The sequence below is a fragment of the Cydia fagiglandana genome, chromosome 6 (assembly GCF_963556715.1).
Source record: "Cydia fagiglandana chromosome 6, ilCydFagi1.1, whole genome shotgun sequence".
NCBI lineage: Eukaryota > Metazoa > Arthropoda > Insecta > Lepidoptera > Tortricidae > Cydia > Cydia fagiglandana.
The window spans coordinates 21651326-21723414 of record NC_085937.1 but is presented as its reverse complement, the minus strand read 5'-3'; the positions used below and the strand labels follow the sequence as shown (position 1 = coordinate 21723414).

At 40.2% G+C, this 72089-nt stretch overlaps 4 protein-coding genes and 1 long non-coding RNA gene across 5 annotated transcripts; 4 read left to right on the top strand and 1 right to left on the bottom strand.

Annotated features, from left to right (window-relative positions):
- The first annotated feature begins 2355 nt into the window (after positions 1 to 2355).
- On the top strand, positions 2356 to 3273 carry LOC134665538 (uncharacterized). Its single transcript, XM_063522513.1, has one exon. It carries the CDS (start codon positions 2356 to 2358, stop codon positions 3271 to 3273), a length of 918 nt encoding a protein of 305 aa, XP_063378583.1.
- A 5062-nt stretch (positions 3274 to 8335) lies between these two features.
- LOC134665483 (uncharacterized) lies at positions 8336 to 12931 on the bottom strand. Its single transcript, XM_063522458.1, has 3 exons — positions 12803 to 12931; positions 12509 to 12650; positions 8336 to 8616 (listed from the first exon to the last, which is right to left on the bottom strand). The coding sequence occupies exons 1-3, from the start codon at positions 12929 to 12931 to the stop codon at positions 8336 to 8338; spliced, it is 552 nt and encodes a 183-aa protein (XP_063378528.1).
- Positions 12932 to 29671: 16740 nt separating this feature from the next.
- Positions 29672 to 32625, top strand: LOC134665639 (uncharacterized). The gene is made up of 3 exons (XR_010098406.1): positions 29672 to 30090; positions 30493 to 31732; positions 32286 to 32625. It is a non-coding gene; the product is annotated as an uncharacterized LOC134665639 (long non-coding RNA).
- A 15933-nt stretch (positions 32626 to 48558) lies between these two features.
- On the top strand, positions 48559 to 50209 carry LOC134665638 (uncharacterized). Its single transcript, XM_063522596.1, has 5 exons — positions 48559 to 49004; positions 49161 to 49302; positions 49394 to 49465; positions 49681 to 49743; positions 50094 to 50209. Exons 1-5 carry the CDS (start codon positions 48876 to 48878, stop codon positions 50168 to 50170), a joined length of 483 nt encoding a protein of 160 aa, XP_063378666.1. The 5' UTR covers positions 48559 to 48875; the 3' UTR covers positions 50171 to 50209.
- Positions 50210 to 68471: 18262 nt separating this feature from the next.
- On the top strand, positions 68472 to 71380 carry LOC134665637 (zinc finger protein 845-like). Its single transcript, XM_063522595.1, has one exon. The coding sequence runs from the start codon at positions 68486 to 68488 to the stop codon at positions 70292 to 70294; it is 1809 nt and encodes a 602-aa protein (XP_063378665.1). The 5' UTR covers positions 68472 to 68485; the 3' UTR covers positions 70295 to 71380.
- The last annotated feature ends 709 nt before the right edge of the window (positions 71381 to 72089 follow it).

Below are 72089 nucleotides of genomic sequence, written 5' to 3'. Positions count from 1 at the left end.
CTGCTGTCCCCAGGTGTGCACTCCCGCTCCTCCTTCACACACACCGCCTCTGCCTCCGCAACATGTGCCGTCTCCAGTGCCGTGTTGTGATCTGTAGCTGTAGTACACACCTTGTGCCGGTCGGCCCGGGCGGTGCCACTCCTCGGGGCCCAGCACGAGCTCGCCGCGCACCGCGTGGCGCGCGTACAGCCCGGCCCGCGCCGCCGCCGCGCTCACTCCGCGCCAGCTGCTGTCCCCAGGTGTGCACTCCCGCTCCTCCTTCACACACACCGCCTCTGCCTCCGCAACATGTGCCGTCTCCAGTGCCGTGTTGTGATCTGTAACTGTAGTACACACCTTGTGCCGGTCGGCCCGGGCGGTGCCACTCCTCGGGGCCCAGCACGAGCTCGCCGCGCACCGCGTGGCGCGCGTACAGCCCGGCCCGCGCCGCCGCCGCGCTCACTCCGCGCCAGCTGCTGTCCCCAGGTGTGCACTCCCGCTCCTCCTTCACACACACCGCCTCTGCCTCCGCAACATGTGCCGTCTCCAGTGCCGTGTTGTGATCTGTAGCTGTAGTACACACCTTGTGCCGGTCGGCCCGGGCGGTGCCACTCCTCGGGGCCCAGCACGAGCTCGCCGCGCACCGCGTGGCGCGCGTACAGCCCGGCCCGCGCCGCCGCCGCGCTCACTCCGCGCCAGCTGCTGTCCCCAGGTGTGCACTCCCGCTCCTCCTTCACACACACCGCCTCTGCCTCCGCAACATGTGCCGTCTCCAGTGCCGTGTTGTGATCTGTAACTGTAGTACACACCTTGTGCCGGTCGGCCCGGGCGGTGCCACTCCTCGGGGCCCAGCACGAGCTCGCCGCGCACCGCGTGGCGCGCGTACAGCCCGGCCCGCGCCGCCGCCGCGCTCACTCCGCGCCAGCTGCTGTCCCCAGGTGTGCACTCCCGCTCCTCCTTCACACACACCGCCTCTGCCTCCGCAACATGTGCCGTCTCCAGTGCCGTGTTGTGATCTGTAACTGTAGTACACACCTTGTGCCGGTCGGCCCGGGCGGTGCCACTCCTCGGGGCCCAGCACGAGCTCGCCGCGCACCGCGTGGCGCGCGTACAGCCCGGCCCGCGCCGCCGCCGCGCTCACTCCGCGCCAGCTGCTGTCCCCAGGTGTGCACTCCCGCTCCTCCTTCACACACACCGCCTCTGCCTCCGCAACATGTGCCGTCTCCAGTGCCGTGTTGTGATCTGTAACTGTAGTACACACCTTGTGCCGGTCGGCCCGGGCGGTGCCACTCCTCGGGGCCCAGCACGAGCTCGCCGCGCACCGCGTGGCGCGCGTACAGCCCGGCCCGCGCCGCCGCCGCGCTCACTCCGCGCCAGCTGCTGTCCCCAGGTGTGCACTCCCGCTCCTCCTTCACACACACCGCCTCTGCCTCCGCAACATGTGCCGTCTCCAGTGCCGTGTTGTGATCTGTAACTGTAGTACACACCTTGTGCCGGTCGGCCCGGGCGGTGCCACTCCTCGGGGCCCAGCACGAGCTCGCCGCGCACCGCGTGGCGCGCGTACAGCCCGGCCCGCGCCGCCGCTGCGCTCACTCCGCGCCAGCTGCTGTCCCCAGGTGTGCACTCCCGCTCCTCCTTCACACACACCGCCTCTGCCTCCGCAACATGTGCCGTCTCCAGTGCCGTGTTGTGATCTGTAGCTGTAGTACACACCTTGTGCCGGCCGGCCCGGGCGGTGCCACTCCTCGGGGCCCAGCACGAGCTCGCCGCGCACCGCGTGGCGCGCGTACAGCCCGGCCCGCGCCGCCGCCGCGCTCACTCCGCGCCAGCTGCTGTCCCCAGGTGTGCACTCCCGCTCCTCCTTCACACACACCGCCTCTGCCTCCGCAACATGTGCCGTCTCCAGTGCCGTGTTGTGATCTGTAGCTGTAGTACACACCTTGTGCCGGTCGGCCCGGGCGGTGCCACTCCTCGGGGCCCAGCACGAGCTCGCCGCGCACCGCGTGGCGCGCGTACAGCCCGGCCCGCGCCGCCGCCGCGCTCACTCCGCGCCAGCTGCTGTCCCCAGGTGTGCACTCCCGCTCCTCCTTCACACACACCGCCTCTGCCTCCGCAACATGTGCCGTCTCCAGTGCCGTGTTGTGATCTGTAGCTGTAGTACACACCGTTTTTGTATGGGAGTAAACTTTTTTCTGTTGCGTTAATGTACATAATGTAATCTGATCGAGTTGTTAATCTTAATGTGTTGATTAAATCAGTCTCGATCGCGCACTCGTTACGATCGCACATGCAAATAGTTTTATTTTAACGTCCGTAAATTCCACAGGTTCTCAAAGTTTCCTATTTTATCGTAAGCCAATTCAACTAAAAATTAAAATGAAGTGTGCCTACTGTGATAACCAAGTTGGGGATGGTGCTCAGTGCTCATTATGTAAGAATGAAGTTGGTTTCTGCTGTGCTGGTATAACGGAACAGGGCTATAGAAAACTCGGTTCAGACCGCAGAACAACATGGAAGTGCCACATATGTAAAAGAGATGCCTCACCGGCGCGTGCAAAACCAGCTGATATTGAGACTGTTTTACAAGAATTGCGGGAGATGAAGAAACAATTGTTATGCCTCCCCGGTATGGTGCAAGACGTTAACGACATTAAAACTGAGCTGTCGGAGGTCAAGGAATCATGTAACTTCAGCAGTGCTAAACTAGAGGAGCATTCTTCGCGCCTCGTAGAAGTTGAGCGGAAAGTCTCCGAGCTGGAAGCACTACAGGAAAAAGTTGTACTCCAGAGCAATGAGATCTCCTTTATAAATAATGAAATGTCTCGCAACGATCAACAACAGCGTTTAAATAATGTTGAGATCAAAGGTGTCCCGGTAAAAAAGAATGAAAACCTCTTTACAATTCTAAAGGATATCGGCACTGTGATTGGTTACCAAGTTGAGAAAAATAGTATCAATTACATATCGAGAGTTCCAATGCATAAATCAAAGGAAAAATTGATTATAGTTAGCTTCACGAACCGGTACATAAAAGAAGATTTTATAGCGTCGGCAAGATCAAAGAAAAAAATCTCTGCAGAAGAAATCGGTTTTAAGGATAATAAACAAAGTGTATTTATAAACGATCACTTAACTCCAGAAAATAAGAAACTCTTGACAACCACTAAAACTACTTTAAAACAAAAAGGTTACCAGTATGTATGGGTGAAATATTGCAAAATACACGCTCGCAAAGACGATACATCAAACGTTTATATTATTCACTCTGAGCGTGATTTAAACAAATTAGTATAAATTGTAACTATATAGTGAAATATATGTCTATATTTGGCGTGTATATTGTGTTCGTGCTTGTGTCAATATTCATTAATATTCACATTAAGCGTGACCACAAAAGTTTGAACGCCGCTGACCGGTTCACCTGGTCAGTTCAACGCTTTTGTTTAGCGCCCGGGCTTATCGCTACTGTTGCTACCTGCAGTCACTATGCGCTCGATGAGTACTTAGTAACGTACGCTTGTCTCTTTTCTTCGCCTTTGCAGATTCATATGCTTAACTTTTTATTCATTCGCACTCGGGATGCAGATTTTATAGCTCCTTGCAAATTATTTTTACGAAACTGGCTGTTATGCGATATTAAGATATTGGTTATCATTTGCCTAATTGCATTGTCATATTTATTGGATAATGTCACATTTAACTTATCATCTAACTATTCTGTTTACAATAACAATAATAAAAATGTTTTCGGCGTTAAATCCTACTAATATAAATAATTTTCCTACAATTTACTATCAGAATGTGCGGGGACTTCGATCTAAAACGCTAACATTCTATCGCAATTTAAGTTTAGCTGCTTATGATATAGTGGTATTGACCGAAACATGGCTTGTGGACGGGATACGGGACGCGGAACTATTCGACGATCGCTATGTGGTCTGGCGCCGGGACCGGGATCTATCCTTGACGGGACAAACCCGGGGTGGCGGTGTGATTATCGCCACTCGCAAGGAGTTGGCGGTAATCCCACAACCAGCTTATAACTCTTCAGCCGAGGACCTGTGGAGTGTGGGTTACACTGTCACTTAAGGACATTAATAAAAGGTCGGTCACAGTTCATTTATGTGTTTTATATCTATGTAAACAAAACCAGGGCAACACATTCTCGCAACAACTAACGTATTACTTAGATAAGTTAAATTATGCCGTTTTAAATAATCTCAATGATAAATTTTTATTAATTGGGGATTTTAATGAGTGGTATATTATGGAGGGCAAGCGATACTTCAATGGTTCCGTCTAGTTATGCAAGCAGTGATGAGTGTACTTTCATAGATGACATTAATATGCACAATTTATGCCAATATAATGGAATTTTAAATCAATATGGTAAGTTGTTGGATCTGGTGTTATCCAATGACACTGTTAGCGTATGTGAGTGTACCGAACCCCTGGTACCTATAGACCCATATCATAAAGCTTTAGTTATATATATTAAATACGTAGTTATCGACACCTTGCCGCCTGCTCCGCGTAAAAAATATTATTACAATAAGGGCGATTACGGTTCCATAAATAATGAATTGGCATCCATTAATTGGGAGTGTGAGTTTTCCAAACGCGATTTTGTTCAATGCATTGATTTCTTTTATGAAACCTATGAACGGCTAAGAAGTAAGTTCATACCTAGTAAAAAAATACACTCAGACTCATTCCCCGACTGGTATTCATTTCCACTTAAAAAGGCTATAAAAGAAAAGTATAAATTTTTTAAAAAATACAAGATATATAAAAACAAAGCGGACCTACTTTCCTATAACGTTTTAAGAGACAGAGTCCGTAAACTTGAACAGGAGTGTTTTGTTGCGTATATGCGTCGGGTGGAGGAGAACATTGTGAAAAACCCAAAGCAGTTTTGGTCATTTATTAGATCGCGCTCTGGTTCGCATGGTATCCCCAGTAGCTTAAAATATGATAATAAAGTTGTTAACACTGGTGCCGAGATATGCAGTGCATTTTCTGACTACTTTCTAACTACGTTTTCGCCACCAAGTGATAGAAATATTAGTAACCTAAATCCGAAGACTAGTAACCCTAGAGTCAACTCCACAGTTACCTTGTCTCACGTTGAAGTTAACCAAGAAGTACTTAGCAATATTTTATTAAAATTAGACCCTTCCAAGTCAGCTGGTCCAGACGACCTACCAGCGCAGTTCTTAATCAATTGTGCTAAAACTGTTGTTGTCCCCATTGAGTTACTTTTTAAACGTTCTTTTTCAGAATGCACTGTTCCTTCGTTATGGAAGTCGGCTTACATTACTCCAGTCCATAAAAAGGGAACTAAAACCGACATAGTAAACTACAGGCCTATTTCTAAACTATGCATATTATCTAAGGTATTAGAAAAAGTTGTTTATAATCAGGTATATGAAACTCTAAAGAACTCCTTTAACCTTAACCAACATGGGTTCCTTCAGCGTAGATCTACTGTATCCAATCTAATTATTCTAAATGATTATGTCACTGAAGCGATGGATAGTGGCTTCCAAGTAGATGTAATTTATACCGATTACAGTAAGTGTTTTGACAGAATTGATCATTCCATTTTTTTTTTTGGATATCACGGGCCTATAATCCCGGTTTTTTGATAGGCTTGCGTGGGGACACAGATCCAACACGTAGAGGCCCCTTGGAGAGCTTTAATGTCATGTAGAACGCCTGCTGGAACCCGTTCACAGGTGCAACAATAGACACCCATGAACCGGTCTCAGCAGGCATTGGGACTATTGTAGCAAAAGTGAATAGTATACCGGTCTATGGATTGAAGTTTGGGTGGACTATGAGACTGGGCTATTGTAAAGAGTTCGGACACCTGCCATAACAATGCTAACACACGTTATCGAGGCAGGTGGTGACTTGCCGCTGACTAGATGGGCCCCTGAAACTGCCGTCGTGAAAACGACCAGGGGCAACATCGGTGTGAGCGGCTCAGGGGTGTCGAGAGGTGTGCGCCGCTTTCTACCCAGTGGCTGTTACCAGCCACTGTGCCAACTCGCGTCTTATGCATCTTTCACTTCCACCCCTGGAGCATATAGCTCTAGCGACTCCTCTCTGGACGGCCAATTAAGGCAAGCCAGAGCTGAGAGTCCTGCGGGTCCCCTTGGGGTCCACTCCGACCGACGAAGACACGCCGGAGACGGAGACCCTGACCGACTCTCGGGAGCACTCGGGTCCGTGGGGTCGTTACTCCCCAACAGCTCGCCACAAGCTGCCCTGCGGGCATGATCATTCCATATTATTATCGAAGCTGTGTGACATAGGGATTCATGGTGACTTACTAAGATGGTTCTCATCTTATATAGATAACAGATCACAGGCTGTTGTTGTTAACAATTATATGTCTGGATGGGTAACGGTACCGAGCGGAGTCCCTCAGGGGTCGCTACTCGGACCGTTGCTGTTCAATATATTTGTTAACGACATCAGCGACTGCTTTATGCACTCCAAACTCCTATGCTTCGCAGATGATATGAAAATTTTCAGAAAAATAAAATCAACTCATGATTCTTTACTTATCCAGTCAGATCTGGTGCGGCTTGATGAATATTGTAAAGCTAATAAACTTGACTTAAATCCATCTAAATGCTTCTCATTAACTTTTACACGTCAGCGTAACCAGATTCATACTACTTATACGCTTAGAGACCAAGTATTGAATAGGGTTGGATTCATGAGAGACTTGGGTGTAACACATGACTCAAAACTTCTTTTCGATATCCATATTGAGTACATTGTAAGTAGTGCCCTAAAATCATTGGGGTTCCTAATGCGGAACTCTGCCCATTTTACTCAAGCTAAGACGCTGAAAGTTCTCTATTGCTCCTTAGTCAGAAGTAAACTGGAATACGCTTCTCAAATTTGGAATCCCTGCTATAAAACCTACATTGATAGAATTGAACGCGTTCAAAAAAAGTTTCTAAAATTTCTTAGTTTTAAACTTAAATGCCCTTATAACTCAACTTACTATGTACTATAATATCTGTAAAAAACACCATTTGATACCGTTACATAAGCGTCGTGAAATAGCTGACATCACCTTCATTCTCAATATCACTTGTGGTAATCTGGATTGCCCCGAACTGCTACACAAGCTTTCATTTAATACGCCTACTCGGTCCAAACGTTATTTCCCCCCTCTTTCAGTTAAATGTGTTTCATCCAAATATAGGCAAAATAGTTTTATGATTCGAGCCAGTCGTTGCTTAAATAATGTGACAAGAGAGCTAGATATTGACATATTCAACTGTTCCATTCCTTCTGTGAGACGTAAATTGGTGACAAGCTGCTTTAAGTGAAAAGACTGACAGGTGGTATGTATGCCCGAACTCGAAGTAGTTATAGTTTAGGTATATAGATATTATATTATCTAAGATCTAGTTTTTAAGTCATACTTACCATAACTTAATTAATTAGTCATAATAACTGCAGTTGCTGTTTGCTACTCATATGTAAAGATATATATTGTTAGGTACAGTCAATAATCCAATGACTACATTGAATTATTGATTGTGTAAGTTGATCCAAATTAAGTAATTAGTTTTACTATTTAATACATAATGTTGCCAATATATTATTGCATGTGCCCATGTAACATTGTGCGTGCTATTTAACTTAAAGTTAAATATTAACATGTTGCTATATGTGAGATCCTATAATTGGCTCTGTGTCACTATTGATGTTGTTATTAGCAAAGTTATAGCTGTTGGTTCTCCATGTAAATAAAATAATAAATACTTACGGATCTAATAATGCCCTAAATGCCTATGTAAACAAAAAAGGAAAAAATCAACATAGTTTTTGAAAATCGATTTTTTTTGCTCAGTCAATCTCAGTCAGCTGCCCGTCTAGTCACCCCTTGTAAGCCTGGTATTAAAAGTAAGTACTCACACAACATCTTATCAGGTGTCCCGTCTTCATCCAGCATCTCCGGCTTGACCTGGGGCTCTTCACCTAAAGAAAACATACAAGAATCAATATTAAACTTTCGTGAGACATATTTTAAATTGTTTATACGACAACACTTTCACTCACTTAAATAACATGTCGCCAATAGTGACTAAAAATTCAAGTGAGTGAAACCGTTGTCGTATAAATAATTTAAAACATACAAGTTTATGAGCGACAAGCTAGTTTACCACAAGGTATTTAAACGTAGTAACCACTACTGTAAACCAAATTCCCATTAGCAACCAAGTAGTGAGGGTGCGGAACAAACTGCCAGAAGATGTGGTCTCGGCCCACAATGTCAACACCTTAATAGACAAGCAGTAAGCACATACATGTGTCTTCTGATACTTCACAATGATATTCTTCTTCTTCTTCTTTCCATCCTGTTACCCCCTGCTGGGGTGTAGGGCTCGAATCTTTTTCTTCCACTGACTCCGGTCCTGGGCAGCTTGGGTAGCCTCCTCCCACCCCATCCCCAATACACCCAGCTCTTGCTCCACAGAACGGCGCCAAGTCGATTTAGGGCGACCATGTTAGATTGCAGAGGAGTAGACTCACCCGATACAGGGTCACCGGTGCCATCTATATCTTGCATTTCAGGATTCTCTGGTTCAACTGCAGATTCTTCCTCTAGAGCAAACAAACACAAACCAAATCACATGACCATCCTGCTGTAGTTATGCTCACACAGCAATTTCAAAGTAGTCCTGAGTCCATACAACACACTATCTGCCAGGATATTGGACAGTCACCCATAGCTAGGGTTGCCATACGTCCGGCTTTGTCCGGACATGTCCGGATTTTTGATCCTTTGTCCGGATTGCGGCCGGACTTAGCAAGTGTCTGGATTTTTAGGAATGACCTTAGGTTATAGGTTATAGGTTATCGCGGGCTTGTTTTCCGCAACTCGACGTCTATTATTGCGCCTATTTTGCGTGATGGGATGGCTGCACTATTCCTGCCAACCCAACTCCACCAAGAAGCCTAGCAGACCCTTAATGTTGCCGACGACTTCTGGGAGAGACCCCGGTGAGCCGAGGTGTTGTGCCCGGTATTTTGCCACCCCTGGGCATTCGAGAATGACGTGGGCGGCTGTCTCCTCTGCCTCCATGCATGCTCTGCAGAGGGGGCTATCTGTAACACGTAGGGTTAATAGGTGTTTGTTAAATGAGGCGTGTCCAGTTATTGCCCCAGCTAAAAGCCGGAGCTGTGGTCTCTTCAGCTGTCGAAGCCTCCGCGACAGATTGGGGTTGAGTGTCGGGAGGGCTTCCTTCGCCTGCCTGCATGTGCCTAGGTTAGACCAATATTGCTGGTGTTTTACCTTGGTGTTGTGTCGCAGCGTGTTCCGGAGCCAGGCATATGGCAGAGGTAGGATTGGCTCAGGTCCTGCCACCTTCAGTTCCGAGCCTCCTCTCGCCAGGATGTCGGCTGCATCGTTACCTCGTGAGTTGCTGTGTCCTTTGATCCACTGCAGAGTTACGCCATTGGTGGTACATACCTCTGACAGAGCTTTGTGACATTCGTAAATTAGCCCTGAAGTGAAAGTAAAACTTTGTAGAGCTTGTAGTACTGACCGACTATCAGAGAGTATGCGGATGGGGTAGTCCATTGCTTCCCTTGAGACGATTGCGTGTGCTGCCATTATAATGCCCATACATTCCGCCTGGAAGACTGTGTTATGGGCACCAAGTGGTGTCGAGATGTGTATGTTTAGGTCCTCTGAGAAAACCCCAGCGCCAGTGCCTGACCTTGTTTTTGATCCGTCCGTGAAGATTCTCAGCTCCCTTGGGTTGAGTCCTTCATGGGGTTCTTCGTGTAATTGTATTTTGTATTTTTTGTCGAAGACGAACTGCTTGGGTATCCTGTCAGTCACCGCTTCTATAAGCGGTTCCTTACCTATGGCCTCGTAGAGGATTTCGGTGTGTGGCACCCTAGGCGGTCTCCAGAGATTAGATTTTTTGAGACGTACCGCCGCAGCCAGCGCTTCTTGTTGTATGAAGAGGTGCAGCGGCGGCAGACCCAGTAAGGCTTCCAGGGCCGCGGTTGGTGTTGTCCTCATGCAGCCCGTTGTCGCCATACAGGCCAACCTCTGGAGTCGTTGTAGTCTAGCCTCAACAGTGGATAGTTTGGTGCGTGGCCACCATACTATCGCGCCGTAGCTTATTATTGGTCTTATCACTGCCTGGTAAAGCCATAGAGTTAGCCTAGGAGTTAATCCCCAGGTTCTACCCACCATTCTACGACATTGCCAGAACGCGACTGTAGCTTTATCAATTTTGCCATTTAGGTGATTACTCCAATTCAGTTTGTTGTCAAGTATTACCCCTAGATACTTTACCTCTGCCGATAGTTGGAGTTCTGTATTGAACAGTTTGGGAAGGTGGTAGTTTCCCAAGTTGCGTTTGTTGGTGAACATTACCAGCTCCGTCTTGCGAGGATTGACTGTGAGTTCGTTGTTAACGCACCAGCGCTCCACGATGGCTAGTGCAGAGCGGGTAACATCGCATACCGTACCTGAGTGGTTGCCGCTTGTTAGTATCACTATGTCGTCAGCATAGCCGATTGTGTAATAGTGATTGTTGTTTAATGTTGTTATGAGGTCGTTCACCACTAGGTTCCATAGAAGTGGCGATAGAACTCCCCCTTGGGGGCATCCCTTTGCCACTACTGCCTGCTGTGTCTCGCCTGTCCTAAGTCTTATGATCCTCTGGCTCAACATGTTGTTTATCCATTTGGTCATGACTGTATTCGCACCATGTCTTACCAGTGCTGCTGCAATGCTGCTGAACCTAGTCCTGTCGAAGGCTCCTTCTATGTCTATAAAGGTTCCTAAGCACATGGACCTGTTTTTAATCGCTACCTCAATTTTGCTTACCACTGCATGAAGTGCCGATTCTGTAGACTTGCCAGGGCTGTAGGCATGTTGGTTGGGATGCAGGGGCACGTTACTCAGCACTCTCTCCCTCAGGTGCCTATCGCACAACCTCTCCAAGGTTTTAAGCATGAATGAGGTCAGGCTGATGGGCCTGAAGGATTTGGGATCTGAGTAATCGCTTTTACCTGGTTTCGGTATGAAGATGACTTTGACCTCTCTCCACCGCTTCGGCACGTACCTGTGAGCCAGACAGGCGCGCAGAATGGTGGTCAGCTTCAAAGTGAGATGCCTCCCGCCCCACTTAAGTAGCGCAGGGAAGATCCCGTCCATTCCTGGAGATTTGAAGGAGTCAAAACTGTTTATGGCCCATTGCGTGCGCTGCGGGCTGATTACCTCATGTGTCTGCTGCCACTCGTCCTCCGACGGAGTGGTCTCCTCCTCCTCCCAACTTACTGGGTGCGATATCACGCAGTCCGGGAAGTGTGTTTGCACCAGGACCCGTTCCGCCTCCTCCGGTGAGTTGGTGAGAGAGTTGTCAGGCTTACGTAGGGATCCCAAGGTTATGGTTGAGTTGTTGGAGAGAACCTTCCTTACCCTATTAGCCTGCATGGTGGTCTCAATGTCTGTACAGAATTTGCGCCATGAGTTTGTGCTTCTGTACCTGAGTCGTTTTTTGTACTTGGCCTTGGTGGACTTGTAGTTATCCCAGTCCTCGTCAGTGCCAGTGTTCATAGCTCTGTTTAGTTGTCTCCTCATCTTGCCCCTGAGTCTCTCCAGCTCAGGTCCCCACCAGTTGTTCTTCCTTCCACTTCTTGTTGATGGGGTAGCTAAGGGACATGCCTGATGGTAGCAATCCAGGATGGTGTTTGTAAGGGTGCTTACCTGTTCTTCTATCTCAGCTATGCCTACTATCTTCAGGGGACCCTCCTGCTGTTCCAGTACTGTGTTTAGACGCAGGGTGTACAGGTCGCGATTAGTCCTGCGTGGGTCCCTTCTAGGCACTGCTGTGAATGTTTTTACCTGAATGTCGAATCGAATCCATCTGTGGTCTGAACATGACACCTCCTCCGATACATGCCAGCCTGAGATGTGTTTCGATGCTTCTTCAGATGCTAGGGTCAGGTCAATGATTGTTCTGCTGCGTCTGTTTATGAATGTTGGTTTCGAACCTGTGTTAAGGAGGTTGAGGTTCGTGGTAAATAGGTACTCGACAAGCTTCTTACCTCTCTCGTTACCTGTATCCATGCCCCATAGGGGGTGGTGTGCGTTCGAGTCGGTTGCCACGATGAGTTCGAGCCAAGGAATGACCTTATAAAAAAAATCTATTTACATGATATACTGCGTAACGAATGCGGGTCGGGCGGAGGGAAAGGGAAAGTTAGATCCACGATACAGTACACCGCAGAAAGCAGCGTGCCACCGCCAGGGCGATAAAGCTACGCCAAATCTCTACAAGAAATGTCCCAATTTTAGGGTGATGTCCGGATTTTTATCAGGACATTTAATTCTAGCATATGACAACCCTACCCATAGCAGTAGTGTGTTTGCCGATTGAAGTGTCATGATGACATTTTCATAGCCTTCTGTACAGTACTCAAACCAAGTGATGGAAATTCACTGGTTGTTTGATGCACAATGCTTCTCTACCTTTAACACCACTCGCTCCCAGCGTGCGCGCCCGCAGCTCCGCCTGGCTGTGCTGCACTTGCAGCTTGAAGTCGCTCGCGTCTCGCAGGCGGCCCACGCACATAGAGCAGATGCCGCACGAGCCCGAGCCGCCCACCACCAGCTGCAAGTTCAATAATCAATCACACACTAGCTAGCATTCAATTAAAGACTATGCTGCCCTAACACTGTTTGTAACAATAACATCCATCTTTTACTGAACAACATTTGAAGTTTGTGTACGTTTTGCTACACTAACAAGAATGTCGTACTTACATTTATGTCGAAGCACTGTTTGATCATGTCGGCATATGTCTCTGTTTGGCCGAGATGCGTGTACGGCGTCGTGAGGTCCTTGTCCGGGGGGCGCAGCAGGCAGCAGCGACACGCTCGCATCGCGTCCATCGCGACAACCGCTACGTAGTTCGTATGTACTTGCCAATCCGCACAAGCACACAGTAATAAGAGACAAATCAGACGCACCCACTCCCCGCAGCGGAAATTAAAATGTTACGATCAATAAGTTACAATTCCAATTATCACTCTAACTAAATTGATTTAGTAAGTAAAACAAAATGAAATAAATCGTGCTTTGCTTTCGTTTCGTGGTTGTTTTGATTAATAAACAAACTAACCTCAAATCCTAAAATACCTAAATACCCATGAATCTAGGGTATACCTGGATCTGGCATGTGTGGTGGGGGTAACTGACAGAACGGGATAGTCTTATGTACCTTTCAGTAGGAGTAGCAGAGAAAGCGGTATTATTGCCTGTCCTTGTCACAGTCTCACTTTTTGTTTGTTCCCCACCTTTTTATTAGTATGGAGAATGGTGGGCAACCAATGAATTCGACCAATCACAGTGTCGCATTTGCGTATGTTTTGTCCCCCACAGAGGCACGCGTATACCACTTCTATGCGATCCTACCTTCTATGTAAATACCATTAAACAACTGTACCGCTATTCGGAACCTAATAATAATATTGAGAGTGGCAACACTGTTGTCGGTCGTATTGTCCTTTTCTAGCATATACGTCCCTCTCTCTCCCACACTCCCACCACACAGCAGTTTGCTTTTTGGCGGTTGTCGCAAAAACAAATTTCCAACTCATTGGCTTGCTGTTTTTCCATCTGGAAGGTCGTGAAGCTAAACTGCTGGTGAGTTTTTGAATTTGTACCCCAGTTTAGCTGACTATATTGAAAAACAGTTTCTAACGGCTTTTGCCGTTCGAAATAAATATTTAAATTTAGTGTCCGTTAAACTATCTAGCAAATAAAAACGATCCGGAATAGTAATGTGTAAGTTTTCAAAGGCTGCCTGCGCGCACCGTGGCTATGATAATGAAAATACTAAAACACATAATGTTAGAAAACACATCGAGCTGGTAAAGCGTGCACTTGTCACCATTAGAATTTAATTAATATTATACCTACATTAAGTCTCTTCTGAGTCTTATTACTTATTACTTTAAATCTTTGTGTGTCTATAATAACGGTTGAAATTAGGTATAACACTTAAATGGTGATGTGTGGAGGCATACCCTTCAGTTTTCAAGTGATTTGTGTTTTCGAATACGAAAGGATCGGATAGTTAATACGTGTTACGTAGAACCTACGTATTAAGGTAGAAGCTTATAGACGTGTAGGGTTTATCTGTCCAAGTATCTATCAGCAACTTGTCGGTTTATCCCGTTCCGGATTAAATATAATATTGCAAAATAATTTTTGGTAATAAACTTGCTGATAAATAACGTGTACCCGCTTAGGAGTCGACGAAGCCCCGCTTCGCGGGGCTTCTATTTCCGCTCTGAGGGACACAAGGTAACGAACGAACCTACATCGCAAGCATTGCATTTATTTTTGTGGAAAGTGAGTACTTCGGCAGTACGTAAACTTAAGTCTGACTAGATAAAGAGAGAGATTAGCATGGCTCTGCGCAAGAATGACATGGAAATCCTTAAGTATTTCACTCCTTATCTACCAATTTATATCTCTCCAACTAGATCTTTGATTTAAAAAAAAAATGGTTAAAATGTAGGTAGATAGGTATCTCTTTAAATAAATAACAGGTACTAACAGCTTAAAAGAACTCTTGCATGTAGTTGCTATATGTGCTTGTATTATTTTGGATTTGAATAACTTGATTATTCATTCTATATGTAACTATAGGTACATACAAGACGGTCAATCTTTAAGCCTACCTACCTACCTACATAAATAGTACCTACACTTGTAAACGTTTTAAATAAAATCGGAAGCCTATGACTTGAAAGGGCATTAACGATATGGGAATGTTTAGATTGATTCATTGACGAAGACGCATGGTTTGCTTCATAATATCAAATTATATTCGCTAACTGTAGAGTTAAAGTTTAGTTATGGCAAATCTCGTCACCGTGACTGACACTTTCTAAAAGTGCCTATTAAAGTAAATCCTTTCCCCTTGTCGAGCGAAGAACTCGCAACTAAGGGAATATTACGCATAAACTTCATTTGAATGATATTCTTAAGCTATGTCTGTTATGGTTCCACCTGCGTAAGGTGTGCCCAAGAGAATCTTTTACTCAGTCACAAACTAACGTCAAGTTATTTGTGATGAAACCAATATGTTGTGTACCTATTTAAGCCTGCGCAAGGCTGCCATGTTTTCACCTTGGTAAGGTGTGCCAAAGAATCTTTGATTCATTCACAAACTGATATAAAGTTATTGATGATGATATTACAACCTATATAAGCCTGCGCAAGGCATGTCAGAAATTAAATGATATGGTCATAACACAGGCGAGCGAGTAGGCCACAATCATAAAAATATAACAAAGATGAATATGTAAATACCTCCTTTTGGACAAAGGACAAGTGAAAAGGGTTCTAACAAAATAATGTTGTGGGTAAAAATCAGTCGAAATAGGCTTCATTATTCGAGGTTTCATTTTTTTTTACCAATCTATTTTAAGGGTCCCGGACACCCTATTGGCTAAACCCAAAATTGGACTAATTAACATTTCTAAAATTATAATATAATAGGTATAAAATAACCTAAGATTCCAGGCCTATATCGACTCATTTTTATTTTAAACCCTAATATAAATTTGTGGTCTGGAGACGCTAAGCCTCATAACGTGGGTGGCATGGATAATACTAAGAGATTTAGTCACCTAAATTCGACCATAAGCCCAGGCAGAATATTGATATTTAGAATAAGGTGTGGTCAATCCTCCAAGGTCCAGATAATCTGTGGACTCTAATTAAATCAGGCTCACTTAAGCTCACGACACAACATAGCTTACGGTTCAATTCTGAAATAAGCTATGTTTAATATCACTCATGGTGTGAAAATAAAATTACAAGAGCACAAACAGCCTGCTCAAGGTGTACAAAGGGTTCCGTTTAGCGGCCTGTGAATATCTAAAAACCTTTGAAGTCTATGCCTGCTATGACAGACTAGAAATTAATATAAATTATATTTGCCTCGAGAGCACTAGTCTTTCAGTTAACATTTTTACGAGTACCTACCTATGTAGGTACACGACATAACCAAGGTTACCTATTTAATTATTATATCCCTGACTGGCATGGTATAGGAAAATTGTCATGTGCTGCACAAGCATGTTGGAAATAAAAATATACAAAACTGACCTAACGGGGCGTTTATGAATGCTTTATTTTTTTACACCCTTATGTCTGCCTTGTGAACCTTGAGGATTCGAATCACCTTGATCGTAAGTGCTCCTATGCACAGATTAAGTTTATTTTAAACTACCCATGCACTAATCTCAGGGCACGTGCTTCTATGCACGGACCAAACATTGTTATCACTTAATTCACTTATCATTTTCGTCATAGTTTGATACTATACGTTTAACAAATGTACCCACCGTGGAATGTAATGTACCCAGTCATAAGGTTTTTAATAAACAGTGACTTAATGGTTTGCACGAACGATTCTAGTATAACTTCTGGGCGGTCACGTCTAGGGCATGACCCTCTAGTTCTCAATTTATACAAAATTATAGCATTGCGATACTGTTTGCTTTGCACAATGTGAAACAGCAGCAAGCCTTGCGAAAAGGCGAAGCTATTTTGAAAGGCGAGTATTTTTCAAAAATACATTGTAATATATATAAATATGTTTTTGTCGTGGAACAAGTACACCCAAACAAATGCAGTCATTTATTATAATATATTGGCAAAACTCTGCAAAAGAGTTATATAGTCTGTCTGTACAGTGTAACTTGAAGGCATCAATGCACATGAATCTCTTGAAACATGGTGGATCAATTAATTTACACCCCGTCTGTGTCTTGCTCCTATTACCAAATCCACAAGTTAAGGACCTCAACCTATATATAGGTACCCTTCTTGCACGAGACCTGTAAAAAATGTACATAATAATTTCATGCAGTCAAGTGTCGGAAAACTAGGTCCACACACTTAGCGATATCGTGAATATATATCCAAGAACTCTGTATATTGCCTCCCAGGAGGCGGGATGTTATTAGACTAACCTATAGTAGGTAGTAGGCCAGAGATATAGTATACAAAAGTACACTGGCCCAAATTAAGTAATATTATATTTCAGAATATAAAATAATTTACAATCTTGCTATTATTGAAATATAAACAAGTAACAATTATCCTTAGTTCATAAGGAGGATGAGTATACCTAAATATCTAATAGATTCGACAAAGTGTTGATTCTAGCATTGGATAAAATAGCTCCCTCTTAAAGGCCCTCTGCGCTGTTGGCTTTGGGGCCACAGGCGCCCGGAAAATGGTAAGGAAACCCCCTGGTTTCCCACAGCAAATAATGTAAAATCACGAAATAAGCACATAAATTTGTATTTCGGTTAAAAGCAGCTATGCGATGAGCTAGGGTTTCGAATTAAGTATCTGATTCCTTATAATTTACACACTGAATAGAGAAAACTGAATATTCAGAATTAAGCAATGTCTATGAATAGTTTACAGAAATTAAGCCACTTTAGCGGTCAGAACCAATAAAGTTTTAAGGCTTATGTCTACCAGTAGGCACCAGATAAAGTAAACCACTAAGAAACTACTCTTACTACATATATACAAATTTTTGAGTAAAATTAAGGTTATGATAGCTAAACATGAATTTAATTAGAATGACTCTGCAAATATTATTGATAAAGTTCTGTAGCAATTCTACACAAGAACACTACAAAGCGTCATAACTAGTGCCACAGCGCAGTGAACACATGAGTGTTGTGGCTTAAGCTCTCATAGTAACCTTCACACTTTTAAGCAAGGTTTATTTATGTACACTGACTTGCGTTCTCGTTAGTAAAGCGTTTAAAAGGGTTAAATGCATTTTATAGCTATAACTATAACCTATAACCAAGTATATGGCTTACAGTCATTAAATAAATTTAGTGATTCCCTATGACATTTCAATAAGTACCTTCTAATTTTATTAACTCTGTTTGTGGTGATAGTGATATAACGAATAATTAAAATATTCGTCTACATAATCCCGAGGGATTCTGGAAATAAGAAATGTCCTGTCCTTGTTATATTCCTGCAACTGTTTACTTTACTATTATAGATAATTATTATCAAATTTGATAATAATTGCGACGTATAAATAAAAACTACTCTAGTACTTTATTATTTTTATCTTTTCATACTTGAATTACATTACTCCTTATAACAGATGTGTATGCTCCTTGAAGAGTAGACTGACTTATCACATCTTCTTTTACCTAGTTTTCACATACATTTAAGTAAATAAGTATAGCACCCTTGTGGTGACTCACTTATTCTTTTTGAACATTTATAAGTACATTAAGTACGTATATAAAATGTTAAGTTAGTATCATAATATAATGGAATATCAAATTGTATGCTTTACTAAATACCTTTCTCCTCACAGGTGTTAAAATAAAGGGTGTACCGCATAATTAATTAAACACTCATAATATAATAATATTACATATACATAATAAGTACATGTATAATCACATTGGCTTGGCGTCTTCCCATCACCAGGCGATAACAAACACGTCTCAATATTATTATTAGGTTCCGAATAGCGGTACAGTTGTTTAATGACAGCGTTTTACACAAAAATAAAACGCTAATTAAATAACTTACCCTATTCGGAACCTAAAGTTTTAATCCTGCCTGGTGTAAATATGTATAATTTTGAGACAATGAGTTGGAAATTTGTTTTTGCGACAACCGTCAAAAAGCAAACTGCTGTGTGGTGGGAGTGTGGGAGAGAGAGGGACGTATATGCTAGAAAAGGACAATACGACCGACAACAGTGTTGCCACTCTCAATATTATTATTAGGTTCCGAACATGAAGTTATATTGTTTAAACTGGAGCGATTTGTCACTTTTTTTGCCACACTAATTTGAACCTTATCACCGAGACAGAAAGTTGTTCGTACCAGACTAGAGAAAACGGTCCACATGAGATAGAAAACCCGAGCCCTGTGTCTCACTCGCACATGTTGCCTATGTTAAAAAGATACCATTGTGGTAGAAATTATATCAATATACTACTGAAATTAATTATCTTCTTATAATATTTTAGTGCTATATTCCGATTACAGTTCTGATATCTTTTAAGTAATTTGTTAATTATTATGATGTTAATATTATTAACTGATTAAGCCAAGCATGTGTACAACAAAAAAAAACAGTAAATTGAATATGGTAGAAATTGTAGTAACTTTGAATATTAATTGGTATCCCCAACTTGATGACGTATTTTTCGTGTATTTACAAAATACGTAAATGGCGCCGCTTAGCATTTATTCATAAAATATTTTAAAAAATGGTTAAAACATGTTGTGTGTGGGGTTGTAGAAGTGAAAGCTACGCTGATTGTGGAATATCTTTTACAGGTTGGTCACAATTATTCAATTTTACGATAAAAATACAAGAATACATTGTCAAACTCATTAGGGTGACCATGATGTCGGTACGATTTAGATCGGTCTTACAGAATTATTATTACGTACTTAATGTAAAAATAAGTTTAGGTACCTAAATAGTATACTAATAAATAAATAAAGATAACTATACTTATTTCGGCATGTTTAATTATTCGGTTCACGTTATGAGAGCTAATAATTGCCAAAAATTAAATCCAAAATCCTTAGACATTACAAACTCATATTTATACATTTAGGGTTAGGATTCTGGTGGCATTTTTAGCACAAGTAGTGCAGTGGAGTCGCCATTGTATTTTTTTTATTTGAATAAATGAATAACTGAATGATAAAGCCATATATTATGTAGATTTCAAAATATTTCATGTAAATAAATTTTACTATTTAACTAAAATGATTATGTATTCAAGACCTTGAACAACTTGCAACTGGAATTAAAGTTTCAAAATCTTGCATGTTATCTTCATCTGATGTGAAATGGTTGTCAAGATTATGAAAAGCATACACTATGGCAATTTGTTCCATATTCCCTGGCGTTATACGATTTCTCAACTTGTGAAAAATCCAGTTGTGTGTCGAGAAAGATCTCTCTACGTCCACCGATGTTAACGTAGCATTCCTCAGAATTTGAGCATGATTGCCAAAATCAACCATGTCTCTCACTACGTCAAAGTCCGGACTTCTATTTAATACAAGTTCTAACTTATTTCGTACAGTTTCAGTTCCAGGCAATGCCAATGTACTCCTTACGATGTCAGTTATTAGGAACGATTCATGGATTTGAATATGTGTACACTCTAATTTTGATTAATTGATTCTGGTATAATGCTATAGCAGTTTTTTATAAAATCCAACTTGTTTTTTAAATTTCTATGGCCAAATAAAGCTTGAACCTCTCTGATTGCCATAGCATCCCTACTATTTAACCGCATTACAATGCGTTTTATATCTTCAAAGTAGGTAGCATAATAAAAACTAGCTTCTAACCAGGTGCCCCATCTAGTAACCACTGGTTCTGGTGGTAACGGTATGTTCGGAGCATATTGCCTAAAAGTTCGGATGCGATGAGGGGATTTCAAAAATATTTTTTTGACATTTGATATCAAAGTATTTACTAAACTGTTTTCCGATCGAATTTGCTCCGCGACTCTATGTAGACCGTGAGCTAAACAAGTTACATGTTTAACGTTCAAATATGTCTTCTTTAAAATTTTACCAGCGGCAATCATATATGCGGCACTGTCTGTGCAAAAGATCAAGAATTTATTTATATTAACTGTGTAGTTATCTTCCCATAAAAACCTTAAACTTTCGTCAACTATAGAAGCAATTGTATTGGCATTAACTAGGGTCACAACTTTACAAGCTAACAAATAAGGTTTTTGTAAATTGTCTTCCAAAGATTTCACAATTACATTTACGACAGGATTCCCAAGAGCGCCAAGTGTTTCATCTATAGTTAACCATAAATTGCAATTGAAAAATGTGAATCTTATTTTGTTAACTATAGTCGCGTATATTCTTGACAAATATACTTTTCTCAAAAGACTTTGTTCGGGTAACTTTTTGTTATTTGTGCATTTGCAGCAAATATATTTATCGAAAAACTTCCGAAACTCCGGGTGATTTACCCTATTCCACGGAATATTGCACGCAATCAGAAATATGCACAAGTCATAAACAAAGCCATCTTGGTCGCCGCAGTTCAGTCTATGGTGATTGCTGTTAATATGTTTTAGTATATTGTACTTTTTCATCTGCGTGAGACGTACGTTACATGCCGAACAAAAGATAGAATTGCTCTCTTCGCTATAAGTAAGTTCTTGGTATAGTTCAATCCATCGCAGAATTGTTTCAGTTTGCGGAGAACTCATTCTATTTCGTTATGTAAATTATGTTGAAGATAAAACGAAATTGCGTTACTTCTCACAAATTAATGAAAATATTTCTGATTTGTCGAACTTGACAGAAACATAACGTCAATGATACAAGAGTTGGTTGCCGGGACTTTTTGGTCGACCAAAAAGAAGAAATAGGTTTGTAATATAAATTATACATACAAGTTAGGCTACAAGTTGTATGTAACTAATAAATTTTATTATGCATTATTGATTTATCTTATCATTTATCAATCATTTATTCATTCATTCATTCAATCAAAAAAAATATAATAACGACTCCATTGCTCTATGTTCACCCAATGCCACCAAAATTCCTAACTCTATACATAATATTTAATTACTGAAACGTTAATTCTAACTATTTATATATATGTAATCGATTCTATATAGGTTGAACACATATTTCCGACCGTATACAACGGCGGCAAATTTGAAAATTTTGTTGCAATTACAGATCTACGATGACGCTTACGCTTAAAGAATAGCTAAAGTATGCAAAAGGGAAGTCATCACGTATATTAACACACCATGAGTATGATATTGATAGTGATAGGTATTTTGTTAAATTATGAAGAGCATAAATAGTGTAAGATGCCGGTTTACGCTACGTCTTACGTAGGCGAACAACGCGCGAACGCGGCGCGGCGCGGCGCGGCGAAAGCGGCCGCCGCCGCGCCGCGCCGCGCCGCGCCGCCTGACATTCGCGTGCAAATCGCGCCGCACCGCGTTCGCAACGAGATCGCTTACGTAGGACACTTCTATGGGCATCAAAGGATTGATTTCGCCGCGCCGCGCCGCGCCGCGTTCGCGCGTTGTTCGCCTACGTAAGACGTAGCGTTACACGGTTAAATGTAAGTTTTTATTTCGTTGTGTGCTAATACACTCGGCGTCACAGAAATCGCACACCCGCGGATTTTTGTTTCAAGCCGTTATAAACCTTATGTTGTTGAAGGTAAAGTATGAGTGTGTGGGATCATTTTAAAGAGAATTTAACCCTTCATTTAAAACAATGCAATAGTTACTAAAGAGTAAAAAGGCACTTTTTTTAATAAGAAATAAAAATCGTATATTCATGCAAAAAAATCAACAAATTAAAACACAATAAAATCAACAAATATCGGAATACAAATGCCTAAAACTAAACTTAAAACCAAGTGTTGCCTCCTCTGGCCTTAATGACTGCCTCCATGCGAGCCTTCATGGACCTCACGAGAGTCACGACGTACTCTTGAGGAATAGCATCCCACTCTTCAATGACGGAATCTCGAAGCTGTTCCAGGGTCGCAGGTGCAGGATTACGTGACCGCACCTTCCGTTTTAGCTGATCCCAAAGGTGCTCTATGGGATTCAGGTCCGGACTCCTTGCTGGCCACTGCATGACGGTGATCCCAACCTGATCAAGGTAGTCCCGAACAATCAACGCTGTGTGGGAGCGGGCGTTATCCTGCATGAATGTGAATCCAGGACCGACAAATTCGGCGTATAGAACCACATGGTCCTCCAGGATCTCTGTGATGTACCGATGAGCAGTCATGGATCCCTGGCCTCGACCACCACCAGTGCGGGAAACACAAACGAGCTCGGTTTTGCCGGCGAGGGAAATGCCACCCCAGAACATGCAGGATCCTCCTCCGTATCCGACGGTTTTTCAAGACAGGCCTGTGAATAACGTTCCCCTTGCCTCCTGTACACTTTTCTGCGCCTATCGTTGCAGAACAGGCACACCCTGGTCTCATCGGAGAAGAGGACAGCCTTCCATTGGTCGACCGTCCAATCCTTGTGTTCGCGAGCAAACTCACGTCTGACTCGCCGATGCTCTGCCGTCAATTTGGGACCCGTAGCCGCTCTATGGGGCATGATCTTCTTCTCCCGCAACCTTCTTCTTACTGTAGAGACACTCACCACCGTTCTCCGAACTGCTTGCAGCTGCTGCTGCAGCTGGACAGCGTTGGAGAAACGGTTCCGCAAAGACGTCGACACAATAAAGCGGTCGTCTCTTTCGGAAGTGCAGCGTTGTCCTCCGGATCCAGGCTTCCTGGTGAAACGTGCTATTTTAAAGGGGTTAAATAAATTGCAAAGCTCCGGCTTGTTCAAAGAAAGCTATAGCACGTTAGCACAAAAAAAATGAAATTAAATACTTAGTAAAAATGTGGTGTCTAAAATTGCTTGCTAGAGGAACCTAATTTGGGAGATGAAAAAGCGAACACAAATTATATTATAGAAACTTTATTAATCCTAAGATCTTGCCAGTGGTAAGTTAGTGATTTAATCCTAACCTGCGAATCTGTGTGAACCTTTAACTTGATTTGACGACACCTAATTTTAGAACTTAGCTCAGTGGAAAGCTGGGCCGCTTAGCAGGTCCAGAATAAAGCTTCACACAGAATTCTACTTATTTAAGAACTAATTTATTTTAATACTAAATACTATGTACCAGGATTTTCAAATGTCTTTATCTTACTTTAGTGGTTGCTCAAAATTCTAAATTTACTCTAAACTTTGCAGCTGGCGCTGATGCCCTACTAAATTAAATCATGGAAAGGACCGACCTCAGAATTTAAACGTTCCTCAGATGCAGCGGGGTGACAGGCTGCTTTCCCCGGTGAAGCTAAATGCTGAGCTGTGACGTAGAGCTCAGGGGCCGCGCACGTGGTACCAAAGTGACGTGGCAGAGGCAGATGGCGTGCTTAAATTCCTCGCTCCAGGAGGTCTCCAAAACCAAATTGACTTCTAGGATTTTGAAGCTTTTGAGATAAATTACTCAACGAATGAAATAAATGAATGGATAAATAAATGGATAAATCCCGGCTCCTGAAAACCGAGAAAAGGTTATATTAGCCTACGTCCTTTATGGCCGCTAGAAAAGAGATGAAACCATTGGAAATTTGGCTCACCGCAGTGGTAGCTGCTAAGCCTTCTGGCGGAGAGCTCCCTTCCCTCGAGCAGGAGTCTCTCTGCAAAGAACCACAATCTGGTTAAGAACAAACCCACAACGTCTCGCGCCATTGTGGAGTTGATCACCACGAAATTTAATTTCTACTCACTCAGTGGAGCTTCCGAAGGACTCAAGCCGTTTCCATCTTTCAGACCACCATGCCGAAAGTGTGGTCTTCCCACAAATTGGGCTCTTGCGAGCGAGTGTCCCCAGAGGGGTTCCCAAATCAAATGTGCCTATCATTCTCGAATGATCTCCAATATGGAGTCCCTGAGAGCCCTATTAACAAAAGGTAGGGTGGCAGTCCCTTGAAGACACAAATCCTTCGAAAATTCTGTCTGAATTATTTAGACAATTTCACTCCTGAGCCTAAGAAATATATTTTTATCATTAAATCTAATATTGTTTCATTCCAGAGCCACTTCGTAAGTCTGTAATATCTAAGTTTTGTTTTAAATCAAAATTGTTTTTTATCTTATAAATCCTACCTACTTCATACAAAGTTTTCCTGGAGTGACAACATAAATATCTCAAGTTTTAATTATTTTTAGTCATATGACAACCCCGACAACAGATAAGCATCGAGAGGTGCATCTGAATGCAACAGATTATGCATAGAAATGCAATCAATGAGGTTTGTTTTGGACACCGTTAAAAACGTTGAAATAAGAAGAGGTATTTTTCTTTTAATTATCAATCGACCCAAAATATTTATATTAAATTTAGAAAAATGTGCTACGTTACAATACCCCCCTCCCCGATTTTAAGGTTCAACGTAGGTGAACCGCTCGCTGTCCTCAGCGACTCGGATCCTACAAATAAGTTTATTGGACCAGACCAACAACACGCCAAAGGCAAGAAAACTAACCTAATAAACAAGCTAATCAAATTGAACAAAAATCTAACGCGGCTTCGAGATTTTGTCCAACAGGAGTCTAAGGACTCTACTCTATATATCTTGAAAAAAAATCTATCGTTTCCACAAACATGGAACAACCGAATCTAAAAACAAACGACCAAAAAAGAAAATCTCGAACCCACGTTAACATACGGAAGGTGAAAAAAAACTATGCGGCCATCTGCGCAACACATAGAAAAAAACCTCCGTTATACCTTACAAACCAGTGAACAAACCGTTGGCCTTCTCAGCACAACGCGGAAAAAGCTTGTTGTACTGAGAAAGCCAATTCCAACCGCCAGGACCGATGTTCAGCATTCATCAATATAATCTCTCCTTGTCCGGGCAAAATGATGAAGTCTGGGTAATAAACCATCACCCGACTCCAACAACCATAAATCCAAACCGGAAAACAATCCAACAAAATCTAAGTTTCAAACCATCAACGTTGCTAAATTGAGTTTTAATCTCTACCTAAAAAATTTGTCCCCGACTGACTTGTCGGTGGAAACGAAACGTCCCAAATCATGTTGCACAACACCCCCAAAAAAAACACGGTATACCTAAACAAAACGAGGTACGGCAACATGCGAAATAGTACTATAAAAAAAATCATTAGGACTTACGCCTAACGACACGTGATTTAAAAAAAATATACGCTAAGTTAAAAATACAAAGTACTATTTCGATGTTTGTCGGGTATGGTAAGTACCGGACAAAGCGTAACAATGCGTTACCATTTGGTCATATTAAAGATAGCTCCGATGTTGGGGTTGAGAGGTACCTAGCAGGTGAGTGGTTTGTCGTCCTTGGCGGCACGACGACTGGTACAAGACGAGGGATCGTGCGTCCAAGGATAACTTTTCCAAACTCTAAAACCATACTAAGTCCTATAGTCCAAATCGCTCTGAGACTGAGCACAGCTTCGATCGCGCCTAACATACATCACGCACTAACAAATTCAACCATTCATCGCCCATGCAAAAATAATAACGTAACAGTTTTACTGTTCGCCACGTTCCGAACAAAATTCGTGAATTAAATATTTACCGAATATTTAACACTACTAACGATCTCAACCGTTTTTGTTATGTTATGAGAGGTAGGTGATAGTGGTTGTCAACCCTGGCGGCAAGACGACAAGCCTTAAGAGACTCGGGGTCTTGCGTCCAGAGATAACTTCCACCTCAAAACCTAACTTCCATTTCCTACTTAAAATCTTTAATATGCCACGACCCAATTGGGTGACCGTCTAGCCTTTCAAGCTCATAAACCAAAGGAGATAAAACCTTTTTAACTCTGCACGGTTCATACTTAGGTGCGAGTTTTGACATAACAAACTTAGAGGCGTCACTTTGCGTATAAGTACGCTTGTGAACAATGTCCCCTACTGAAAACTTCGCCTCTCGGCGTCTCAAATTGTAATATTTGGCATTTGTTTCATGTGCTTGCAGCATACGTAACCTAACCTGCTCAAAAATGTCTCTCATACAACCAAATTCGCCTGCATACTCCTCTCTAGGCATACCCACATCGTACTGTTTATCAGTATCTTTATAAAACGAGCCGTTAATGACGGGTTCCCTAGCGTGCACTAAAAAGAAAGGAGAATACCCGGTGGTCTCACTTACTGCACTGTTTATCGCAAACCTGATTTGGTGCAGCTTTTCGTCCCATGTACGGTGATTGTCCTTTACGTAAGACGCTACGGCGGTCATCACTACCTTATTATAACGCTCGACTAAATTTACCTGCGGAGTATAGCGCGGGCCATAAAAAATGTTAGGTACGTTGTAGCGTTTCAATAACTGCTTAAACTCTGATCCCGTGAATTGCGTTCCATTGTCTGCAATCACGGTTTCAGGCACGCCATGTTCCAAAATGACATGGTTTTCAAAATGCTTCGCCACCAAAGCGCTAGTAGCGCGGCGAAGTGGAAATAACAGTGTGTGTTTAGAAAAGCAACATGTAACAACAAATAAAAATGTATAACCTGCGCGAGAGCGCGGCAGTGGACCGACGAGATCTATACTAACTACCAACCATGGTCGTCGACATACCTTTGGCTGTCCCATGAGGCCTGCAGTCGGTTTCTGCGAATGCTTGTACGCTGCACAAACATCGCACGCTTTTACGAACTCGACTACATCCTTATACATACCGGGCCAAAAGTAAGTCAACGCCAACCGGCGATGAGTTTTAAAAACACCTAAATGCGCAGCAGTTGCCTCGCAATGATTTTGCTGCAAAACTCTCTTACGATCACACTTCTTCACCACTTCCTTCCAATCGAACTCTCGCAACAAATTATACTTTGACTTTGAAAGTCTAAAAAGTTTCCCGTCTTTTAAACAAAAATTTGGAAAATTTGCGGGAAAAGATCTACAACCATTGAAGATCTTATCATACCATTCATCTGGCTCAACGTCATCATTTGTCACGTTTATTGCATCTACTTGCATGAGTCTTGACAGTGCGTCAGGCACAACGTTAAGCGATCCCTTTCTGTGCTCAATCTCAAAGTTGAATTGAGACAGTCTGCAACCCCAACGAGCTAACCTCCCTGACGGGTTTTCAAGATTCATGAACCATTTGAGTGACGCGTGATCCGTGATCACTTTAAACTTACGTGAGCCTAAATATGCCTGAAATTTCTCAACTGAAAATATGACCGCAAGAGCCTCCCTTTCAGTGGCGCTGTAATTTCGCTCACTTTTGTTTAGGGCGCGGCTAACGTATGCGATCGGATGCTCAACCCCCTGGATGGTCTGGGAAAGCATTCCACCGATTCCGTATGAAGACGCATCACAATGTACTGAAAATTCTTTTTCAAAATCCGGTACCGCCAAAATGGGTGCCGTCACTAGAGCGTTCTTCAAAATTTTAAATGCTTCCTCTGCTTCCGCAGACCACTCGAAAGGTGGCGCCTTCTTGCCCTGTGACGTAAGTTTATTCAAAGGAGCGGCTATCGATGCGAAATTTCGGATAAACCGTCGATACCAGGAACACGTTCCTAAGAATGCCCTTACGTCACGCGCATTCGTGGGTGTGGGGAAGTTTAGAACGGCAGAAACCTTGTCAGGATCAGTACGCAACCCGAACTCGTCCACGACGTAACCGAGGTATTTTATGGACTGCCTGAAAAACTTAGATTTCTCGAAATTAATTGTCAAATTCGCCTTTTCCAACTTCGCCAACACACGATTTAGCAAAAGCAAGTGCGTCTGAAAATCTGATGAGCAAATAACGATGTCATCGATGTAACAAAAAGCTAAACCGGTTTCGATGTCACCTGTCAAATTGTGATCAATAAGGCTGTCCATCAGCCTCTGCTGACGCGCAGATGCGCCGCAGAGACCAAAAGGCATGACCTTGAACTTAAACATTCCACGACCGGGCACGCAAAAACTTGTCTTTTCCTGTGATGTTTCAGCTAACGGGATCTGCCAGAATGAGGAACTTAAATCGATCGATGTTAGGTATTTCGCTTCCTTCAAACTATCCAAAATCTGGGGTATATACGGAATGGAATACGAATCTCCCTTTGTGACCGCATTTAATTTCCTGCAATCTAAACAAAATCGCCAATCACCGTTAGGTTTTCTAACTAAAAGAGCCGGGTTATTCCACGGACTCTCACAGGGTGTAACTACGTCCAATTTTAACATGCGGTCTAACTCGGAGGCTAAAGCAGCGCGTTTTTCCGGCGATAACGGGTACTGTTTCGTTTTGATGGGCGTGGCAACACCAGTATCGATAACATGCTCCGTCAAGCTGGTTCTGCCAAGCCCCTTCTCCTCGAACGAAATGTTTTTAAATTTCCCTACGACGGTGTCCGCGAGTTCCCTCTCGGCCGCAGTTAAATGCTCGTAAGACCGAATCGTGTGTACTTGTTCTGCACTTAAACCGTTACAACTAAAATAATTTTCCGGTGGAGTCATGTGTTCCGCATTTTTTAAACATTCAGGCAATAAATCAAAAGCTTTCCAAAAATCATACCCTAAAATAACGTAATTTACGATCGAGGGTATTACTACAAACTTTATTACTTTCGTAGTATTTTCAAACGTAACCGGGACGAAAATGTACCCAATCGACTCGCAATTTACTCCATTTGCGACCCTACACGAACTAGAGTACGCTTCCTGAAATGTAAAACCAAATTTGACAAAATCTAAATGTGCATTGTTCCCTAAAACTGACAATGCTGAACCACTATCGGCCAATCCATAAATCTCAAAATCATTCGCTTTAAATTTCAAATATGGTCTAATATCATCTTTATTTGGAGCAAACAGAATCGTAGCAATCGAACTAGCATTTTTATTTTGTTCAATCGATTTAAACTTTAATCGATTCGATTGACACTTGCTACGATTCAACCTTAGGCGTTTTTTGACTGTTGTTGCATTGGTTTTGTAACGTTACCCTTCTGACAGATTTCACATTCCGATCTGATTGTGTTTGTTTTGCCACAGCCAAAACAGCTATACGAATTTAATTTAGGCTTTTCTTTACACAATTTAAAATTATGATCCGGTTTACCACATTTGTAACAAACTCCACGATGTGGTTTCGAAAACGTCGCGTCCGAAAACCTTGGTTGCTGTTTTCGCTGTGAAAAGGAACTATCCGACTTGGTCGCGAAGCTTGAGCTTTGTTTAGCAGCGATGGCATTCACCTGAGGTTGCTTGGCACTGGAGCCTTTATAAACATGATCACGACAAAGTGTATGCTCGCTGACCTTGGGCGGTTCTACAAATAATTTCGCCCTTTGCTGTGAAAACTCAACCTTGCGACAATAAGCCTTCAGTTCGGCGACCGACTTAATATCTACCAATGCCAACTGCTGAGTAAAATGTGGGCGAATGTTGTGCAACAAGATGTCCAGTTTCGCCTCCTCCGGTAAGTCTGATTTTAATCTAGCAAACATTCCTGACATTACCGCAAAATATAAGTGGATGGGTTCGTTTTCCCCCTGCGTTCTAGCTTGAATTTCCTGTCTCAGCCTAAAATCATAGTCACCGGGGACAAACTCATCCAACAAAAGTGACTTTAAATCCTGCCAACTTGAAACCGAACCCTTGACACCTCTGAACCACAACAGTGCCGAGTCTACAAATAAATGTGGTGCCGCCCTAAATAGTTTGGCATCTGAAACCCCATTTGCTTCTTTTAGTTCCTCCACACGCTCCAAAAATGAGCGCGGGTCTGTCAAACCATTAAATTTAACCTGCCATTTTGAAATATTCAAATCACTAGAGCACTGAACCTGCATTTCCCTAATACCGCTTGTTAACATTTCAGAACTATTGCCGAAGATCAAAGGATTTGGATTTGAAACCTCCGCGCTGCCGCTGGGTGTTGCTGAACTTGAACCTGGACCCTCAATCTTCGCCAATAAACTCTCAAGCTTGGATTGCAAACTAATCTTCAATTCTAGCAATGTCTGGTTGCGTTCCGGCTGAACCCTGGCCAGACGATGATAAATATGGTACCCGAGGGCTTTAGCGCGACTTAAAGAATACCTCTCCTTTGTCTCACAATATTTGTCAACAATGGAAGCCAAATCGATCACTTTCTCCGAGACAATGCCTAGCTCTGACTCTGCTGACAGTTCAGTCTCCACTATGTCCTCGCTAGGAGCTTCTAAAATAAGAGACCTAAGTTGCTTTCTCAAAGCGTCAACCGTGGTTGCAGGAGTTTCCGACCGAATTTGAACCTCATAAATCAACTCATCCTTCAAAAGACTGTGAAATTGAATGCTGCGCTCCATTTTTAACTAGTGTATAAACTACTGTATTGAAAATTCTGGTATTAACAATATGTATTGTATGTATGACTGTATCACTATGTTGTTTTCTAACAAGATTAAATAATATTAAATAGTGTACTATTTTCTTTAAACCAATCTTAATCTACAAATAATGTAACTGTAATCCTTAATGAGTAAAGTATTTTTCCTACCGAAAATAATTTCTAACTGACAGGTGTACACTTTCAAACGTCAACTTTCTTTTTAAATTTGCAAAGTGAAAGCTACTATGAAATTGGTTCCAAACAATACCACAAACTTCCAAGAAAGTAATATTTCCAACAAAATCCAATACCGTTTACTTTAAATATGTAACAATGAGTTGACACTAAAGAAATTTAAGGGAAATGTAAGCAAATACTATAAATTAATTGTTATTTCTCAAATTCGAATATCTTTGTAATAAGTCCGTACTACAAAAGAATGCACAAAAACCTTTTTAAATTTCAATTTTTACGCTTAAAAACAACCAAATTTAAAACAAATGTCGAAATTAAATCTTAATATCTAAAATGAGTGAAATTTCCTAGCATGTGCTTGGTGCAAAGTACAAAACCACGTTATTTTTTACGGTTGGCAATAACCTCAAAAATCAAAAAATTGCTTGTCACTTTCTCTTCCAAAAAACATCAAATAAATTGCAGCAAACCAGCAAGATTGCAATCAAATCTTCAAATTACTATATCTAAAGACTATTTAATGAATAAAGAGCAACCAAGACTAAACAAAAAGGTGAGTAACACAGTAAATATTTCACAACTTTCCTGGTACATGAAATTTCACAAGATTCCTTTAGCAAGTTTATACCCAGGGCGCCAGTGAAACGTGCTATTTTAAAGGGGTTAAATAAATTGCAAAGCTCCGGCTTGTTCAAAGAAAGCTATAGCACGTTAGCACAAAAAAAATGAAATTAAATACTTAGTAAAAATGTGGTGTCTAAAATTGCTTGCTAGAGGAACCTAATTTGGGAGATGAAAAAGCGAACACAAATTATATTATAGAAACTTTATTAATCCTAAGATCTTGCCAGTGGTAAGTTAGTGATTTAATCCTAACCTGCGAATCTGTGTGAACCTTTAACTTGATTTGACGACACCTAATTTTAGAACTTAGCTCAGTGGAAAGCTGGGCCGCTTAGCAGGTCCAGAATAAAGCTTCACACAGAATTCTACTTATTTAAGAACTAATTTATTTTAATACTAAATACTATGTACCAGGATTTTCAAATGTCTTTATCTTACTTTAGTGGTTGCTCAAAATTCTAAATTTACTCTAAACTTTGCAGCTGGCGCTGATGCCCTACTAAATTAAATCATGGAAAGGACCGACCTCAGAATTTAAACGTTCCTCAGATGCAGCGGGGTGACAGGCTGCTTTCCCCGGTGAAGCTAAATGCTGAGCTGTGACGTAGAGCTCAGGGGCCGCGCACGTGGTACCAAAGTGACGTGGCAGAGGCAGATGGCGTGCTTAAATTCCTCGCTCCAGGAGGTCTCCAAAACCAAATTGACTTCTAGGATTTTGAAGCTTTTGAGATAAATTACTCAACGAATGAAATAAATGAATGGATAAATAAATGGATAAATCCCGGCTCCTGAAAACCGAGAAAAGGTTATATTAGCCTACGTCCTTTATGGCCGCTAGAAAAGAGATGAAACCATTGGAAATTTGGCTCACCGCAGTGGTAGCTGCTAAGCCTTCTGGCGGAGAGCTCCCTTCCCTCGAGCAGGAGTCTCTCTGCAAAGAACCACAATCTGGTTAAGAACAAACCCACAACGTCTCGCGCCATTGTGGAGTTGATCACCACGAAATTTAATTTCTACTCACTCAGTGGAGCTTCCGAAGGACTCAAGCCGTTTCCATCTTTCAGACCACCATGCCGAAAGTGTGGTCTTCCCACAAATTGGGCTCTTGCGAGCGAGTGTCCCCAGAGGGGTTCCCAAATCAAATGTGCCTATCATTCTCGAATGATCTCCAATATGGAGTCCCTGAGAGCCCTATTAACAAAAGGTAGGGTGGCAGTCCCTTGAAGACACAAATCCTTCGAAAATTCTGTCTGAATTATTTAGACAATTTCACTCCTGAGCCTAAGAAATATATTTTTATCATTAAATCTAATATTGTTTCATTCCAGAGCCACTTCGTAAGTCTGTAATATCTAAGTTTTGTTTTAAATCAAAATTGTTTTTTATCTTATAAATCCTACCTACTTCATACAAAGTTTTCCTGGAGTGACAACATAAATATCTCAAGTTTTAATTATTTTTAGTCATATGACAACCCCGACAACAGATAAGCATCGAGAGGTGCATCTGAATGCAACAGATTATGCATAGAAATGCAATCAATGAGGTTTGTTTTGGACACCGTTAAAAACGTTGAAATAAGAAGAGGTATTTTTCTTTTAATTATCAATCGACCCAAAATATTTATATTAAATTTAGAAAAATGTGCTACGTTACACTGGTGAAGCTTCTAGTCCTCTGGAATCGATGAACTGCTCGGAGAACTCGGAAACGGCTTATGTTGAGTTACCGAGCAACCGCAGACTGCGTCATTCCTGATTCCACCAGGGCTACTGCTTGAGCTGCTTCTGCTTCCGTGGTATCCATTTTCTTGGGGTGTTTTCTTTCTCCAGCTGTTCCGGTGTGACCTCTGTGAACTCTGGATACCGAATGACCCATATTCCACTTTTACCCCCCCCCCCCCCCCCTTTTAAACCTATCCAAGGTAACGCAACTAGCGACCCTTACAACGCGTATTGTAGGTGTTCTTTCAGGACGCCGTAATTTCGTGATTATTATTATTTTTCCCAAAAATGCTTTATTCATGTTTTAATGCTTATTAATTGTGCTTTTAAATGATATATATATTGTGAGGGTATAATACATATGATAAGAGCTATATTCGCTTAAAACAAAAATCGGTGGGTGTGCGATTTCCGTGCCGCCGAGTGTATTTTATCATTTTAGTCAATAATCAAGATAATTTCGTGTAAAAACATAAATTGTTACGCAACGCAAATTGTTAGGGCTTGACAAAATGACTAGTATCGACACAGAATAAATAATAGTACTACCGTACAGAAAGGAAGCTTCCTACAAAACCGAAGTTTGACAGCGGTTCAGGGTCGAATCATACTATCCCTTTCTAATATATGGCACTATCCCTTTCGGCTATTTAGGGTTGTCAAAATTTTAGTGATTATCTTATCTGTGGTCGTGCACGCAAAAGGAAGTCAAGTGGTGCCAACCCTAAAAATTGCTCGGAGCAATGCTGAGCCGAGCGGAGCTGAGTTAGGCCGAAGTCAGGAGTTTCGCACCCCTGGTATCGATAACCAGTCGGCATAGTAATAATAACTACAAAGTTATTTGCGAAACAAGTGTTAAAAGTAGGAATTAAATTCGCAATGAGTGGTGATTAATTAAAACACGACCGATGGCAGTGTTTTTGATCGATACGATTTGCGAATTACCTAGTTACCTAGTGCAACTACAACGTTTTACCCGACCCTGGATATCTGTCTCGCTCTCTCTTATAGCTGTGTCTTTGATGGACGTACGGCGGACCACCTTCCTCACAATCGACCATGATCGCATTGATCACGATCCAATACGCTCATCCCATCTGTAATAGATTTTATAACGACTAAAAGCTTTTATAACGACTAAATTTAGTAAGGTTGTGTGAAGCGTTTTACAGAAGGGAAAATGACTATCCATCTCTTTTCTGGGGCAATTATACTAGCATAGGGAAAATACAGTATTATTCTCTCTGATTATGTGCGAATGAGAAAAGAACCTGGCCAAACTATATAATCCATCTTAAGTCTCCTCCACACTCGTGCGCGAATCGCGGCGCGAAGCCGCGAACGTAAGTGTGGCGTCGATTTTCGCAGACAGCGAAATCGACTCCACACTCGCGTTCGCGGCTTCGCCCGCGATTCACGCGCATAGTCTGGAGGGGGCTTTATGCTAATATCCCACATTCATGTGACTTATGGTCACCCTAATTAGAAAGCGATGCAGGGCTCAGGTTTAACCTCTCATGTGGACACACTTTTTGGCCAGTGTACACAATCCGGATTATTAATTCTAAATCCGTGGTTCCGAATAGGGTAAGTTATTTAATCAGCGTTTTATTTTTGTGTAAAACGCTGTCATTAAAAAAAGATACAATACATCTGAAGCCCCCTCCAGACTATGCGCGTGAATCGCGGGCGAAGCCGCGAACGCGAGTGTGGAGTCGATTTCGCTGTCTACGAAAATCGGCGCCACACTTGCGTTCGCGGCTTCGCGGCGCGATTCGCGCACGAGTGTGGAGGAGGCTTGACAAGGCGGTATTAAAGCTAGTCCAGACCAGGAAGTTAGATATTAATCGGGAGCGAACTGTCACTTTTTTTGTCATACTAAATTGAACCTTATCACCGAGTCAGAAAGTTGTTCGTACCAGACTAGAGAAAACGGTCCACATGAGATAGAAAAACCAGAGCCCCGTGTCTCACTCGCACATGTTGCCAATGTAAAAAAGATACCATTGTGGCAGTATTTATATCACATATACTACTGAAAGTAATTATCTTCATATACTATTTTAGTGCTATATTCCGATTACAGTTCTGATATCTTTTAAATAATTTGTTAATCATTATGATGTCAATATTATTAACTGATTAAACCAAGCATGTGCATAACAAAAAAATACATGAAATTGAATATGGTAGAAATTGTAGTAACTTTGGATATTAATTGGTATCCCCAACTTGATGACATATTTTTCGTGTACACACACACTCACACACGTGTACAATACAAGAAAACATTGTCAATCTCATTAGGGTGACTATGATATCGGTACGATTTGGATCGGTCTTACAGAATTGTTATTACGTACTTAATGTAAAAATAAGTTTACCTAAATAGTATACTAATAAATAAATAAAGATATACTTATTTCGGCATGTTTAATTATTCGATTCATGTAATGAGAGCTATATAATTGTAAAAAATTAAATACAAAGTCCTTAGACATTACAGACTTATATTTATACTTACTTACATAATATTTAATTACTAAAACGTTAATTCTAACTATTTATATATATGTAATCGATTCTATATAGGTTGGACACACATTTCCGTCAGTATACAAAGGCGGCAAATTAGAAAATTTTGTTGCAATCACAGATCTACGATGACGCTTACGCTTAAAGAATAGCTTAAGTATGCAAAAGGGAAGTCATCACGTATATGAACACACCATGAGTATGATATTGAATGATATGATATAGGTATTTTGTTAAATTATGAGGAGCATAGTGTAAGATGCCGGTTTACACAGTTAAATGTAAGTTTTTATTTCGTTGTGTGCTAATATTTTATTATTTTAGTCAATACTCAAGATAATTTCGTGCATAAACAAATTGTTACGCCACGCTACGCTAGGGCTTGACAAAATGACTAGTACTAGTCGGTATAGTATTAATATAAAGTAATTTGCGATACAAGTGTTGAAAGTAGGAATTAAATTGGTAACGAGTGGTGATAAATTAAAATACGACCGTAGGCAGTGTTTTTAATCGACACGATTTGCGAATTACCTAGTTACGTAGTACAACGTTTTACCCCATCCTGGATATCTGTCTCGCTCTCTCTCTTATAGCTGTGTTTTTGATGTACGTACGGCGGACCACACCTTCCTCACATCGACCATGATCGCGATTCAATACGCCCATCCCATCTGTATCAGCTTTTATAACGACTAAATTAAGTAAGGTTGTGTGAAGCGTTTTACAGGAGAGAAAAAAACTATATCCATCTCTTTTCTGGGACAATTATACTAGCATAGGGAAAATACAGTATGATTCTCTCTGATTATGCACGAATGAGAAAAGATCCTGGCCAAACCAAGGGCCCAACCTTTTCTGTTCTCTTTCACGACGCAGCAACTAGTATCATTTCTCTCTCCTCGCTCTTTTAAAATGCCGTTTGTCAAAAAAGGACAACCATACTGTTGACAAGGTGGACTTCAAATCAAGTGTTGCCTTTCTTGATGCGCCCAGGCTGTGTATGTGTGCGTAATAGCGTGTATGTGTGCTCTTTTAGGGATGTGAAAAGTCGATTTTAATCATGTCATATATCGATAAACGCTACACAGCGGAACGAAATAGCGATTAAGTGAAGCTTCAATATCTTCGTTAAACAAACATAATTGAAATGCTAATGGATAATGAATATATTATAATATAATAATATAATTCAATCATTGCGGAACACCTATTTTAGGAGGTATTTATGTATTTTAATTAAATATCTGAACTTTCCCTTGGTTCCCTGCTGGGGCGTGACTATAAAATTGTGATCTGATAACCACAATAAAGAATAAAAGCGTTTTTGGTCATTTTAGGTATCGTTAAGCCTTTGAAGTAAAATTAAAATTGCAAAAAATGTCGATAGTTTATCGATATGACTTTATCGACATGGCTACAGCAACGTGGGCCTCATTGTTAATCGTACACTAAACAAAAGTGGCAACAGTGACAGCTCGCTGAGACTACGTCTTTATATATTATAAGTCTATGGGCCAAACTATACATTCCATCTTATGCTAATATCCCACATACATATGACTTATGGTCACCCTAATTAGAAAGAGATGGAGGGCTCAGGTTTGATGTCTCATGTGGACACACTTTTTGGCCAGTGTACACTATCCCGATTACTCTCTACGTCCGTGGTCCAGACGGGATGAACAAATTGACCTATCAAATCGGCGTCAATCTCTTCTATAGCGGCCACACGTACAAACATGTGCAGCCCCCGTCTGGACTGGCTTTAATACCGCCTTGTAAAGCCCCCTCCAGACTATGCGCGTGAATCGCGGGCGAAGCCGCGAACGCGAGTGTGGAGTCGATTTCGCTGTCTGCGAAAATCGACACCACACTAGCGTTCGCGGCTTCGCCCGCGATTCGCGCACGAGTGTGGAGGGGGCTTAGGAAGTATTGTATCTTTTTTTAATGGTATTTTAGTAATGGTAATTGGGTAGGTAAAGTTTTTTGAAGATAGGCAAATTATATTTTTTTCCGATAGTATTTATTATAGAGTCTGTGCGGAAAGAGAAGAGTCGTGGGATTTGAGGGCGCGCCAGTGCTATTTTATGGTTTTTGCTATGCTGACAACACTGGTCACGTGATTATAGTACGACACTAAAGGTCATGATACTTGAATCCCTTTTGTTCCGGTTTTTTACCACGGCTTACTAAACGGAGCCTGGTGGTGGTGTCGGCTCATCAACTCAATCCCCTGATTTAGCGCAGGCACTAGTTTTCTTTTTAAAACACACTTGTTTTTATGTCTCAGATACTAAAAAGTGACAGTGCGATTGACAAAACTGCTAAAAGTGCTAAAACTAGTTAAGAATCTGCCCAATACAACTGTAATTTTAGTACCAAACAAGATAGAGTCTCATTTATGTACTACCTAATCTGTGCAGTCCAACAGTTATTAAAACCGGGTAAATCGGGTAGAAATTGGGCAATAGAACTGTAATTTTATCTGGGATATATTTCACCCATTGTAAACTTGACTTGTAATGTATGTGTACATTATTAATAATAAATATGGATATGAATAAAAATAGTGCATAAGGAATCATCCATTAATTACGTCTCACGAATTTCTAGGTTTTTTGACCCCTCCCCCCCTCCTTGTCACACTTGGTCACATTTTGCAAATCCCTCCCCACCTTGTGTGACGTCACATTTAGGCAATTTTGTTTTCAACGAAATCGGCAATACTAACTCGGCTGTATTTTTTTTATAAAAAAATATTTTTTGTAAAAGAAATATTAGTAATTTTATAACGCAAAACCAATTAGGAACGAAAATTACATTCCTACCTACATCATTATTTAAATCTACAGCGATTAAAAAAATATAAATTAATTTTCGGTTACTGATGAATATTGATGAAGTTAAAGTGACGTCACAATGTTTGTGACTCCCCCCTCCCCTATGTCACAACACTGCTAAATATGAAATATAATTTCGTAACTAACAGAACCTACAAATAAAGAAATATTTTATTAGAAAAAGTTTTATTCTTTGTAATCGAAGTCTGAATTAAAATATTCAATGTCACTTATGTTTGAGCTAGCTTCAGAACAGCCAGGGACACTCATAGAACTATCTTCATCTGAACTGGATGTGCTTGAATCCGGCACGTAGATTACGAATTCTTGCATATCACCTACTTAGCGGTCTTTTATTCGAGATGCCGTAGGTACTTTTACACAATCCTGAAAAAAAAAATTACATATAAATATGCATAAAATGGCAAGTATCAAGACTATTTGTCAGTTATTTTAAAGACCATGAATGACCTGCATATTTATGAATTATGAAAATTAATATATTTTGAATGAATATACTTACCGATTATGTACCGGAGACAAGTTACTTAGGGGCCTTATTAAATAGGTAATTATTTAATATTAAATACAACATCAATACCCGCGAATAGCGGAAACACGTTCCGCGACTTTTTGTAAGTCGATAGTCGGCTTTTAGCCGTTTTCTTCCCGCTGACAAAACCGAACAATGTTAAATATAATTTTCCTTGTGGTTTTATGTACGGTTTTATCGTGTTTTGAAAATATATTATACATAAAACTTGCGGTTTTTGTTAATAAATATACAATGACAGCAGTTTGTTTACTTTTTACATGACAAGGTGTCAAAGGTTTGATTGCCATATAAAATTTAAAATGTTAGTTCCCGTTTCTGCCACGACTCTTCTCTTTCCGCACAGACTCTAGCGATCACGGAAATGCAGCTCTTTTATTTTTATTTCATTTTATTGATTAATTATAATTTTTTAAATGATCGATATGACGTTTGTGAGATGGAATGGCAGATCCAAGTAATTCCTTTGCACGTAGTAAATGGGACGGGATAGAAAAAAAACGTTGTCAACTGTCAGTGTCACTTAGCTCTCATTCCCGAAAAATAACGGACAAGCCTCATGTTACCTTGCGAATTGCTATTAATGTTATCATTGAGATTTTCGACGACCTCAGCACGACCCACGGACTTCTGATTCCCCACGACATCTGCGCGTATTTGGACAAAGATTGAATTTACTTTCGATAACTTGGCACTGCATAATTATTGGACAACGTTTTCTTCCCCACCCCTACACGACGGCCCCTACGCTGACCCTTGGACAGAGTTTTGCAAGAAAAATAAGCGAGTTCATACGAGATTGCGAGCAGATTCTACAAATTTGAAATTATTATCATAACAGTGATAAGCACAATGCCGTTGAATTAGAGGAGCAATGGCCGTACAGGAGTACGTATCCGTGAAATACATAGGTACATAAAACTTTCTTCACTTGTGTTTTGATTTTTATTATTAAATTGCCATGAGCTGTTAAGTTCGTAAACAAGAAATCGGTCTAATTTTTTCTAACAATTTCAACCATCTGTTAGTTTTGTGTGGTTATCCTCATTTTATGAATGTTGTTCTTATTTTCAGGTGGATGTAAACATTCATTGGCGGTATTATACTGATGGCTAATTAGAACCATTGAGCCATGACATACTTCCTTGCAGTGTTATTCGGCTAAGCCTCGAGCATCCTGTGAATCTGAAGGATATAATTATTTCCATAAAAAAGAGCAATCGAATTAGGACCAAGATATCCCGAGAATCTAAAGACATTTTATAAAAAATGCAATAAAATGAAAATGGGAGACTCTCTTATTTTAACAATGTTACAAGATCATGACAATGTTATTATTATTATTGTGGTGTTGTGGGCCTTTGAGTGTCGCATCGACCAGCATTGATCTATTGTGACGGCCCTTTAAAGTTCATTACTAATGCCCGTTGCATCCAGAAAGTTCCAGATTCTTTGGGCCGTAATGTTCTGTACCTCATAGGGTTGCACTACGTGTCGCCCTAGGTAGGTACTTCTTTTTGACATTAGTGGTCCACAAGAGCAGAGAATGTGCATTGCAGTCTCCTCTGACTCCTGACAGAACCTGCATGTCGCATCTTGTTTCTTCCCAATTTGAAACATATGTTTATTCAACTTACAGTGTCCAGTCAGTATTCTGGTCACCGCGCAGGTTTTGTGCCTTTTGAGTCCTAAAAGCTCCTTAGCAGTTCTGCTGTTGAACCCTTTGATTAGAGCTTTCGAGTGTTCTTGTCCTTTAACGAACTTCCACCACTCGGTTGCTCTCGTTTTTTCTAACTTGCTGAGCAGAGAATATGCATCCCGTTTTGTGATTCCACAGAACGGTTCTGGGCCGACCAGGGGTGTGTCTGGGCCCTTTCTAGCAAGTTCGTCCGCTTCTTCGTTTCCGTTAATGTCGGAGTGCCCTGGTACCCATCTAAGTGTGACCTTGTTGGAGTTAGCCAGTGCATTTAGGTTTGTTTTACAGTTCTGGACTAGTTTTGAGTTTGACTCAAGGGATTCTAGTGCCAGCAGAGCAGCCTGGCTGTCTGAGTTGATGTAGATATGCTGGTGTCTTAGGTTTCTATCCAGGTTGATCTCCGCACATTTGTTGATGGCGAAGACTTCTGCCTGGAAGATTGAGGCCTGTGTGCCCATGCTGACGCTAGCTCTGAGCTTAGGTCTCTCACCATAGATCCCACATCCTACATCATTGCCTTTTTTGGAACCATCTGTATACCAAACGTGGCTTCCCTCTTCGACGTACATTTGGTTGTTGATCCATTTGTCTCTAGGAGGTATTTCTACTGTGTACAGTTTGGTGAGATGACATTCGGTGTGCGTGTCATCAGTGGGCATGCTAAGGGTTCTATTTGCAAAAACCCAGGCCTTTAGATTGGCTAATGCCTGAGAGCGCCATTTTGGCCTGTTTAGCGTGCATATTCTGTAGACGCACTGCTTGGCCTCCTTTTGCACCTGCAGGTGGAGTGGTATGATGTCTAGCAGTGCATCTAGGGCCGCTCCCGGTGTCGAGGAGAAGGCGCCTGTTGCTGTTAAACAAGCCGTGCGTTGCAGGCTGTTTAGAGTGTCTATTGCTGTCTTTTGGTTGGTTTTGTTACACCAGACTGCGGAGGCGTAGGTGACAATTGGCCTCACTACCGCTGTGTATAACCACATAGCAATTTTGGGTCTTAAGCCCCATCTTGCTCCTGCCATTCGACAGCATGACCACATGGCCATTTTTGCTTTTTGCATAATGTTTCTCAGGTGAGGGTTCCAAGTTAACTTTTGGTCAAAAGTGACCCCTAGATACTTGACCTCATCCGAGAACATCCGAGAAATGACAATGTTATGGTCCATACTTATTAAAATTTTAAAACCAACATGTCTTTATCTTTGACTTGAAAATGTACAAATGATTTGGGTTAAGTTTTATGAAATGCAACTTATGCTAAAAATCTATTATAGCGGAGTCAGTTATGAAGTTGACCCAAAAAATTTTTATTAAGCTATGAGCTTCATCACATATGATCTTTGAGTAATTCTAAGCATTTCAAGCCTGGGAGGCAATAAGGGGAGGGGGGGTACAAAGATGGCCGCCACCCGTCATCATTCAAAAGAATCTGTTCTGGTCCTGGTGGCTACTAGGGCAAGTTTGGTATCATTTTCGTATAAACCGGAGACGTAGAATTCATTGCTGACATTTGTTTTTTTCAGCTTCATAGTAATTTTACAAGAAAAACGTAAAAAGATGAGAATTTAGGATGGAGATATTTGCTTTGAGAGCTAATAACTTTTGTATAGTGGCCAAAAATATCATATAAAAAATACTATAATAAAGCGTAATTCATGCAGATTCTAAACATATACACGTTGAGTAATATCCTACTGCAAAAAGATGGTGAAAAAATTATTAAATGACCGCAGCGCGGGTAGTTGGACTTTCGTTTATCTTGCGGACCGTCGTTTATCTTACAAAATGATCGAGTACGAGTATCTACGTAGGTATGCTTACTTTGCTAGATTTTATGATGACGAATAAAATACTTTCATCCAGACATAATTCATCATACAGACATAATTTTAAGCATTTTAATTTTAATGCACTTGCAACGATTTGAGTGGGGCCTAGTGTTATTTGACCGGTGTTTTCTGTAAGGTGGAGGTAAGTACGTACTTCCCCAGTGGGGCTCTGCTCGGATAGATCTGGAATGACATCCGCTGTGCTGTTCCCTACCACACAAAGCGAGATGACATTTACAGTGCCCATACCTCTCTTTTGAACGTAGTTTAAGGATATACCCGGGTCCAAAATTGGGTCCGAGAAATAACTATTATAATTGAAATTATTCTAATAAAATAGCGCTCTTATTTTTGCTGATAATATTTATGAGAGAAATTGTACTACTTAGGAAAAGGCAAAATATTTAATTTCACGATAATTTTCATGCTATAACTCACTTTAAGTAATTTTATAGGTACTTACTTGTTGTTTTTAATAAATAACTTCAACCTGCACATAACATTCATTTGGATTTGATTTGGTTTGATTTTGTTTGATATTTTACATTTAATATTTGCTTCAGGTTGGTGTGGTGAAAAATTCTGTGTTTCACTCGGCGGCAAATTTTGTTTAACCCTCGTTCTTTGAAACCTTTACAACGCTCAAGATTCCATTTTTCGAACCACTCACTACGCTCGTAGTTCAATTTTGAAATCTTTCGCTTGATCGGGTATCAATATTAGCACGAGCAACAACAACTTTGCCCCCTTGTAAAACAATAGTACATTTCAATGCTAGTGCGGAAGGTATGTCATTACTTCACGAGTACCGAGATATCTTGCCACGAGCCGCAGGCGAGTGGCAAGACTCGGGACGAGTGAAGAATGACATTTCCGCACGTGTATCGAACGACGTTTTTTAATACAGTTGCGAAAAAATAAGAAAAACATTGTTAATCGTACACTAAACAAAAGTGGTAACAGTGACAGCTCGGTTAGACGTCGTCTTTAAGTATATTATATCTATGGGCGTTTGGCAGCTATTCCGTTCCATTCAGTCAACTTATTAAGAACGGAATTTTCAATATTGAATATTAAAAAATAAACGTGTTATAATGATGAAGAGGTAAGTAATTAAATATGAAATATGTAATATTTTTCGTATTCTTACATTAACGGTAGGTTTTTATGCTGATTACGACGTTTAAAGGAAACTAATATTAACACTCATCAATAAGTAGTCGTGAATTGGAACAAGTATAAATTTAAAAAAATTGGAAAAGTAAAAAGCACTAGTTCGAGATAACCAACTTTCCGCACGCTAAACAGCTACGTAAAGTAGCACTTTTTGAGCAACTGTATTAAAAATAACTATTATGCGGAGAGCTTACATGTAGAAATCATAACAGCTATGTAGGGTTTCTGCTCGAGAATTCCCGAGGCGAGAAATCTCGAGAAATTTGTCCTAAGTCGAGACAGGAAAAAATATTCAATGCCTCGAGAACTCGAGAAATAAACCTCTCGTGATAAGTTAAAAAAAACACGCGTATAACACATGATGTGTCTATAATGTATTTCTTTAGGTAGTTAAATAAATATGAACAATGTTTTTTTTTACATTTTCAGGTAGGAACCTACTTATTTATTACCAACCAAATAAAAAACTACCTTGATCCGTCCCCTATCGTTATAGCTTTAACCAATTTTCAACTTTTGAACTATCATGATTCATGACATTCATGTACCGTTTTTTTATTGAAAAACGCTTTAAAAAAATTTGTAACGAATTATAGGACCATATAATAAGTGTAATAACAAATAATACAAAACTAAATTACTATTGATAAATTAAATCATCTCGATATATTCCTATTTCGGAAATAAAATTACAACAATATTACATAATGCACTATAGCACATAACACATCGCCGCTGGTGCGCACGCCTGCACCTATAGTTTTCTTTTTTGTTGTTGAATTTTTGATTATTAAGTGCAATTTACGGTGACTAAAAATGTACCATGTTTGATTATTGATCTCACCTACGATTCCTACGAGTCTGATTTGTAAAAAACAAATAATAAATAAATAACATAGTGTTTTTTGGAGCTTTAAAAATTTCTCGAGATACTCGAGAAACTCGAGAAATCTTGGTCGTGAATTCCCGTGCCTCGAGAAATTAAAAAGGTCGAGAAACCAGAAACCCTACAGCTATGTATATTTGTCATACTAATATAGGTTATGCAAGTATGACTTGGTGACAAACCAACGAAGCCCCGCCTCGCGGGGCTTCTATTTTCTGCTCTGAGGGATAAAAGGTAACTAACGAACCTAACCTAACCCAACCTGAAATTGCGGTTGTACATGATCTTATTTGTTAAGCGAGCCGCCCTCCTCTTTAGACATGGGGATACCTGTGTCTATTTTTTTAATCTATACCAGAATTATGTCTGTGTACTGGAAACTGCGGACATTAAATATACAGAAAGCATTTTATTCGTCATCATAAAATCTAGCAAAGTAAGCATAGTTACCTACGTAGATACTCGTACTCGACCATTTTCCAACTCTCAGTCCAACTACCCGCGCTGCGGTCATTTAATAATTTTTTCACCATCTTTTTGCAGTAGGATATTACTAAACATGTATATGTTTAGAAGCTGCATGAATTGCGCTTTATTATAGTATTTTTTGTATGATACTTTTGGCCACTATACAAAAGTTATTAACTCTCAAAGCAAAAACCTCCATCCCAAATTTTTATCTTTTTACGTTTTTCTTGCAAACTTACTATGAAAGTGAAAAAAACAAATATTAGCAATGAATTATACGTCTTCGGTTTATACGAAAATGATACCAAACTTGCCCTAGTAGCCACCAAGACCAGAACAGATTTTTTTGAATGATGACGGGTTTCGGCCATCTTTGTACCCCACCCTCCTCGACTAGACGCACGCTTCTTATCGCCTCCGAGGCTAGAAATGCTTAGGATTACTCAGAGATCATATGTGATGAAGCTCATAGCTTAATAAAAAATTTTTGGGTCATATATGGCAGCGATCCGTAACTGACTCCAGTATTATTATTATAAGTCAAATTATCGTGAACTCGATGTTGCTTAAGGCGTATCCAGATTAGTCAATTTTTCGCCAATCTGATTAAATTGCCCGATCGAATCGGGACGTACGGACGCAAACGCCAATTTGGCTCGCCGAATTCAACCGCCGATAATGACCAATAAAATGAGGTGCGGACACAAGAACACCAATTTGTAAGGCTAGTATTTTCGTTGTGGGGCATTTTTTCAATTTAAATGGGTCTAATATCACCATAAATCTAAAATTGGAGATTGACGCCAGTTTCATTTCTGATCAAATCGACCGATTTGATCAGTCCCGTCTGGATACCGCTTTAGCACCGCGAAAGGGCGCTGCGCGGTGCGCGCGGATTGACGCATGCGCGTACCGTATGCTTTGTATCTATGGTAATATAATTTTAAAAAATATGCAAATAAAAGGCGGCAAAGTTTATTCGTTGTGCAATACTCAATAAGTTACCGCTTGTTATTTTAATACTCGTAATAAACAAAATGAGTTCAAGTGATGAAAACGACCTGGAATAGACGGCACACCGCCTCATTTGAAAGCAGAAGCGAACTTAATAATGATTATAATGAATAACTAGCTTCCTGCTAAGTCCTAGGACAAATACAACAGGACTTACGACATGCTCATGCTGTGGAAGGACACAAGAAGGACAGCCAAAACGCAAGAAACACCTACTCTGAAAGTGGTTTTTAGCGTATTTCTGTGACCAAGTGAAAACTAAAAAGCCATCTACATTTAATATAAACTAAGAATATGCGTTGTTTTTTTAATTGTATTCGCGTCACTTTACCCCTATTAAATACGCTTTACTAAATTGAATTTGTTTTATTTCCTCACATAATTTGAGAATAGTGCTTACTATGTATACCTCAATGGAAGCAAAAATGTAGTATTTTTGCGAGTTGATACACTTGCTACTTGTGTATAGTGGCAAATGTATTAAACCCGCAATCAACACTAATCAATATGTAAACAGGCCCCAACGTGAAGCACATTTACCCTACAGACATACTTATCCGTATTGACCATATTTGAACCTCTCAACTCTCTTCAAGGGCACGCCACACAGCGTGATTCTATATACTGTTGTAATGTTAGTGCTTAAGGATAATAATTTGTGGATTTATAAAATAAAACGAAACGAAATTTACTGGATTTATATTATATTATTTTGGATTTATATTATAAGTTTTCTAAAGTACAGTCGCCATCAGATATATTGGTGCAGCTAGGGTGCTCATAAATATCTGAACACGCCTCTATTATCAGGGCGTGCGTGTTCAGATATTGTGAACACCTTGCCGAGCCCATATATAATAGCCAATAACGACCTAGTTATAAGACTATTACAATCTTAATCATTATGTATGTATAATACAACAATCACGTTTATATAGTCCTCACAAACGTATAAGTTACCATTTTGGCCAATATATCTTCAAAGCTTGGCACCGAATCGCTGTTAAAGACTTTGGTGTGCTCAAATACGCTGAATTTGGAAAGTAACGTCTGTACTTCCTACAAGACGGTACGACGCACTTTGAGATCATCTCTGTAATATTCTATTTCCATTCGAACGTTGCCGGGATCGTCTCAATCTATTGTGTTGATACTGAGATCCAAAATGACTCGTGTAGCAGTCCAAGAGTCGTGGTGGAGGCGTTAATGAAAATGTTCTCCAAGAAGCAGTGCCAAGTAGTCGAAAGCAATCGTTATCATTATCAAAATATCCGTGTTGATCGTGCTAGGGACGTTAAAAATACTTATTCTAGAAATCACACCGACATCCAATTACAAGAAAACACAAATGTTTCGTCCGACCATTATTTTCCAATTATTTGCAAGTTATTTTCCAAGAATGACACTGACAGTTGACATCGATTTTTTTTCTATCTCGTCCCATTTACTACGCGCCAAGGAATTAATTACTCGAATCTGCCATTTCACCTCACAAACGTCATATCGATCATTTAAAAAATTATATTTAAGAGCTGCATTTCCGTGATCGCTATAATGAATACTATCGGGAAAATATAATTTGCCTATCTTCAAAAAACTTTACCTACCCAATTGTGTAATTGAATCACCAATTTTATATTTATTGGTGACATTAAAGCGCTCTAATTTAAAATAATGCCCTCAAACTAGCGTCACCAATTGGTAAACTTGTGTCCCGTATGCACAGACTAATAAGAGATACTACGTATCCCGTATGTTCGCACTTCCATTTTATTGGTATTGATCTTAAAGCCGTAACATACTTCCGCACCGCACCGCATCGTCACCTGGTTGCACCGCTCCCATAAGTGAGAGCGAGAAAAAATATCTCTTTCTCACTCTCACTTGAACTAACGGAACCGTTATAGTATCACTCGTGCGTCTATCTGTCCGTCTGTCATTAATTGTGTGCTGACAATTTAATCAGATTGAACATAAAATTGTTCCGTTCGGTAATTCTTAACATGTCAAGTCTGTAGAATTATATCTGTCAAATCCATGTCAAATCATTTTTATTTACGATTTGTAACTGTTTGAGGTTAGCTTGTTAGTCAAACAAAACTACTCAAAATCACGCTCAAAACTATACTTATGCCACGAAACCACCACGAACTGAATACAAGATTAATTTTGCTTTATTTACTTTTGATGCTGCCCCTTCGTGGCTACATCTGTTTTGAGTTTTAGAGTGATTGGAATTTTAAGTTTCTGCTAGTTAAATTTATATTTCATATAGACATTTTCGCTCTGGGAGTTTGTCAGACGAAGGGCTACTTGTGAGGATTGGCGAGTACATACAAACAGCGGTTGCCGTGATGGACGTGACGCACGCGTGTCGCTGCTGCCTGCGGCGTGCTCCGGACAAGGACCTGACGACGCCATACACACATCTCGGTGAAACGGAGATATATGCCGACATGATCAAAGAGTGCTTTGATATACATGTGAGTACCTACGACATTTTTGTTAGTGTAGCGAAACATACAATAACTTTAAATTTTGTTAAGTTAAAGATGGATGTTATTGTTAGAAACATTGTTAGGACATCTTTCTTTCAATGCTTGCAAATGTGTGTGATTAATTATTTGTGTAACATGCAGCTGGTGGTGGGCGGCTCGGGCTCGTGCGGCATCTGCTCGGCGTGCGTGGGCCGCCTGCGAGACGCGAGCGACTTCAAGCTGCAAGTGCAGCGCAGCCAGGCGGAGCTGCGGGCGCGCACGCAGGGAGTGAGTCGTGTTAAAGGTACAAAACACATCACACAAGTATTGAATTTTAGTAATTCCATTTGAGCTCTGTTCAAGATGATGTGATATGTGTTGTTTGTTTGCTCTAGAGGAAGAATCTGCAGTCGAGCCAGAGAATCTAGAAATTCAGAATAGAGATGGCACCGGTGATCCTGTATCGGGTGAGTCTGCTGCGCTGCAATGATTATTTATTAAGTTTACTGTGACTTGTAACAACTGATGTTGCTTGAATCAATCTTTAGATAATTATTATTAATTTTTATTGTGAAGTATTAGAAGACACATGTATGTGCTTGTCTAAGGTGTTGACATTGTGGGCCGAGACCACATCTTCTAGCACTAGCCTGTTGCTAATACACTTGTATGTTTGCTTCAGGTGAAGAGCCCCCGGTCAAGCCAGAGACGCGGGATGAAGATGGGACACCTAATCAGATATTGCGTGAGTACTTAGTTTTAACGACAGGTTTAGAAGATGTGACTGGACCAGCAGCTGGCTAAGACTACATTTAATTCCAATATCTGCATAATTAATGTGAATATTGAACTGATCAGTGATCCAGTGATCACCCAGTGAAGGTAGTCTATGCGCCTCTAGCGGTTGCGTCTGTGAAACAGTTTATTAGACTCATAACTGTTTTCTGTCTGATGTTTTTTTCTCTTTTGTTGAAAAAAATTCAAACTTCACCATATGCAGCGATGTGCCGATGTCACACTAAACGAGATCTGGTGCACCTGGTGATCCCTGAGTCGCCGACACAAACCCACGAATAGTAGTTATGTTTGTTTCAGATGAGGAGCTCATAATCAAGCCAGACCTGACGGACGATGATGATGATGACACAGGTGATGAGATGTCGCGTAAGTAGCAACTCGAATAGAAACGGCGTATTTAATAATTACGAGTCATCAATGGCCACTGCATCCCTGACGGATGATTGTTCCAACGCTGTGTCAAGAGTGGTTGAGACGGCCAATGCATTTCCTACCTATGGCTATACAAGCCTATCGCTGCACGGCACATCTTGTCGCATAAGTCGCATGTGTGAGTTGGTTGAGCCTCTGGATCCGAGACCAGGCTACCAGCCCGATGACGCTTACGAGTAGGACATCGATTATCTGAACTAACTGGGACAGAGACTACTACTGGTGCCGCGCCCCGCGCTCCAATAACATCCCGCCGGCGACTCCACAACCGCGTGGGAGGGGTTCATCTTCCTACTCTTCCTAGTGTTGTCCCGGTTTTCTACCACGGCTAACGGGAGCCTGGGGTCCGTTGTCCGTTTGGCAACTAATCCTAAGAATTGGCGTAGGCACGTTGGCAGTTTTTACCAGAACGACTGCTATTCGACCTTCCAACCTGTAGAGGAGACTAGGCCTTAATTGGGATTAGTCCGGTTTCCTCACTATGTTTCCCTCACCGTGTGGTGCATAAAAATGCATTGATTCAAGCATTATTTTTTGTTCACCAAATCTTATCGCGGTAATCCGCGTTCGGAAATGCTAATTTTATTTTAAATTCAACTGTACTGTAATTAATTACGACTAGACGACTTTCCCGCATAGTCGTGTGAACGATGTTGAAAGTTGCCATACTTTTGCAATCATTACGATATTCGATAAAAACTCGTATACGGTACTCTGTATCTTTTGAGCGTTTTCACATTGATCCGATATCGGATGTCGGAAGGAAGTAAAATGTAAGTTATTTGTGTTTCCCTGGAATTATTTATGCATTTAATAAATTATTATTACAAAAAAATATGTAAATAACGCAAAAAAGGCGGATTTAACGTCAATGGACAGTGCAGCTGTTTTTGTCATAGGCGCCTGCCGACATCCGACATCGGAAAGGCGCTTCCTATAAATTCAGCCATGGAGGAGGGGAACAGCCAAATATCCCGAAATATGTTTTTCCGACTTTCATAATCACGATTTTTTATACGTCCGAAATATCGAAATCACGACTTTGAAAACCACGAAAGAACAAAATCACGACTGCGCTATTTCCGAATACTTAAAATCCGATTCCGACTTTTAAAAACGCCCAAATTTTATTTTCCGAATTTGTCTATTCCGAAAAATCATTTACCGATCGGAAATAAAATAATTTGGAATTCAGAAATTCGATCTTTTGTAAACTCGGAATAATGAAATTCGTGATTTTCAAAAGGGAAGTAATTAAATGACCAGCCGTTTTTAAAATTGATCTGCAAAAAAAATGCATTTAAATAATTTGGACATGCTAGAACTGCTACCTCTACAGAAACCAACTGCTACTAGAAAAGAGGGTTAGGATAGAACTGCAACCTTCACAGAAGCCAACTGCTACTAGAAAAGTGGCTTAGGTTAGAACTGCGACCTTAACGGAAACCAACTGCTACTAGAAAAGTGGGTAAAGTTAGGTTAGAACTGCGACCTTCACAGAAACCAACTCCTACTACGAGGGCTGCTACTTATGTATCCGGAAACACAAAAAATAACAAATATCTATAGTTATAAATGGTTTTATTGCCTTTGTATTTGTCCACCAAGATGAATGATGCACTTTTGCATAATGTTGAAACGACTTTTCATAGCACTTTTTCCATTCGGATCTTGGTATACAAGACGTGCATTTTGTACGCAAGAACGGCTCTTTCGCGAGTTTTTCTTTTTTTTTTGAGCCAAATGTTCATGTAATATCGTACAAATGCTCGTCATACTATTGCCATGAGATGCCTCTATCTTGCGATATACAGGGCGTCCCACGGCGATGCCACATGGAGGGAAAGTACCTTAAATATCATAGATAGCATATTTTGCTGAAAGAAGACTTCATTTTATTTTTAAAACTTAGTTAAATTGCATTCATAGATTTTTAAATAATTACATGGTTGAACCGGGAATCGAACCCACTATACGAGAAAAAAAAAATCACCCTGTAGCTTTATCATACCGATCGAAAGGCTTCATCATAAGGATTAATTTCTGCTAAATAACATAGTGTCAGAAATAAAAGGAAGATCATGAATTTTAACATTTGATGTGAAATTCAGCGAAATAATCAAAAGAGTGCAGCTTTGTATCAACAGAATGAGACTACATTTTTATTAAATTGATTAATTTTGAATTAAAAATGTTAAAATTCATGGGCTTCCTTTTATTTCTGACACTATGTTATTTAGCAAAAAATAATCCTTATGATGAAGCCTTTCGATCGGTATGATAAAGCTACAGGGTGATTTATTTCTCGTGTAGCGGGTTCGATTCCCGGTTCAACCATGTAATTATTTCAATATCTATGAATGCAGTTTAAATTGTTTTTTAAATTAAAATAATGTCTTCTTTCAGTAAAATGTCCCATCTACAATATTTGGGGTACTTTCCCTCCATGTGGCATAGCCGTGGGACACCCTGTATACTATGACCATCTTGCATTATGAGTTTGTCCACAGCATCTATATTTTGTGGGATAAAAGCCGATTTTGAGCGTTTTTTTTTTAATTCGTCCTACCGTAAATACCGTAATATACTACGACCACAATTTATTCACTAAAACATTGACCTTCGATGGAACTTACTCCCCAAAAGTCGAAAAAAGTCGATCTATGCACTATTTTTGAGTTTAACCACTCCGAACATCGTAAAAAAAACATCTGCACGAAAATTTTCACAAGTAAATCCGTTGAAGATGAAACAAAGAATTTAAAAAAATAATTCTACAATGTAAAACCAATTGATAGACATGTGAAACAAGCTGTATTTTGCTTTCAAAGAGTTCCATTTTTATATGTTATATATATATTTTTAATACAGTTCCAGTAAGTGGCCCATTCCGGATACATAAGTAGCAGCCCTCGTAGAAAAATGGGTAAGGTTAGGTTAGAACTGCGACCTTCACAGAAACCAACTGCTAACAGAAAAGTGAGTTAGGTTAGGTTAGAACTGCGACCTTTACAGAAACCAACTGCTACTAGAAAAGTGGCTTAGGTTAGAACTGCGCCCTTTACGGAAACCAACTGCTACTAGAAAAGTGGGTAAAGTTAGGTTAGAACTGCGACCTTCACAGAAACCAACTCCTACTAGAAAAATGGGTAAGGTTAGGTTAGAACTGCGACCTTCACAGAAACCAACTGCTAACAGAAAAGTGAGTTAGGTTAGGTTAGAACTGCGACCTTTACAGAAACCAACTGCTACTAGAAAAGTGGGTTAGGTTAGGTTAGAACTGTGACCTTCACAGAAGGCAACTGCTACTAGAAAAGTAGGTTAGGTTAGCCTTTTGGCCGCCGGACCTAGTCCGCAAAGACGCTCACTCACACGCCAGAGCAAATTTCAAGTAAACAACTAATAAAAAGTTTAGGGATTGCAAATAGTGATATCGATATTTACAATTTATGGTAAAAAAATTTTTTATTTAGCTTTGTTCTTATCCTGTTTTTATTTCATTCCAAATTGCCAAAATTAAACATATGTTTTACACCCGAAAATGTTTAAAATATAGGAATTTAACATAAAAAACAACCACTAAACAATGTCGATTCAAGACGTGATATCGCCGCACTAGGCTGTACGATAAGTCTTTTATACAAGACAACGGCGCGCATGGACTGCCCGCAGTGCAGACCGACAAGGACCGTTTTCGCGCGGATTAAGTAATAATAGTCTCTAGGTCAACGGCGTAACCGCTTGTCGGTACGTAAACTTTATTGGCGTAACGTTAAAGCTGCGCATCATGTGTCGATAAAGTCAATATACCGGAACTGTTTTAGTGAAAATTACACGTGGGTTGAATTTTTAATGAGTGAAGATATTATTCCGGAATTAGAATCTATCATTATAATTTCAGTTTGGTTTACATTAATCTATAAAGGGGCTGTCCATAAATTACGTCATCGATTTTTGACGATTTTAGACCCCCCCCCCCTTATAATCATCCAAAAATCATGCTCCAAATGACCCCATTTCCTCCTACTTCATGCTACCGTCATCCGATGTCCAGACCCCCCCCCCCCCCTAATTCGAAATGACGTAATTTAGGAATAGCCCCAAACTCTTACCAAAAAAACGTTCAACGACTTGTTATAAAAATACACATTAATTACAATGTTATAATAAAAAACTTAAGTCTGATAAACAGGTATGTCCGTCTGGACCACTCTTGTGCGAAGCGGTCGCTGCGGTGTATCCCTTCCCACTAAGCTATAAAAAAACATCAATTATTTTGTTTATTTATCCTTCTGCAATTAAATAGTCCACAATCTACAAGGGCAAATTTACTTGTCTGACTCTACTTTATACAGCTAAAGAAGCTGCCTGAACTTTACATATAGTTATGCCTATCTGACTCTCGTTTTACGTATTCTAGTAAGTAGTTACCTACTATTCGTTAAAAAAATTGGCGATTAACAAGTGTTAAAATACTTAAATAAAAACATATTTCTGAATTTATATTTAATTTAAAAATTCCCATATCGAGTTAACATTCCCATCCCTAGCTGTCTTTTATACAAGACAACGGCGACGAGGAACATGAAAAACATTGAAAATTGGAGCAATTTTTTTAAAAGCCTTATTATAAAAGAATGGTTTTATATAGCTGCTTAAAAGGCAAATAAATGAAAAAACAAAGACCTAAAATATGAACAAGAGTGTAAATGAAATTGCAATTGTTATTATTTTTACATTAACTCGGTGGTTGAATTTGTGTCTTGTATACAAGACGACGGCGCCAGCGTATCGTTCTATCGTTGTCTTGTATACCGGACAACGGCGGTCAAAGGGTTAGGTGAGAACTTTGACCTTTACAGAAACCAACTGCTACTAGAAAAGTGGGCTAGGTTCGAACTACGACCTTTACAGAAACCAACTGCTACTAGAAAAGTAGGTGTAGGTTAGAACTGCGACCCTCCCTCCCCTAGAAACTTACTGTTACAGAAAAGTAGGTATAGGTTAGGTTAGAACTGCGACCCCTACAGTAAATAACTGTTTTTAAGAAAGTAGGTTTAGGTTACGTTAGAACTGCTACCCCCCTTAGAAACGTAGGTACCTTTATTTATTAACAACAAATTCGGAATATCGTTATTCGGAATTTAAAAAATAGGAATCACGTCAAATCGGAATTCAAAATTTCGGAATTATGACAATTCGGAATTCGTGATATGAAAAATCGTAAATGTTAAATTCGGTGTTTCTCCCTATCGGAATTGTTATATTCGGAATTATGTGGTTCGGAATTTAAGAAATCGTCTGTTTTACTATTCGGAAATATAAAACTTCGTGATTTTCATCGTTCGGTAATTACGACAATCGGAATTTTGATGGGTCGAGCATTTAAAAATCGGAATAATAAAATTCGATATTTTAAAATTCGGCATATAATATTTCGGAATTATGTAGTGTAGGAGCCCCCCGTCAGCTGTCGGACCAATAATGTTTGTTTATGTGCGTATGTGTAGGCATAATACTTGTTGTAGTGTGCGTGACCGCTAAAGACGGGCCCGGGCGCGCCCCCCGACCTGACTACGCGGATGTAGGATCGGACAAAGTGAAAACGCTCTTAGGTATTTAAATAAAAATAAACAAAATCTACCCTCAAATGACCCCTTAAGCCAGTTAATTTATTTATTTTATTGGAGACAGTGTACCTTCCTGGAGAAAAAATTTCGGTTTACTCTGAATCTACGTGTTAGAATATGGTGTAAGGCAACATTAAAGCTTATAAAATTTTACATTAAAAAGTCTAATATATCTTTGCAGAAAAATTTACTCTTTTGAAAAATACTAGCTCAATCTAATACACTTTTCCAAGGGACATTCTCTTAATATGAAACTTGGAAGAATAGGAAATTTGAAATATGTATAGACAAAAGTGAATTTCTTATTATTATTTTATATTATTTAAAATTTCAGGACGGTCCAAGAGATTTCGAGATTTGTCCTATTTCGATTGTGCTAGAAGTAGATTTGTTGTTGTAGTGAAGGAGCGGGCGGTCAAGTCGGAGGTGTCGGACGCGGCGAGTGACGAGGACTGCGTGTCGGGTGAGTCCTGCGACACACAATACTACACGAGCCACACTACATTATACTTACACATGACCTGACATGACATGGACTTTTAGTTTAGTATTGACCACTAGCCTCCTTTGAGGAACAGAGACTGTAAAAGCGTTCCATTGAAAGATGAAAGAGGAACAATACATTTAATCTTGCTTTCCTTGTCTGTTCACGTGTGACAACACGTGACGTACCTATTTAATTCATTTGATTGTTGACTGTTTTTCTACTTAATATTGCTTTGTCGAGATACGCGTTTTGTACAATTAAAGCGAATAAAACAAGATGTCATTAAGTCAGATGTAAAATCTTATTTACTACTCTATACGGTTTTTCATAAAGCGCAAAATCTATTCAATGGGAATTTAAATATATAAAAGTTTCGGCAGGATGGCAATTCCATTTTGGCGGATAAAAATAAAATATAAAAATATATAAATTGGTATTCAGACGGGCCTGATCAAATCGATCAGGAAAATAATTGGCGCCAATCTCCAATTTAATCACCAATTTTAGATTTATGGTGATATTAGAACCCTCTAAATTGATAAAATGCCCCAGAACGAAAATACTGGCGTCACAAATTGGTATTCTTGCATCTGCACCTCATTTTATCAGTCATTATCGGCAGTTGAATTCAGCGAGCCAAATTGGTGTTTGCATCCGCACGTCCTGATTCGATCGGGCAATTTAATCAGATTGGCGAAAAATTGACTAGTCTGGATACCGCTTAAGCGGAAACAGTGTTGGCTAATAATGTACCCCTAATAGGTATCTTTACTGATTTACTTTTATGTGGTATATTCGATGTTTGTTTCGCTATTAAATTAATAAAATGAAAATAAATAAATAAATAATACCGGTATTATTTTAGTGCTGATTAACTTCGATCGAATATTAGCCTTTATGGTGTAGTTGTTGATAGTTACGTGGCGTAATCACAATGGTCTTAAGTGACAGACCCTACTAGCGCCTTAGTCCTAACCTTTTGGCCGCCGGACCTAGTCCGCATAGACGCTCACTCACACGCCAGACCAAATATTAAGTAAACAACTAATAAAAAGTTTAGGGATTGCAAATAGTGATATCGATATTTACAATTTATGGTAAAAATCTTCTCAACTTGGCTTTGTTCTTAACAACTTTTATTAATTTCGAATATGCCAAAACATAACGTATTTTTTACACACGATAATGTTAAAAATAAAGGTCTTTATCATTAAAAACAACCACTAAATAATATCGATTCATGACGTAATATCACCGCACTAGGCTGTAAGAGAAGTCTTTTATACAAGACAACGGCGCGCATGGACTGTCCCCAGTGTAGACCGACAAGGACTGTTTCCGAGCGGATTAAGTAATAATAGTCTCTAGGTCAACGGCGTAAGCGCTTGCGGTACGTAAACTTTATAAGCGTAACGTTAGAGCCGTGCATACCGGAACTGCATTGGGAAAATTACACGTGGGTTAATTGAATTGTCAATGAGTGAAGAACAATATATTGGAAAAGGATGGGGATCGGAAATGTTCGGGAATGCATTCGACATGTTCCTTAGATGAGCTTCTCAGTTCCTGTATTACATCCAACAATTTTTCTTCAATTTCAAATATATAACATTCTCATAGTTAGGCGCAGAGATGGGCATCATTCGAATAAACTTTTATCGGAATAAACAATAATTCACAATTTTTTTATTCGCTGATGGTTTATTCCCGAATGATTTATTCGCGAATAATTTATCCGCTGATATCACTCGACCACTTTTCAAATGAATGATTTATTCGTTATGTTAATAACAGAATAATTAAAAGACAAAGTGGGCTCAACGAATAAAAGGGAATTTAAGGAACAGTACCTGGTCTATGAGAATATTTACTTGCAATCCCACGGAGAGCGGGCCCGCTGAACTTGTAAAATCTTCTTTCTCATAAAAGTCTGTCACTGTCGGTATAACTATGATGCGGAAGGCAGAAGAGACTGGTATTTTTTGACTTTAAATAAAATTAATTCCAAGGGGACGCGTTGTCGGCCATTACCGCCATTGTCGAAAGGCAAGTAATCTAAAAGTGACTGAATGAAGTTTCGAATGACGGATATCCGGTAAAAAGAAAGAATGTAAATTTGAAGTACAGTGTTGCTAGAACAAATAATATATTCCTAAACATACTGCCCGGGAAGAAATCTCTAAGATTTCTTAAAACATTAATACGAATTATCAGCTATGTAAAACTTAAAGAGAAGTACACTATTCCTTAAAAACTAGATATGAAATTTAATTTGACTGTTTCAATCAGTGCTGGTAAGGAAGAGGACAAAGTTTAGATACAGGGCGAACTAAATTATTGCCAGTACTAGTCTTTAAAGTGGCTACGCGTGCTATGCCATCTCGTCCTGGCGACAAAGAGACTATGCGCCCTAACTTCCAACAGTAAGGAGTTGTGTTCTCGTTCATAATGAGTACGATGTCATTTACCTTTAGGTTTTCAGATGGTTTGAACCACTTATTACGACCTTGCAAGTGATGCAAATATTCTACATTGAAACGACGCCAGAACTGTTGAGTTAAATTTTGAAGAAGTTGCCACCGAGACAGTCTATTCATTTTTTCATTTTGTATGTCATATTCTGGTAATGAAACCATGTTATCTCCTATGAGAAAATGGGCTGGTGTTAGTACGCCAATCTCATCAATGTCGTCAGAAATTGGACATAAAGGTCTAGAATTCAAAATCGACTCAACTTTACAAAATACACTGCTTAATTCCTCGAAAGTAAGAACAGTTTCACCCAGAATGCGCCTTAATAGTAATTTAGATGATCTTACGGTCGATTCCCAAAGTCCTCCCATACTTGGAGCAGAAGGAGGGTTGAAATGCCACTTAAGCTGATGTTTGAGAAAGTAGTTGTGTACATCAGATTCCACGGTGCACCGCTTCAAAAAAGAATAAAGTTCTTTTAGGTAATTGTTTGCTCCAACGAAATTGGTGCCACAATCAGAGAAGACATCAGAGCACCATCCTCGTCTACTAATAAACCGAGTAAGACAGGCTAAGAAACAATCTGTAGAGAGATCCGATACTAGTTCCAAATGGCACGCCTTCGTGACCATGCAGACAAATATGCACAAATAAGCCTTCGTGATTGGAGCACGTTTTAACTTAGATGTCTTTATTAGGAAAGGACCTGCATAGTCTACTCCAACTTTTGAGAATGGTCTACAAGGCGTGACTCTTGATGGAGGTAAATCAGCCATTAAATAATCAGCAGGTTTAGGATTAGCCTTAAAGCATTTGTGACATTTACGTATTAGCCGTTTAATGACAGTCCGAGCCGATAAAATCCAGAATTGCTTACGCAGTAATGACAGTAGCACGGGCACTCCCACATGCAAGTACAATTCGTGATAATAGTTTATCAACAAAGTTGTTAAATGATGGGATTTCGGAAGGATGACTGGGTGTTTCCGTTGTGAGGACAAGTTTGTATACTTCAGCCTTCCTAACACTCGCAGAAATCCCTCTGAGTCAATAAAAGAAGTCAGTTTTCGAAAGTTAGTCCGGTGAGGTAACCCACGTTGCACTAATTTTATTTCCGTGGCGAAAACTGAACTTTGGACAATTTTTATTAACGAGTATAGGGCGTTACGCCATTCGACGCAAGTCAATGGACCCACTCGTTTTGAAGTAGGATTCTTCAAATTATGAACAAATCGAAGACAGTATCCGTGGACCTTCACGAGCTTGTGAAGGGAACTGTATTTTAACATGAAATCTGTCGCATCTACCTCACAAGAAACCTTGTTCACGTGGGCAGTAGATATCACGTCCTCCTCAGGATCCGGAGAAACCGTTTTTCGCGCAACGGTATCTTCGGATGGCCAGGTATCTGGCGCTTGCTTAAGCCAAGGTGGACCCCACCAAAGAGGATGTGAGCCAAGCTCCGAGGGCATCAAACCTCGGGAGGCAGCGTCTGCAGGATTCATTGAAGATGGTACATGTCTCCAAAAAGAAGGAGACGTGTTCGCTAATATTTGAGAAACTCGGTTTCCCTCAAACATTTTGAGCTGATAAACCGGTGTGCGAATCCATGACAATGCAATGCTCGAGTCAGACCAGATTACAATGTCGTGGGCAACATTAATCAGTCCTGAAGAATGTTTGGCAAGTTTAGACGCTAGCAGGGCTCCACAAAGTTCCAGCCTCGGAATTGTCATTTTTGTCTGTAACGGCGAAACTTTACTCTTTGATAAGAGTAAGTGGACCTCCACTTCACCATTGATCCTCTCGACACGAAGGTAAACCACTGCAGCGTAACCTTTGAGGGACGCATCTGAGAATGCGTGAAGAGAAAATTTATTGCCATCAGTAGGCAAGACAAATCTGCTTAATTTAATGTCAGATAAGCTATGGAACTCCCCTATAAAAGAAAGCCACTGAGCCTGTTCATCATCAGGTAAGGGGTCGTCCCAGCCGATCCCTAAAAGCCACAACCGTTGCATGAAAGCCTTGGCCGAGAATACAATTGGCATCAACCAGCCACAAGGGTCATATATGCAAGCTATGTTAGCAAGCACGGCACGTTTAGTCATTCCTGTGTTGGAAATTCTGCTATGATACATGAACACATCAGATGTAGGGTTCCATTTTACACCGAGTACCTTTACAGACCCTTCATTTTGAGGATCAAATGACAATGGTCCTTCACGGACGTCGTCAGGCAAATCAGTTAAAAATTCATTGCTATTGCTCGACCACTTTCGCAATTCGAAACACCCTTGACCAAGGACGTCGATCAGTTCAGCTCTCACCTTTCGAGCTGTGTCAAGATCAGGAGCTCCCGTCACTATGTCATCAACAAAAATTTGATCTGACAAAATTTGACTAGCGACAGGGTGTGAGGTCTTGGTCTCCTCTGCCAATTTCAAGATACACCTCATAGCGAGGAACGGACTTGAGGAGACTCCGAACGTGACCGTCCTCAAACGAAATTCTCTAATGGGATCATCAGTTTGTTGACGCCAGAGAATTCTTTGATAGTCACGATCGTCCGGGTGCACAAGTACTTGTCTGTACATACCCTTGATGTCACAAGTGAATGCGACAGGCTGAAGACGAAAACGTGTAAGTATGTCTACTATGTTACGCTGAAGTTTGGGACCAACGTGCAGAACGTTGTTCAAAGACACGCCCGTAGAAGAGGGCATAGACGCATCAAAGACTGGCCTACACTTTGTAGTGGATGAAGACTCTTTTATCACAGCATGGTGGCTAAGGTAATATTTACCACTACCCGGAGGGTCAAAGACAGGCTCCATATGATTCTCGTCCAGATATTCTTGAAACACCTTACTATAGTCTGCCTTGAGTTTAGGATCTCTTTTAAATCTCCTCTCAAGACTTAAAAGTCTCCGGGCGGCCAATTCACGACTATCACCCAACTCACTTTGGTTTCCTTTGAAGGGTAGACGGACAATAAAACGGTTTTCATTATCCCGCGAAACATTATTTAAAAAATGATCCTCAATAATTTGATCATCGGGATCAGGAAGTACAGATTCGGGAATTTGTTCAATTTCCCAGAATCTAGTCAGACAATCATCTAATGCCACATGATGAGATGACAGATGAGGAACCGAATTGGTAGTCTGCAAGGATTTACCAATTATTACCCAACCAAAAATGGTTCGGTAAGTCAGTGGAAGGCCACACCTTCTCACCGCAGAAAATGTCATTGTAGACATCACTGCCTAATAAAATGTCTATAGGCCTAGACAGGAAAAAAACATTATCAGCCAATTGCAGGCCCTGATAATTTGATTTTATGTCCGCAGACAGAGAGACACTGGGCAAGTCGCCAGTAGCATACTTCAAAATGACAGCCGAAACAGTTAGCAACGGCTTGTCAGAAGTCATGGACTTCAAAAACTCATTGGTCATTCCATGAGACCGATGAGGCACACTCGGCCCTACACCATAGATAGACACAGGTTGATGGTTATGTTTAAGTTGAAGTCTTTGAACACACTCCTCAGAGATTATTGAACATTCTGCGCCTGGATCAATAAACAAGCGAACAGGTTGGAAATGTCCATCACCATTCCCAGCAAGACCCATGGCCGTAGCTAACAGGATATTTGGCAAATTTGGCTTATTATCCTTTACCATGAAAGACTTCATTGTAGCATTATTAACACTAGTAATGCTATTAGGTTCTTGTTCACCTTCTGGATATGAAGGCTCAACCATTTCAGCCACGACAACAGCTGACTTCACCGCAGGTGGAGTGCCATCAGGTTGTGTCGAAGACGGACAGATCAAAGTGTGGTGTTTAGCCCGACACAACTTACATTTATGTAATGAACTACACTCATGATATTTGTGTGTACCAAAACAATTGAAACACAAATTTTTAGATTTCAGAAAATCTCTACGCTGATCAAGATTCAAAGCCTTGAATTTATTGCACATATACATGTAATGATCCAAATTACAATATCGACAATTTATTTCCTTAGTGCTCTCTTGGAGATGCATTACCATTTTAGTATTGCGATGAGGCGGTGTCTTGACAACAGGTTGTTTAGGTGAGCTGCTAACTGTTGCCTTCAAAGCAATAGACATTTCTAATGCCTTACATTGATATTCCAAGAAAGCAATAAGTTCCGAATATTTAGGAATATCCGATCCAGACAAACTTAATTCAAATTTACTGCGCAACTCCATAGGCAGTTTTTTCAATAAGACATGAAGTAGTACAAACGACCACTCATCAGGTTTAAATTTCAAGGCTCGAAGCGCAGCTAAGTGTTCGTTAAAAGTGTTCAAGAAAGATCTCAAGTCAGACCTCAAATTCACAACAGCAGGAAGCGACATGATAGCTTCTAAATGCGTATCGGCAATAAGTCGTATATTGGAAAATCGGTTCTCCAATAATGTCAGAGCACCACCATAGTTTTGATCAGTAAGCGGCAAGTGCTTGACTAAATCAAGAGGTTCACCTGACAAACATGATATCAGATAATGTAATTTTCTCACAGGTTTGATGGTAGCACTCTCGTCAATTATACTTTTGAAAATATTTATGAAATTTGTCCATTTAGTGACATCTCCTGTAAATGATGGAAGCGAAATGCGCGGCAGAGGAATATCAGGCATGCAAAACTGAGAATTAACTACGTTCGAAGACACTACTGGAAACAATTGTGCGTAAATGACACTTACATTATTCAGTTTTGCGTCTTTTTTTTTTATTATTTTTTTTTATAATAAACTGATCGGCGATTGGCTCTAGTCACACCTGATGGAAAGTGAAGACAGAGCCTAAGATGGAGCTCACCGGTTCAGTAATAGCCTATTCACTCTAGCTTTAAAGAGACCGAGGTCATATTTCTCAGGGAATACAGATGCCGGGAGCGCATTCCATTCCTTAGCCGTCCTTACCAAAAAAGACGAGGCAAATCGTTTTGTGCGGACAAATGGAATACTAACCACGAACGGGTGCATTCGCTCCCCGCGCCTGGATGCGCGTCATAGTCTAAGAACTCTTGCAGGTGTTTGTCCGGATCAAAACCGGCACGCTTCCCGGCTTCCACCGACACATAAGCGTCTTTGAACTCGTTCTTAGTTTGCACAAGATCACTGCAACGAGTTTTAAACTCGATAAGTTTTGTATTGTCTTGTACAGCAGACTCCGCAGCATTGCACAACAAATCAATTTGAAGTTTGGCCAATTTGTAACGTATTTCAGCACTCATTTTTCACAACACCGCGTACTCCTACAAAACACTAACACAAACCACAAAATAATAAAGCTACGGGCTTTATTATGTAAACTAAAGTAATCACAACTCGAATGAAAGTTAGTTTTAACCTCAAAAAAAATAACGTGACACTGACAGGACAGGAATCGAATGACACTTCACTTCGTTCAAGTCGTTCACGAGCATAGACTAAATATAAGGTATGTTTGCACTGTACTCAAACTGAACGGAATGGGAATGATTTTAAAAACGCTCAAACTGATTGTGAACGTGTATACAAGCCTTATCTTGCTACCACCACTAATGAAAAAGAAATGTGATTCCACCTTCAATTTTTTTAAAAACGTACGACTAAAATGCAAAGCGAATAAACGTATAAAGACGTATTTCTTTAAACGTTTAAGACTATGTATGATATATGTACATATAATACGTTACACGTAGGCAAGAACACTAATTACTTTCGTAAGAATAATGCAATACATGCAGTCACTTTCAATAAAATATCCACAAACTGAGGACAGACAATTACTTTAAATGTTTAAAGTACGACAAATGCAAACTTGCAGACATAAATGTACCGAGTACAGACAGTAAATTAATTACGACTAATGCAATCTTGCAGACAATTGACTTTACTAGGACAATTAATGGCCGACCGCTTGAAAAGAAATTATTTCGTATGATTATGTCCGGTTCTACAGATTTAAAGATCCTGCTCGAATGGACCAAAAAATATGTTAATAACAGAATAATTAAAAGACAAAGTGGGCTCAACGAATAAAAGGGAATTTAAGGAACAGTACCTGGTCTATGAGAATATTTACTTGCAATCCCACGGAGAGCGGGCCCGCTGAACTTGTAAAATCTTCTTTCTCATAAAAGTCTGTCACTGTCGGTATAACTATGATGCGGAAGGCAGAAGAGACTGGTATTTTTTGACTTTAAATAAAATTAATTCCAAGGGGACGCGTTGTCGGCCATTACCGCCATTGTCGAAAGGCAAGTAAGGTTTTTTTAAATCTAAAAGTGACTGAATGAGATTTCGAATGACGGATATCCGGTAAAAAGAAAGAATGTAAATTTGAAGTACAATGTTGCTAGAACAAATAATATATTCCTAAACACGTTATTTCATTCGAATAAATCCACGGAAAATATTTAAGTTTTTGGGCTTATTCCATTCAAATAAACAACACGAATAATAACACGTTTAATATGTCTTGTTTTTACTGTAAATTTGTTCTGACAAGTTAAATATTGTTAAGAGTTAAAGGATAAGCCCAGGTAGTATAATAAACAAAGGATTAGCGTGAACAATGAATTACTCACACACTCAGTTATATTAGTAACTTTCTAGCCAGACCTAGAAAGAGATAGCTATATACTAAAAGAGTGAGAAAACCAAATTTTCTTAGCAGTTGTTTGCTTCAGCGCGAATCTCACAACGCGTAATTTATATTTAAAGTAACTATTTAGGTAGTTGCAGGACTTGCAGGTAGTTGTATTGCACATCAGACGGCGCGATTCAGGAAATGAATTAGAGATTAACTAGATACGATATAGTAACGATATGTGACGTCCCACGGGTAAAGGTACCTTATGGCGTTTGGCGCTTACGCTATTATTAAGATGAAACAGGAGCTGAGTTTTAAATATTTTAGGTAAATATACCCGTCTCGCTAACGGAAGCGGCACCTAAAAGTAGTGCGATAAGGACAAGGCGAAAAATCCTGCGTAAAAATCTCATTAATCGAGGTTTCGTACTCCTGTGTTTCCTCCTCCAAAACTTAACCAATCGTAACCAAATTTGGAAATCTAAATGATTATGAAATTATCTGTGTCAGTCAATTAGCCAAAAAAGCAAAACGGTCCGACACAGATAATTTCATATCAGTTTTGAATGCCACGCCTCTCATTGCGGCATAGTCAATTAGGCCATTTTGGCCATTTTTGAAGGGCTCTAGCGCCTTAAAAAACAAAAATATCAAAAAAAGCAAAACGGTCCGACACAGATATTGACAATATTAATCTGTGTTGAAAAAATCATTGCTCTAGCTTCAAAAACCACGGAGGAAAACGAGGAGTACGTTTGTATGGAGAAATGACCACTCCCGTTGGCTCTTAACGCCACTCCAATATTATTGCGGCGCTATGCGACGTAAGCGCCCGCCGCCATAAGGTACCTTTTACCGTGGAACTTCACATAACTTTACTATTTCATATCTAGCGAATCTCTAATTCATTTTCCGAATCGCGGCGCCAGCCGCCATAAGGTACCTTTTGCCGTGGAACGTCACATATCTTTACTATTTAATATCTAGTGAATTTCTAATTCATATCCCGAATCGAGCCGGCAGTTTCCGTAAAAAGTTTATAAGGTATTCCAATAAACAAATTATTCGTGGCAATTCATTCGACGAATAATTTATTCAAATAAGAATAATCATCCCACATTTTTATTCGTCATTCGCGATAAATTTTGTTATTCGTTATTCGTCATTCGAATAAAATTTGCCCATCTCTGGTTAGGCGACACTGACTAGTCCTAGCGTCCGCCTGTACCATTCTTGTGCGAAGCGGTCACTGTAGGGTATCACCCCCCACTACACTATCATCTCAAAATGAATCTTTTGTTCTGCAAATAAACCACAATGACAGATTTACTTGTCTGACTCTACTATCAACAGCTGAAGAAGCTCCCTGAACTTCAGCCATAGTTATGTGTGTCTCTCTCTCGTTTTACGTATTCTAGTTACTAGTTACCACCAATTGGCATTTAACAAGTGTTCAAATGCTTAAATAAAACCAGATTTGCGATTTGATATTTATTTTGAATATCCTTATATCAAGTTAACATTCCCATCCCGAGCTGCCTAGTATACAAGACAGGCGACGCGGAACATGAAAAACGTTGAAATCTGGAGTAATTATTTTGATAGCCTTATTATAAAAGAATGGATTTATATAGCTGCTTCAAATGCATTTTTTTTTTAAACAAAGGCCTAAAACATTAACATGAGTGTTGTGTGAGTACATTTACCAAGCGGTTGAATTTGTGTCTTGTATACAAGACCGCGGCGCCAGTGTATCGTTCTATCGTTGTTTTGTATACATGCCAACGGCGGTCAAAGGGTTAAATTTCTGCCTATTTGAACTTTTTCCAAAAAAAGCGAAACAGGATAATTCTATCGAACCTGCTTACAATTTTTCTGTGATAGTTTACTGCGGTTTTCGACCATTATGACCCGTAAATAATAGCAAATCAAATTTGAAATGAGACGCGAGCTGTTATTTATTTACCCTATTTTTTGAAATACAATTTATCTACTGGTATACTTTCTCGTATTCGTATATGATTTAATGTCAATATAATTGTCTAAAGCAGCTGTCATTAGCGTCAAAGTAGCTATACGTCTGCTTTGACTCGAGCCCAGCGGGCATCTGAGTCAAAGAAGAATTTTGAGTGATGGCGTCAATTTATGGATATTGTTCGAAAGTTTACATTTGAGATTGAATTTCTGTGTTGAGCCGATAATAAATTGGTACTCAACTCAACAGACAATAACTCAACAGTTATATTTCAAAATCACACAATAGTTCAATTACTGTCAAAGACAAAATTGTATTGCGATTTACTCAAACGGAACTCCATATTTTTATTTATTGATACTTTTAGTGTCAATTTGTAGAGAATAACAGCAAATTAAAAATAAAATGGCACGAAGAGTCGGTACACGGCTTCTTCGTGAACAAATTTACGTGTAATTTAATGCAATTATTAAACATTTATTGAACAAATACTTGGCACAAAGAGAGGTCTAAATCGAAAACGTCGTATACCGGCCCCTTAATAGTCTAGGTACAGGTCATATATGTATGTACATATGTATGTGTGGTTCTTTGTGGCACTCTAAATTGAGACCACACGTGTGGGCCGAGTTTGATGATACTTACGTCAATCGTTTTCAATTATTTTTCTCAAAAATATACGGCTAAATCGACTTTGCCAGTTCAAAAATAGGTCGCGAAGTGCGTAGTTTACGGTAAGTCAAAAATTTAAAAGTTATAAGAAAAGGCGGAAAAGAAAGTATTTACAAATTGTGTTTACTTTTTTTCTGTGAAAATAAGTATACGTTAAGAATGTTGCTTCTGTAAAATATTTATACATATTTACAATTCTTACACCATTTTTGAGAAAAGCACTGTATATGGCTCGGCTGGAAGGCTACTTGCCGGCTTCGGGTTCAATTGAACGGACTCCCATCCTCAGCCAGCAAGTAGCTACTTCCGAGCCTCGACAATAATGTTAATTACTAACTGTTGTTAATTTGTGTTTCAGTGTGTTCGGAGGGCAGCGCCGCCCGCGCCAGGGAACAGCTCGTGATGACTTGTTCTGTGGTGCTCGAGCGCCTCCGTGACGACGCGACTGTACATAGTGGAACCAAATCATACGGCTGCGACCACTGTGGCAAAATGTTCAAAAACAAGTGTATTTTAAGGAAACACATTCAGCACACGCACTTGTCGATCGGTCCAAAACAATTTCCTTGTGATTTTTGTAGTTCTACATTCCGAACAGAATCGCTTGTTTTAGAGCATGAAAAATTCGAACATGGTGTTACAAATTTCATGTGTGCTCATTGTGAGTATACAACGATCTACAAGAGAAGTTTGCAAGCTCATTTGAAAACTCACGACAGCCTTTTTAATTGTACTCACGGCAGTTACAAAAGTCCTATTATAAGTGATTTACACGAACATCAAGCGATGCACACTGGTGACAAGAAGACACACAAACGAACTCACCGAAGAATACACGCCAGAGAAAAGTCTTATACTCGTAAGTGTAGTCGTTGCGACTACACGTGCAGTACTGGATTTATGCTACGAAGACATACAATTACACACACCGGCGAGAAACCTTTTACATGTAGATACTGTGATTACAAATGCAGTCGGAAATCATACTTACAAACACACCAAAGAATACACACCGGAGAAAAGCCTTACAAATGTAGTCATTGTGACTACAAGTGCCGTATTAAATCACGCTTACAAATACACCAAAGAATACATACCGGAGAAAAGCCTTACAAATGTAGTCATTGTGACTACAAGTGCAATAACAGGTCAGCCTTACGCAATCACGAAATGAGACATACTGGCGAGAAGCCTTTTCAATGTAGCCACTGTGATTACAAATGCAGTGAAAATTCAACTTTAAAAACACACCAGAGGATACATACTGGAGAAAAGCCTTACAAATGTAGTTATTGTGACTACAAGTGCAGTGATAGTTCAGCCTTACAAACACACCGAAGAATACACACCGGAGAAAAGCCGTATAAGTGTAGTCATTGCGATTACAAGTGCAATACTGGAAGTATGCTACGAATCCATACAATGACACACACCGGCGAGAATCCTTTTTCATGTAGATACTGTGATTACAAATGCAAACAGAAATCACAATTACAAAAACACCAAAGAATACACACCGGAGAAAAGCCTTACAAATGTAGTCATTGTGACTACAAGTGCAGTGATAGGTCAGTCTTACGCAAACACGAAATGACACATACTGGAGAGAAGCCTTTTCAATGTAGCCACTGTGATTACAAATGCCGTCAGAATTCAAATTTAAAAACACACCAGAGGATACATACTGGAGAAAAGCCTTACAAATGTAGTCATTGTGACTATAAGTGCAGTGATAGGTCAGCTTTACGCAATCACGAAATCACACATACTGGCGAGATGCCTTTTCAATGTAGCCACTGTGATTACAAATGCCGTCGGAATTCAAATTTAAAAACACACCAGAGGATACATACTGGAGAAAAGCCTTACAAATGTAGTCATTGTGACTATAAGTGCAGTGATAGGTCAGCCTTACAAATACACCGAAGAATACACACCGGAGAAAAGCCGTATAAGTGTAGTCATTGCGATTACAAGTGCAGTACTGGAAGTACGCTACGAAGACATACAATGACACACACCGGCGAGAAACCTTTTTCATGTAGATACTGTGATTACAAATGCAATCAGAAATCGGACTTACAAATACACCAAAGAATACACACCGGAGAAAAGCCTTACAAATGTAGTCATTGTGACTACAAGTGCAGCCATAGGTCAATGTTATGCAAACACGAAATGACACATACTGGCGAGAAGAGTTTTCAATGAAACTGTGTGTGTGTTTTAAATTAATTATTTTACACCATGCATGAAATAAAGCAGTAGAAGATTAATAGAGAAACATGAACAGAAGTTATTTTTAGACATCATTTCTATTTTAAAACCCGTATTAAACTATAAAGAGTAGGTAATTTGATCGTGACGTCACATGCTAGCGTTTCATATAAATTTCATAGTAGCAAAATCGTTTAGACAGTTCGGAAAAAGAAACCGATTTGACTAGTAGTCAAATACCCTATAGCGACTACAAGTGCAGCATGAAGAGAGTACTGTAACGTAGTACATTTTTCTAAATTTAAAATAAATATTTTGGGTCAATTGATAATTAAAAGAAAAATACCTCTTCTAATTTCAACGTTTTTAACGGTGTCCAAAACAAACCACATTGATTGCATTTCTATGCATAATCTGTTGCATTCAGATGCACCTCTCGATGCTTATCTGTTGTCGGGGTTGTCATATGACTAAAAATAATTAAAACTTGAGATATTTATGTTGTCACTCCAGGAAAACTTTGTATGAATTAGGTATGATTTATTAGATAAAAAACAATTTTGATGTAAAACAAAACATAGAAATTACAGACTTACAAAGTGGCTCTGGAATGAAACAATATTAGATTAAATGGTAAAAATATATTTCTTAGGCTCAGGAGTGATATTGTCTAAATAATTCAGACAGAATTTTCGTGGGATTTGTGTCTTCAAGGGACTACCACCCTATTACCTTTTGTTAGGGCTCTCAGGGACTCCATATTGGAGATCATTAGAGAATGATATGCACATTTGATTTGGGAACCCCTCTGGGGACACTCGCTCGCAAGAGCCCAATTTGTGGGAAGACCACACTTTCGGCATGGTGGTCCGAAAGATGGAAACGGCTTGAGTCCTTCGGAAGCTCCACTGAGTGAGTAGAAATTAAATTTCGTGGTGATCAACTCCACAATGGCGCGAAACGTTGTGGGTTTGTTCTTAACCAGATTTTGGTTCTTTGCAGAGAGACTCCTGCTCGAGGGAAGGGAGCGCTCCGCCAGAAGTCTTAGCAGCTTCCAGTGCGGTGAGCCAACTTTCCAATTGTTTCATCTCTTTTCTAGCGGCCATAAAGGGCGTCGGTTAATATAACCTTTTTCTCGGTTTTCAGGAGCCGGGATTTATTCATTTATTATTTCCATCATTGAGAAATTTATCTCAAAAGCTTCAAAAATCTTACAAGTCAATTTAGTTTTGGAGACCTCCTGGAGCGAGGAATTTAAGCACGCCATCTGCCTCTGCCACGTCATTTTGGGACCACGTGCGTGGCCCCTGAGCTCTACGTCTCCGCTCAGCATCTAGCTTCACCGGGGAAAGCAGCCTGTCACCCCGCTGCATCTGAGGAACGTTTAAATTCTGAGGTCGGTCCTTTCTATGATTTAATTTAGTAGGGCATCAGCGCCAGCTGCAAAGTTTAGAGTAAATTTAGAATTTTGAGCAACCACTAAAGTAAGATAAATACATTTGAAAATCCTGGTACATAGTATTTAGTATTAAAATAAATTAGTTCTTAAATAAGTAGAATTCTGTGTGAAGCTTTAGTCTGGACCTGTTAAGCGGCCCGGCTTTCCACTGAGCTAAGTTCTAAAATTAGGTGTCGTCAAATCAAATTAAAGGTTCACACAGGAGTCGCAGGTTAGGATTAAATCACAAACTTACCACTGGCAAGATCTTAGGTTTAATAAAGTTTCTATAATATAATTTGTGTTCACCTTTTTCATCTCTCAAAGTAGGTTCCTCTAGCAAGCAATTTT

What these genes read in the sequence shown, in the direction of transcription:
- LOC134665538 (XM_063522513.1), top strand. Translation starts at nt 2,356, where the DNA reads ATGAAGTGTGCCTACTGTGATAACCAAGTTGGGGATGGTGCTCAGTGC.
- LOC134665483 (XM_063522458.1), bottom strand. Translation starts at nt 12,931, where the DNA reads ATGGACGCGATGCGAGCGTGTCGCTGCTGCCTGCTGCGCCCCCCGGAC. An exon ending in AACAGTGCTTCGACATAAAT is followed by an intron (nt 12,651 to 12,802) that starts GTAAGTACGACA and finishes TTGAACTTGCAG; the next exon opens with CTGGTGGTGGGCGGCTCGGG. An exon ending in GGGAGCGAGTGGTGTTAAAG is followed by an intron (nt 8,617 to 12,508) that starts GTAGAGAAGCAT and finishes TGTTTGCTCTAG; the next exon opens with AGGAAGAATCTGCAGTTGAA.
- LOC134665638 (XM_063522596.1), top strand. Translation starts at nt 48,876, where the DNA reads ATGGACGTGACGCACGCGTGTCGCTGCTGCCTGCGGCGTGCTCCGGAC. An exon ending in AAGAGTGCTTTGATATACAT is followed by an intron (nt 49,005 to 49,160) that starts GTGAGTACCTAC and finishes TGTAACATGCAG; the next exon opens with CTGGTGGTGGGCGGCTCGGG. An exon ending in CACCGGTGATCCTGTATCGG is followed by an intron (nt 49,466 to 49,680) that starts GTGAGTCTGCTG and finishes TGTTTGCTTCAG; the next exon opens with GTGAAGAGCCCCCGGTCAAG.
- LOC134665637 (XM_063522595.1), top strand. Translation starts at nt 68,486, where the DNA reads ATGACTTGTTCTGTGGTGCTCGAGCGCCTCCGTGACGACGCGACTGTA.